This window comes from Elaeis guineensis, chromosome 8 (genome assembly GCF_000442705.2).
Source record: "Elaeis guineensis isolate ETL-2024a chromosome 8, EG11, whole genome shotgun sequence".
NCBI classification, from domain to species: domain Eukaryota; kingdom Viridiplantae; phylum Streptophyta; class Magnoliopsida; order Arecales; family Arecaceae; genus Elaeis; species Elaeis guineensis.
The window spans coordinates 12,709,738-12,781,826 of NC_026000.2; the positions used below are offsets into that span (position 1 = coordinate 12,709,738).

General features: G+C 37.5%; 2 protein-coding genes across 4 annotated transcripts; both read left to right on the forward strand.

Annotated features, from left to right (window-relative positions):
* The first annotated feature begins 20,634 nt into the window (after positions 1-20,634).
* LOC105050140 (probable E3 ubiquitin-protein ligase HIP1) lies at positions 20,635-30,849 on the forward strand. 3 transcript variants are annotated; one of them, XM_029266121.2, is made up of 7 exons: positions 20,638-20,968; positions 25,089-25,964; positions 26,052-26,986; positions 28,536-28,586; positions 29,889-29,987; positions 30,068-30,211; positions 30,508-30,849. In XM_029266121.2, exons 2-7 carry the CDS (start codon positions 25,202-25,204, stop codon positions 30,637-30,639), a joined length of 2,124 nt encoding a protein of 707 aa, XP_029121954.1. In that variant the 5' UTR covers positions 20,638-20,968; positions 25,089-25,201; the 3' UTR covers positions 30,640-30,849. The 3 variants fall into 3 exon arrangements, with proteins under 3 accessions (XP_073117757.1, XP_029121954.1, XP_010928342.1); XM_010930040.4 differs by having other exon boundaries at positions 25,089-26,986; XM_073261656.1 differs by lacking the exon at positions 28,536-28,586 and having other exon boundaries at positions 20,635-20,968; positions 25,089-26,986.
* Positions 30,850-67,030: 36,181 nt separating this feature from the next.
* On the forward strand, positions 67,031-67,767 carry LOC105050141 (small ribosomal subunit protein uS9). Its single transcript, XM_010930042.4, has one exon. The coding sequence runs from the start codon at positions 67,138-67,140 to the stop codon at positions 67,564-67,566; it is 429 nt and encodes a 142-aa protein (XP_010928344.1). The 5' UTR covers positions 67,031-67,137; the 3' UTR covers positions 67,567-67,767.
* The last annotated feature ends 4,322 nt before the right edge of the window (positions 67,768-72,089 follow it).

Genomic DNA, 72,089 nt, shown 5'->3' on the forward strand with positions numbered 1-72,089 from the left:
TACTTGCTACTTGGATCATGTATATCTAAATATACAAATTTTAAAATTTAAATTTTGAATTTCAAATTTCAAATTTCAAATTTCAAATTTCAAATTTTAAATTTCAAATTTGAGATTTCAACCAAATTTCAAATTTCGAATTTTCAATCTTTGAATTTTAAATTTTGAATTTTGAATTTCAAATTTCAAATTTCGAATTTCAAATTTCAAATTTCAAATTTGAGATTTCAACTAAATTTCAAATTTTAAATTTTGAATTTTGAATTTCAAATTTCAAATTTCGAATTTCGAATTTCAAATTTCAAATTTGAGATTTCAACCAAATTTCAAATTTTAAATTTTGAATTTCAAATTTGAAACTTCTAACAAATTTTAAATTTCAAATTTCAAATCTTTTTGAATTTTAAATTTTGAATTTTAAATTTAAACTTATAGATTACACCTTAATCTACGCATGCATATGTATATCATATTCTAGAACCTACTCTGATACCAATTGAAGCAAAAATTTAGTGCAGGGGCAAAATGATAATTTTAAAACTTTTTCAAAATTACTATTTTACAGTAGAATTATTAATTAATCTCATTAATTAATACTAATTAACCCTACACTAGGATCTAAATATGATACAACAGCATGCATTTAAATTTAAATTCAAATTTGAATCAGTAAATGTTTTACAGTACTGTGTTCAGAACACATCACCTTTTGCGGGTAGTCGATCACCGCAATCTGATCACCGTCGGAGGGCTTTGATCATCACGTCGCAGCCACCCAACTGTCTGGCCTCTGCGGATCATCCACACGAAGCTCCCGTCTGATCAGCTCCTCACGAATGCTAGTTCGTGATTTCACCCTTTTGATGGCAGATGTTGATCGAACTCCTTCGATCGATGTGTGCCGACTTCTCGGATGCTCTGGATCATCTGCACAGTTACTTGAGAGGCTGATGGATCTCTCTCTGAAATTTGGTGGACTCACGATACTCGTGGCACACCAATCTCACTTTCCGAACCCTAGGTAGAAACCCTAGGGTACACACCAAAAACCTTGCGTCCAATTTTCTCTCTTTTCTTTCTTTTTCTCTCGAAAGGTTTTGGACCTTCACCTTGCGCAGAAGCCTTCCTCACGCCCCAAAGTTTCTCTCCTAATTTTTTCTACGCACGTCCCACCTTTCTCCTCTTTTTAAAACAACGTCGAACGTGTCTTATCCGCGTGAGAGGATAAAGACAAGAGGTTACACATTTGAATTCAAATCAAATTTGAATTCAAACGAAAACTAACTTATCCCTATCCTTTTGGGCGTGAGAAGAGAAGAGGCGTGGCTTTTTGTGCGTGAAAAAAGTTTCACGAGAAACCTTTTCTCGTGTAAGTAATGTGGCGCACAAAATGGATAAGGATGAAAGGGCAAGTGATAAGTTATCCATTCAAATTCAAACATGCTTTGAATTTGAATGGCTAACTAATTAATTTATCCATCCATATAGCGCACAAATGAGGACGTGGGGAAGGGTTTTACGTGAGAAAAATTTCACGAGAAGTTTCTTCTCGTGAATTCAAATGGGTGCAAGGAAGTTGGGTGACGCAGAGAATTTAACACAAGGTGGTTTGATTCAAATTGAGCCAACCTAGTTTAAAATAGGTTGAGCACAATTAGACCAAATTAAACCCAATATAATTAGGCTTAATTAGGCTTAATAAAATCCTAATCAAATCAGGAATTAACTAAACCTAACCCCTGATCAAATCAGGGACTAAACCACCTTAGCGATTAGGTCAATATTTAACCTAATCGGATCAATCCAAACTGAATCCAATTCAATTGGACTTGATCCAAAAATAATTACTCAATCAAATTGAGTTAATTAGTGATTAAATCACTAATTAAACCTCTCATAAATGTTGAGTCCAAATCCGATGGGCAATCAGGCATCAGAGACCATCGATATGAAACCCTGATCAAAGAGTTCAAATTTCAAATTCAAAATTTGAAATTCAAAATTTTGACCCCGGTACCCAAAATGTGTGGAACTCATGATTAGAGAATCCTAATTCTCAATCATAGAGTTCCAGATAGATAAGACTCATAATCAGCCATCAGATCAGAAAAGAACCTTTAATGTGTGTGACCCCGCAGGTTCGAACCTAAGCCGGTAGCACAGGAATCAATTTCTGTACTAATCGAAGTGACCATCTAGCAATGGTACCCGACGACCGGATAGGTCGAATAATCGCAATCGCAACATTCAGAACCTACGTGAATATGGTTACCGTATAATTCATCCCTTTTGACCCCTGTGTTTAGGATGACTCAGGGTTAAATATCAACCCTGATGATATCATCCGAATCGTGCTCAACTCAATTAGTCCTGTAACTCCTCACTAGGACTACCCTGGCCAAGGTTTTGCTAAATTGAAACACGACTGTACACAGCTCCTAAACTGGAGTGGTCAATCCCATCTTGACACACGCACCGATAAGTCAAGTACTTGACTACACCCAGCAACCTTCCGTCACTGAATTAGAAATTCAGGTAGTCCAGTGCCTAAGTGCAGTGAGTTGCTTGCAAGTCACCGTGGCGGTCTCAGGTCGGAGGGACATTTATACCCATATCCCATCGGAGCAAATCTTGACAGCAGAAATAGCTCCGGAGTTGGTCACGTTCAGTGCAGATGTACCATTACATCTCACCTGTATGCCATACCAGTGTCTCCACACTCTTTGGTTATGAGGACAACCAACCCATATGGCACACAACGACCTATGCTCGATAAATATTGTCGTCCTTGGTAACAACGTATCATTTGGTCGCGAACATGTTTAAGGACTAAACGACAAATCCTCCTTTGTCGAGTCTAAATAGTCCTAAGGACTTCACCACAACACAGGAGTTCATTAGAAGATGAAACATTTGTGATGAAAAAATATAAAAATAACTTTTATTTATTTATAATTCATGTACTAATACAAAAGGAGCACAACCGTCAACAGGCTGACGATTGGCTTTGGGACACTATTCTCAACAGTCGAAAGTCCTCTAGTGACTACGATTTTTACACCACCCAGTCTCTCTCTCAGCACATCTTGGATAAGCCGATCCCATCTCGGTTCAAGATACCGCAAGTGGAGCCATACGATGGCTCCACCGATCCAATCGACCACCTGGAGAGCTATAAAGCTCTTATGATGATCCAGGGGATAACCGACGTTCTTTTATGCATCAGCTTCCCGGCAACTCTTCGAAAAGCTGCTCGGACCCGATATTTCGGGCTCCAGTCGGGAAGCATTGACTCTTTTGGGCAGCTCGAACATTATTTTGTGGCCCACTTCAGCACTAGCCGAAGGCTGCCACGAATATCCGACAGTCTCTTCTCGATCAAACAAGGAGAGATCGAGATATTAAGAGACTTTATGGTCTGTTTCAATACGGCCACACTTGAGGTCAGGGATCTCAATGAAGACATGGCCATATCGACCATGAAGAGGGGTCTGAGGGGATCTAGATTCTTTTATTTTTTGGACAAAACTCTCTCTTAGACCTATGCTGAACTTCTCGAATGCACGTATAAGTACATCCACGCGAATGATGCTGCTTCTAACCGATGCCAGACAAAAGACAAGAGTCAGAAGAAGAAACAGAAGAAAGGTGGAGCTCCGACCGAATCAAATCAGTCACCTTCCAATAAGCGAGCTTTGCCCCGACGATGGAATTCGAAGCCGAACTACGATATGTATGACTCCTATACTCCTCTCTCTGCTCCCAATATGCAGATTCTCATGGAGATCAAAGGAGCATAGTACATACGATACCCCCCACTGATGAAGGCGCTCTCGAGGAACAGTGATCGGAGGAAGTACTGTTCGTTTCATCGTGATCACGGTCATGATACCAAACAATGCATCCAGCTCAGGGACGAGATAGAGACCCTGATCCGATGAGGCTATCTCGAAAAATATCGAAGAGATCAGCCGACTCAACCTCCTGTCAACCGACGACCTCAGCCGCAAACTGAGGAGGCTATCAATAATCAACCGACTGCAAGAGTGATCAACATGATCTCCAGACGATCGAATTGGAGGGCAACTTTCGAAGAAGAGTCAGCGAAGAGGCGATGACTCAATGATGTAATAACTTTTTTAAAAGAAGATGTTTGGAGAATTCAAACTCTCCATGATGATGCTATTGTTGTTTCAACAATAATAGTAAATTATGATGTAAAAAGAATCTTTATAAATAATGAAAGTTCGACTGATGTTCTTTTTTACTCTATTTTTTTTCGAATATGACTATCGATCGATCAACTCAGAAGAGTCTCGACACTATTGATTGATTTCACTGAGAATGCTGTTACTGTAGAAGAAAAAATTTTTCTCCTCTTAATCACGAGAACTGAACTACTGTAGAGTACTGTTCTTGTGACATTCACGGTTGTTCGGGTTCCTTCGGCCTATAGTGCCATACTCAGATGACCTAGCCTTAATGCATTGAGAGCGGTGGTCTCGACATATCATCTACTAGTTCGATTCCCAATAAGGAATGGAGTCGGAGAAATGCGTAGAGTCAATAGTTAGCTCGACGATGCTTTTTGGTCTCCACACAAAATAATAAACCTGAAGACTCTCTGTCCGTTGATAAATTAGACCAAAAAGAGAATCAAGAGAGGGGTGAACCAGCTGAACAATTGATTTTCATCCCATTAAAAGAAAAAAATCTGAAGAGGACGGTCCAAATTGGATCACAGCTGTCTGATCCGGAGTGACAGCAACTAATAAATCTACTAAGAGCAAATATCGATATTTTTGCTTGATCGACCACCGACATGCCGGACATTCCTCCAGAAGTAATAACTCACCGACTAAATATCAATCCGAATGTTAAACCGGTGAGACAGAAAAAATAATCTTTTGCCTCCGAAAGACAGAAGATCATTGACGAAGAGATCGACAAGCTCCTCGCGGTAGGATTCATCAAAGAAGTTACTTATCCTGATTGGCTCGCCAACGCAGTAATGGTGAGGAAAGCGAATGAAAAATAGAGAATCTGCATCGACTATACAGATTTAAATGAAGCTTATCTAAAAGATAATTTTCTAGTACTGAAGATTGATCAATTGATTGATGCGAGTTCAGATCATCAATTTTTAAGCTTCATGGATGCTTTTGCCAGATATAATCAAATTCAGATGGTGCCTGAAGATGAAGAGCATACAACCTTCGTAACCGATAAAGGCATATACTGTTATAAAGTAATGCCTTTCGGTTTGAAAAATATCGGAGCCACTTACCAACGGCTTATCAATAAGATTTTTAAGACACAGATTGGACGAAATATGAAAGTATATTTGAACGACATGCTGGTGAAGAGCCCTCAAACTTCAGAGCATGTTCGGGACCTGGAAGAAGCCTTGAGTATACTTCGACGACATCAGATGAAGTTGAATCCGATTATGTGTGTATTAGGGTGACTTTCAAAAAATTTTTCAAATTTCTTATGTCACAACGAGGGTTCGAGACTAATTCTGAGAAGATAAAGGCCATCATCGACATGAAGCATCCGAGCTCGAAGAAAGAGATACAGCATCTCAATGAAAAAATTATCGCACTCAGCCGATTCATTTCTAGGTCGGCTAAAAGATGCTTGCCATTCTTCAAGACCTTGCGACAAACGAAGGACTTCTCATGATCGGATGAATGCCGGCAGTCCTTCGAGGACTTGAAAAAATATCTAACCTCTCCATTTTTGCTTACAAAATCAAAGATCAGAGAAATATTGTATCTCTATTTGACGACTTCAATAGAGGCGGTTAGTTCGGTACTCATCCAAGAAGATGAAAATCGAATCCAATAACTGATATACTACACTAGCAAGGTGCTACACAATACTGAGGTGAGGTATTCAAGAGCGGAGAAGATGATCTATGCTCTGATTATATCATCGCAGCGGCTTCGCTCGTACTTTCAGATACACCTAATTGTGGTCTTGACAGATCAACTGTTGAAGGCGATCTTGCATCGACCTGATACATCAAGTCGAATGACAAATGGCAGTAAAGCTTGGTGAATTTGACATACAATACCACCCATGACTGTCTATGAAGGCACAAGTTCTGGCTGACTTCGTTGTCAAATGTACAATACCCGACAATAAACCAGAGGATGAAATTAATGATGCAATAAAGTAGACCACGACTCTCGAACCCGACTTAAGGTTGACTTAGGTACTGCATATCGACGAAGCATCTAATGCACAAGGTAGTGGAGCTGGTCTCATTCTTAGAAATTTTGAAGGGGTAGTTACTGAATACGCCCTTTAGTTCAACTTCAAAGCATCAGATAATCAAATCGAATATGAAGTGCTCTTAGCCGGCTTGAAGATTGTCAAGAAACTTAACATCGATAGTCTGAAGGTCTTCACCGACTCGCAATTGATTGCTGAGCAGGTCAAAGATGAATTTGAAGCCCGAGATCCTATCATGATGAAGTATTTTCAGAAGGTGAAGAATCTCATATCAACCCTAAAGTATTTTGAGATCTTTCATATTTTGAAAATCGAAAATGCTCAGCCGACACACTTTTCCAACTTGCTACTACTTTCAACTCGCTGGATCGGACATTCGTTGAATGCCTCGAACAGTCGAGTATTGACAAAATCGAGGAAGTGTTACAACTCACTGTTGAGTGTTGAACCAAGCTGGATGGATCCGATCATTCAGTACCTGACCAATGGGACTCTCCCTATGGATCCCTCAGAAGCAAACGACTCCGATGGACGGCCTCTCAATATATTCTGATGAATGGTCATCTCTATAAAAGATCGTTCTCTCTTCTCTTACTAAAGTGTTTGAGATCAACAGATGCTGACTATGCACTCCGAGAAGTTCACGAAAGAATTTATGAAAATCACTTGGAGGATAAATCTTTAGCCTATAAAGTCCTACGACAAGGATACTATTGACCTACTATGAAGAAAGATGCGGCTAAGCTTGTCTGAAGGTGTGAACCATGTCAGAGATATGTAAATATACAACACCAACTGGCCAACCAGCTAACATCGATTATTGCACCATGGCCCTTCGCACAGTGAGAAATTGACATACTTAGTCCTTTTCCTCTGGTATCTGGTCAGAGAAAGTTCATAGTGGCCACTATCGATTACTTCATCAAATGAGTAGAAGTTGAACCTCTGGTATAAATTACTGAGAGTAAGATGGAAGACTTCATTTAGAAATTAATCATATGCAGATTCGATTTGCCACACACTATCATTATTGATAATGGTCGGTAATTCGACAATCAGAATTTCAAAGAATTCTATGTGAAATTTTATATTACGCACAAACTCACATCAGTCGGTCATCCATAATCAAACGAAGAGATAGAGGTAACCAACCGAATGATTCTATATAGACTCAAAATTCAACTGAATGAAGCTAAAGATCTCTGGATGGAAGAACTATATCCGATCTTATGGGCATATCGAACAACCCCTCGCATACCAATGGAAGAATCATCATTCAATTTGGCTTATGGGACAGAAGCAATGATCCCACTTGAGATCGGATTGTCATCAATAAGAGTCGAGCAATACAGTGAGCCGAACAATTTTGAATATCGGAGAGTCGATTTATATCTACTTCCAGAAGTCGGACAACAAGCTCAAGTTTGGATGGCTGCATATCGGCAAAGGATAGCCCGATACTATAATGCAAGAGTCAAACCGAAGGTCTTCCGATCAGGAGACTTGGTCATAAGAAAAGTAGAAATTTCAAAATTTTTGGATCAAGAAAAGCTATCTCCAAATTGGGAAGGACCTTACAAAATAGCCGAAATACTCAAATCGGACGCATATCGGCTAGAAAGACTTGAAGGGTCGGTTATTCCCTGAATATGAAATACCGATAATTTAAAAATATATCATCAATAAAATTATCTATGTATACATTGTTCAAAATGAAATACAGAATTTTAGAATGACAAGTCTCGATTGACTACGAAACAATTTTGAATCGATAAGTGAACGATCGATTTCTATCAAGCATCGATCATGCATCGACTTCACTGTAAAAGACGAACTATTGACTATACTTCAACATAGAATTTACTTTGATTTTTCACTGTAAAAACCGACATTAATCATACCAGCTTTCACTATAAAAGCCACAGTACCGACTATGTCTCGGTATTAAATATACTTCGACTTTCCACTGTAAAAGTCGATCATAGTCCAAAGACTATTATGCTAATTTTATCCTAACTAAGTGAAATATTATGCCAATACGACCAAGGTCAGATTGAAATTATACCGATTCGGCTACGGTCAGTTGAAGGATATTCGGCTTGCCACCGATTATCAAATGACTTGACGTACAAATCTGACTAAATGTCAGACCCAGGATATTCGACTTATTATCATTTATCCTAATTCTTAAAGTATGTCAAAAGAACTATGCGATTAACGGATGATTCTACAAGTCCTATCGAATGCTTGGTTCACCGATTGATGTTTGGTAACTAAATAACTATGCATTGCAGACAAACAAAATCAGACAAGCAAAACAAAGTCCTAACTTAGAAAATTCTTTTCATTCATTACAAAGAAGAGATTACAAAATTGGATCGAAGTTTGATTACAAGTGTTTGATTATAAAAGAAAGAAAAATAAAAATATGTCGATCATCGGTCGCCGCCTTCATCTCTTTGCTCTGAAGTAGCTTCGGAGATTTGGACAACCTCTGGTGCTGTCGATGTTCTTTCTTCGGTCAGCACTGTATCTTCTTCAGTAGCTTCGTCTTCCGACCCTGGAGGGACGATGCTGCTCAAGTCAAGATTCGGATATAATTTTCTGACCGCATCTCGACCGTCTTCATACCCGACACAGTAGGAGGTGAACCCGCCTTCGAGGATCTCTTTCTTGAATTCTTCTGAATTTTTGAAGTCCTCAATTGTCCAACTCAATGCCTCCCTCGTCGACTCTGCTTCCACGTTCGCCAACTCAGCATCGGCTCGTGCGGAAGATGACTCCTCTTCGGCCAGTGCCAATCTTTTCAGGTTGGCTCGATGTCGTCCACGTTCAGCTTCGATTTCAGTAATACATCCATCTCATTCCTGTCGAAGCCTGTGGATGGAGTATTTCTTGCTCTTGACTCACAACTCAAGAACAAAAATATTTTGGCGAGTTGACTCAAGTTCAGCTCCAGAAGATTCTAAGTCGTCAATCAATCAAGAAACTTCCTGCTGAAGCTTGACCTTCCGCTCAACTACCGACTTAAGATGCTCGAGAGTAGCCATCTTCTCAGCATCGACGATCGCCACCTTATTCATCCATGTTCGACGAAAGTTGTCAAACTTCACATAGCTGGCTTCTAGGTCAGACATGTCGTGGACCAACTGCAAACAGAAGATGAGTCAGATCAGATTAAAAAAAAAAGAGTGAAAGCAGCTTACTTCGAGTATCATCGGGTAGAAGGACGAGAACATCTCAACCACCGTCTGATTTTTTCGACTCTCTCGATCGGTCGGGAGAAGAGCGGCTTGGATGAGCCGCTTAGCCAATGTCAGATTGGCTAGAGCCGACTCATCTTCGGGCATTCTAAGGTCGAAGTGGACCGTGTGCCCCTCCGACACTGCAACAACGGAGCCTTTCCTCGATCTTCTGTTGACGACCCCATATTTGAAAGTGAGGAAAAGCTTGAACTTGACTGTGCCAGAAAAACTCCTACAGAAGGAGCAACCGATACAGCTGCAGATTGCTCAGGTTTGGCTGCAGCCTCCACCTCAGTCCGAACCTCCTCAGTTGGTGGAGCTACCGACGTTGCTGCGGTAACTCCTTCTCTCGTCGCTCCTTCTTCAGACGACGCAGTGGGAAGCACTGTCGGGGCTGACAGCATCAAGAATGACTTAGGAATCGATGCAGATGGCACATCGGGTTCCTCAACCGGCATTGAAGCAGCAGCTTGACTCTTCTTGGATGGTCGGGAAGGACCAGCCTCAGACACTGTCCTCTTCCTCGCAGCGTGTTGACGAATATCGACACTCGACACTCGTGCCCTCGGCTGCATGGCTGCAATCAGAATAAAAATCAATACAATCCAGAAACAAATAAAAAAAAATAGAAGTAACCGACTATACTATACCTAAGTTGGTGACCGAACTGAGGCCAGCGTCATAGAGAGCCTGTTTGGTTATAAGCTCCCTTTACAGCAGGACCACCATATCCTTCAGCCGATGGAAGTCCTTCCGATCGCTGACCTCCATCCGACTGTTATCGTTGGGGTCGGTTCTTGAATCATCCCAACGAGAAGAAAAATCTCAAGAAAGAGGGAAAGAAGCAAAAAGAACTAGTTCTTCCATCCATAAATGGACGATGAAAGATCGGTAATGAAAGAAAGATCTTTTAGAGGGTTGAAAAATCACCAACCCTTGATCTTTGGATGAGGTCGGAGGATAAAGAAAGTACGAAAAAGGGAAGGATGAGGTTCGATCGGCAGTAACCGACACCACAGAGCAAAACTAATTATTAGCCAGACCGAATTTGGTGCCAGCTGGGTAGGACAAAGACCATAATAGTCCAAAATATTTTGGATAAACTTTGAAATTGAAAATCAAAGATCTGTCCGAAGATCTTCGATATAGAAGGCCATCTGGCCTGAAGGAGGAGCATTCACCCGACCGTTGGTACCAGGGGTGAAGAGCTAATATTGCTTTGGGATACCATATTGCTCTCGGAACCGCTCAACGTTCAGCTCTGAAAGTGAAAAGGCCTCCACTTTCAGGCCCAATGAGGAGTCGTCAGTCAGATTCTCTGACCGACCATCTCGAGAGAAGGAACCCCTAGCCATCGAAGAGAACAAGACTAAAGGAGACGAAACACGATTTAAAGAAGACAAAAGACCTAACCTGAAACTCAAAGAGGAAGACGAGGAGAAAAGAAAAGTCTTCAAATGCTGGGACGATCCTCTGGTAGAGCTTTCGCAGCAAAGAAGACAAATGAAAAATAAAAAATTGGCTAAAAGCGATCCTATATATGTAGGATCCCTCAACGATCAGGATCGAAGCATCTAAATTAAGATCTCACCAGATATTGACATGTAGTGACATCTGAGCCAATCATTGATCGGACGGTTTGATGCACCTACTCCAGATCGAGCCACGTCACTATTATCTGCGTGAACAGCTCCAGCCCAATGATATTCGAACACGTGGCAAAGATCTATTTGTTAGAATCATATCATCCGATATCGAATCGTCTTCCCAAAATGACATCTGACACTGACATCCGATACCGAATCGTTCTATCAATATGACAGTCTAACGATGGTTCTATACTCATCAAAATGACAAAACAACCAACGCTCACATCCTGAAAAAATTAGTGGCCAAATCGAGATTCGATATGACACGAAATGACTCTATTCGTCCAACGTGACAAAACCACATAGTGGCATATATCAGATCATCTGGGACTTGAGCGTGAGGAGCAACTGTTGGGGTAAATCAATCGACCCCCGACTCAAGTCAACCAACCTCCGACTTCGATGTAACAAAGGCCGACCGACCAAACATACAATTTCGACTATGCATCGACTGACTGGACAAGTCACACCGACTCATGGTCGACAAATCGACTGATATTCGACTGCTACCGATCAACAACAGACAACTTGAATAATCTTCGATCCAAGACCGTCGGCACATCAGAACTACTAACCGATAGTTCGCTTGGACCTTCTACTGACATATCAATATTACCGACATATAGTCGGTCAATCTGTTCAACATACTATAATCGTTATGAGCGGTTATCGACTACGTATCATGACAATTAGTGAGAATTAATGGCCCACTAACTTCATAATTATGGTTCGATAATTTAGTGCCATAAAAAATGAGACCACATGCTCGACAGTTATATTAGAATTATTTATAAAAGGAGGGTAAGTGAACAGCATCGGTAAAATACTTTTGAGCTAGAGCTCTGCTACTCTTGACATTCAAATCTACTGTTCATCAATTTTCTTTCTAACTTAAGCATCGGAGGATCTCCGCTGGACACAACATCGGTCTGTGAGGATGCTGTTTTGTAGGTGCTTATCACCGATGACAGACGACAGAGAGTTGGCTGCAATAAGTAGCATTACACCAAATGCTAGATATCTTTAATTAGTGGGTTAGAAAGAAGAAGAGAGTTAGTCCATGAGATAGCAGTAGCAGAATCTCCTTCCATCCATTATAACAATGGATGGGTATATACAGACACTGTTGGACTGCAAGAAGCTCAGCATAGACCACTAAAATAGAGGGTATAGAATTACCTTCAGAAATCAAGTGACTAGAGCAATCTTTGAGAACATGTGGCTGCCATGTAACGGTGCACCAAAGCATCCAAGTTTATCTTTAAAATGCCAGGGATGAGGAGTATATCTAGGAAACAATAATAGATGATGAAGTTGATTGGTTAGAGATCATACCCTAGTGCCACAGACTTATAGTCTGGCCTGTAAACAGATAGACCTATAATTGCCTTGCCAACTGAGAATGTGAAAAGACACATTATAAGATAGTAACTATAATAGAAGTAATGATCATTCCTCAACATATTCATTGCTATTCTGATTAAAATTATATTTGAATCTTGTAAAAAATAATCCAAGAATATGATTCCATAAAATATAGATATATTGATGATTATAATGGTAAGTAAATATTTCAAATGATTCCACGTCCTGTGAAAATCTTGCTTCATAGTGCTTTGGATCTTTCATAAGTACCATGCTCAATCTAAAAGACTTGAGAAGTTTCTATGTATATATATTGCAATATGGGTGCCTACAAATGAGCACATTTTTGCAATGAACTTGAAACCTTTCTTGCGCTTTTGCGATAGTTCGAGCTTGTATATTTAATTCTTACAAAAAAAAAACAACTATGTATATGTAATAATCAATATTTTAAGGGTTTGTTAGGCTTTATCCAGATATGGCTACTGTTGTGGGGTTGTCGCATCTCAGCTATGAATCTCGGGACTCAACCTCGAAAATCCTAGGCTGATGAGAATAGGCATTGTCAGATCTACCAAAGAAAGCTAAGGCAAAATGACCACACATGCTTAGACGCTCACCGACCTCTGGTTCCACCGCTAGCCAACCCCTGGATTAGGATTCTATTGACCTCTGGGTCAACATCTCATCATCAATAGGAAGGAAGTCGGTGATTGATATCGACCTCCGAATCAAGATTCTTCTGATCACTAAAGATAAAATCCTGCTGTCCATACTGATATGGATCTTATCAGGACAGCACCATGGCTATGGACCAGTGCCGATCCTCCAACTCATCAGGATACGTGGACAATCTATTGGAATCTCCTAACAAACTCTCGAAATATGACCACGTAGGCATAACAAATACCCATGACTAACTACCTAGAGGCTCAGGTCTGATGGTCTACAGCCTAAGCATAACAAACTTCGGCACCTCTCTATATAAGAAGGTAATAAAGGGATCCTCAGGTAAGCTTTGGTATGTCAATCGATATCATTCTCAACTTTCATACTCTCTCTATCTATGCTCAAGCTTTGGCTGACTTAACCATCGAAGGGTCTCTTGCCAGAGACCCCAGCTCTGGTGCGAGTAGGCTTTTTTTGTAGCTCTTAAAGGAAATCTGGTAGCATGCAAGATTAAAAAATAAAAACACAATAGAAAAATGAAAGATTAAAACTATTTTAATCAGTCAAGCATGCAAGAGATCGCATCTCTAAAATACCACAGGATCCCTCATAGTGAAGATTAAGATTAAAATAAAATAGAGAGGAAGATCTGATCTTCACCTCGCATGGGTAGATCTTCACCATGATTCGATGATCCGTAGATATTTTGAAAATTTTTTGAAGCCGTACAAGCATCCAACCTCTATAAGTATCTACACAAGGCTGATCTGATTTTTTATCAGAAGATCCTAATATCACTGAGGTGCTAGCTCCCTTGCAGAGATCGCTTTTTGAATGTTGAATATTTTTCTCCTATTTCTCTTCTCAAGAGAACAATAGAGAACTAGAGGAGGATGAAGAAGAGAAGAGGGGCGTAGAGGCTTGGGTGTTCAACAACTTGGACATCACACAAGAAAGGAGGCTACGTCCAACTCTTGGACATAACACAGAGGAAAGAAAAGAGGCATGAGAGATCAGATCTACTTAGCACCCCTTTGTTTCTTTTCTCTTCCTTTCTTGCGCAAGTTTATTTCTTATCTGATAAGAGGAGGCCCTCTCTTAAACCCCACATCTAATCCTAATCCTATTACGATTTAGTTGGGAGTCTTGGGGCATTAGGACTCTTTAAGATAGAGTCCTGCCCCCTTTCTTATTAGCACTACCCATCTCCATGCAAAAACAAAAAGAGCCACGGTAATCCATATTAGCATGGTCTCTTATGGGGTGTGATGTCTCTTGGACTAAGTCAAACACTTGATCCAAGATTTGGTCAAAACTCAATCTTCTTTGGTTTCATAATAAGTTAAAAATTTGATGAGTCCAAACCTTTTTAGACCAATGAAATCCAATTTGACTCAAACTCAAACCAAGTTCAATCAAATTAAATCCTTATTTAATTTGACTAGGACTCAACCCATTTGATCATGTCAAATAATATATCAATAATTATAAATAAATTCTTCTATAATCCACTAACTCTTAGCAAGTCCTCTCATGTAACTTTTACAAATCAATTCAATCATCAATCATATTGATAATCGAATCCTTCTGTAATTTGAAATCACAATTCAACTATTCGATTAATTAGAATCTCTTATGTGTGTGATCTCATAGGTTTTATTTTATCTAGTAATGAGATATATTGTGATCTCTATCACGAATATTATTGAAACTTCTTTCAATGGATTAAAATATTTTCAACTCATCCAATGAGAATTATCGACCGTCAAAATAATTTTCATTAGTCTCACAATCCACCAATGATACCTAGTAACATATAGTGATAACTCAACACAATAGAAAGAATGAACCTCTTAGGTATATTTATTATGTGATACAGCTCTTCTATCATAAATTTCAATAAGATGGAGGTTATGAAAAACTTATCAAATCCCATCATCCATTATATGTAAGATTCATTCAACTTGAGTTCATATTGTAAAATCTTATGAAAATTCTTTTCTTATTATTCATACTGCCATGACCATCAATGGCAGATCCAAAAATTTTATTTTATGGGATTAATATAATAAAAGAAGCGAAGAAGCTATAAAGAAAGAAAAAAATTAATAATAAAATATATAAAAAAGATAATATATCATACTTTAAATATCTTTTATAATAAAATATTATAAAGAAGTATAATAGCAAAATTTTATATATTATTAAATATTAAAATTATAATGACTAACTAAAATTATTCTAATAATATATATTTAATATGAGTGAAAATAAGAAGAAGACAAAAAAAATTAAAAGAATGTTACAAAAAAAAAAGAAAGCTAAAAGAGACGTACATAATTCAGGTTGAGAATAGAAATAAGAAGAACATATAGTTTTCTATTATATTTAGATTGATTAGGATATACAAAATAAATTAATATGAGATTTAAATATAAGAGATAGACAGATGGGGAACATGAATTTAGAGTGAGGTATTAAAAATAAATAAATAAAATAATAAATAAAAAAAATGAGAGAGGAGGGGAGAGAGGTCAAAGTGGCATAAGAGAGAGAGAAAGATGGAATATGTTAGTCATTAAAGAGATAGAGAACGTAGGTCATAATTACTCTTTGCATCTTTCGATATGGTCCTTTAAAAAATAAAAAATAAATTAATATAGAGTTTAAATGTAAAAGGTGGATGAATGAGATTAGGATAGGATATTAAAAGATAAATAAAAAAGTAATTAATAAAAAAAGAGAGAGAGAGAGAAGTCAAAGTGGTGTGAGAGAAGGAGAGAGAAAAAAAGAGGTAGGATATGTGAGTCATTAAAGAAAGAGAATATAGGTTATAATAATTATTCTTTTTATGTAATCTTTTTTATCCTTTATTTTTTCAAAATTTTACACGAGATATAGAGTCAATTCATAAAATTAGTGGGATTAATTTTAACTTTTTCTACTAAAATAATATATATATATATATATGCATATGTTGTGAGGTCAATTTTGACTTTTCTCACTAATCAATATGACTTTTCTTATCGGTGGTCTAGTATATATATAAAGAGAGAGAGAGCTAGTTTTTTTTATGGATCAATTGGCCTCACATTTTTCTACTTATATCTGCCAATGATGGCCATGTTCTACATAACTCAATCTCATAAATTACATAGGACTGCTCCTTATCTACCAAGATTGATAGACCCTATTTATATGCATATCTTACTCCTACAACGAATTTACTGCAGTCAATATGCACCGCAAGGATCCAAATAGCTAGAGATCAAATATATATACAGTCAAACTACAACAATACTGTTGTGAATAGTCCAAGTATCGTAGGTTAAAGAATCAGTTACACCACCACAGCATCGAGAAAGTCATTAACGAGTGAGTAGACGTTCCAGTGACTTCTCATGTTGGTCACACTCGCTATCCTTGTTCTCTACTAACTACTTGCATTCTCGCTTCTATGTCCTCATATTATAGATTTAAAACTCATCTATCCAAAAAAAAATGATCTGTGCACCAATCTTATCAGATCAATCACCGTTTTTGTGATGATCTATCGATCGATAGTAATTTAGAAATTAATCATCAATGACATATGCCTCAAATTCTCAACTTTTGACAGTATGTGTCATCATCTTATTAATTTTTTGGACTATTCATGGATATATACATAATATGAATGAAAATAAATTATTTAATTTTATTAATAAATGATAAGGTGAAGTACAAAACGATATCCTAGAAAGAATAAATATGTCAGTCAGATTGACTTCTAGGACATATATCTAACAGATCCATCCGATATCTTGATGTCCAGATCACCCTCCACCTTCCACCATATTAGCACCTCCAAAACCTTGACGCACCGGCTACTGATGGCATTATGAGCGAAGGGGAGGAAGTCTCATCGTTCTTGGTAATCTTTAATTATTTAATACTAGAAATATTAGGATGTTGGAAACTATCTCTGTGGGGGAATCTGCTATAGTTATCTTTCAGAAGTTCTAGGATCTAACATCTATTTGATCTCATCACTTTTGTTCCTCTTCCCAACAGCTTTTCTCTTTCCATTCAGTTAACGATGAAGATTGTTCATCAAGGACATGTTCATGCATGCAAACAAGCCTGATAGTTAGACATCACTATGCAACAAAAAAAATCCAAATGTGAAGATGCATATGTAATCGTTGATGGATTTGGTCGATCTGATGCGAAGGAAAGCAGGTGGCATGGCACAATCATGTCATGGAGAGTAGAAAGTCGACATGAATGGTGCAAAGAGACGAGAGGAGATGGGGAGAGGCAGCTTGGATTGATCCTGTCTTCCCACCTTTCTTATCACCCTAGTTAAATTTTAAGCTGTTGACTGGTCTAATAGCTCAAAATCACCTTAGAAATCCAATTAAACAAATAAAAGTATAGTACATTGACAATAATATTATTTTATATATATATATATATATTCTTCCTAACTTGAATCTGACCCAATTTGTTGTTAGGTCATGGTTAGCTGATCATTTTTGAGCCGCAAAATCAATGGGTTAAGTTAGATGGGTCAGGTTCAGGTTAGATCACATCAAAAATTGCATGACTAGATGAGCAGGAAGAGAAAAAAATGAAGCATGGGAGACAAAAATTATAGTGGGTTCATCTGTAATAAGATGTAAAGGAGAGTGTCTTCCATGGAGACGGTAGGAGACTGGGTTTGTAGGGGACGCATATGAGTGTGTGTGTGTGAGAGAGAGAGAGAGCATGCGTTTATGGGAAAGAGAGAAGGATGGGCAAGACGGGCTAGAGAAGCATTAGAAATTGGGTTGATGTTGATAAAAATTTCTATTAATGTGTGATAGCGAAGAAGTTTCCCTTTTTTTTTTTTTTTTGTTCACATGCTTCAGGAATTAATTGGTCATACCTAACGTTACATTATAAAGTGGAAGACTTGCTTACTTTTCTTCCTACGAATAGTCAAACTAAAAAGTTCTTTCAATTCAACAATGCAGTTTACCAAGAAGAAAACATAGTGGCCAATTTATCGATATGATAGGCTGTAATTTCCTGTGGTCCGTTGTTGCACAGTCCAAACTCCAAACTAGGAGGGGATTTAGGTCGGGATTGGACTAATCTAGTTGATAAATAGTTGACGAAAAGATTAATTAAAAGATGCTTGGTTCGAGAGAATGGAGGTCTGAAATGAAAATCGGAACGAGCAACTCTCATTCTAGCCGTCTGGTAGAGAGGAGTCCCATTCCAATTTCGATTTCGGAGTGAAATGGAAATGCTCAATCTATTTAAAACTCAAGCCGGATTCAAATTTCTATTATGATTTCAGTCATAAACCAAATACTTCAGAGCATTTGGTTATTTCGATTCCCATTCCAATCCATTTCGATTTTAATTCTAGTCACCAACCAAGCATCCCTTTCGACTGAATGATTATATTGCAAAATAAAACTCGATGGAACTAAGGAGATGCTTGGTTCGCGACTAGAATCGGAATGGATTGGAATTGAAATCAGGATGATCAAATTTTCCGAAGTATTTGGTTCGTGATCATAATCGAAATCAGAATGAAAATTTAAATCCGTAAGAGAGAGTCAGAATTAATCTCTACGTAGATTGAGCCATTCACATTCCATCTGGAATCTGAATAAGACTTCTCTCAATCAAACGGTTGAAATGAAAATCATCCATTTCTATTTCGATTTCAGACCCCACTCCCTCCAATCAAGTACCGCTTAAATATATTTGCAACAAACATATAGCACAAGTGATAAGCTCTAAATAATATAATCTGACATATCTTATTAAAATCTTAATCATAATTGTACCATATTATTAATAAATGATAATATGGTGCAAGTATATCATATCGATGACAAACAATTAGGGTGTGACCTAACACCTTTGATTTGAATTTTCCAAAATTATTTAGTATTTCAAACATCTGGTTGATTAAAAGCATTTAAGGCGCAATTTCAATGCACAAGAAGAGTGACCGCACAAATATGGATGCCATGAAGATTGGGCATAAAAAGAGACAAAGATATGGACAAAGGTGACGCATTTAGATAGATCAAGATTATACCAAAAAGATGGGTTTACCGAGTTGGCCAATTGGGGGTTGAGCGGATGGCTTGTTTAGACCCTTCTCCCGCTTGTTTGATTGACGTAGACCAAGGGCGTGGTGGCTTGCGGCATTCTTTTATCATTCCAATAGGACTTGTCTCTGAAGAATTTTTGCCCCCAATATCCCAAAAAAAAAAAAAAACTTTATTAATAGTTTATACATAACCATGTTCTGAATTAGTGATGAAGACATGGGTCTAGAAAACCCAAATTTTTCAAGTCCTAAATAGATTAGGCCCAGGAACTGGCACATTGAAGTCCCTGGGGGCTGGAGAAGGTAAAGAACAAAAAATATCATGAAATTTATTTTTTTTTATTACAAAAACAAATAGAAGTATAACCTACCAAAATCCAATAGCTTGATTCTTGGAGCCTCATTCCTAAAATAGGAAAGCATAAAAAGTACAGTAATCATAAATTTTCAAGGAATTAAAAAAAAAAATATTGAAAAAATATTTAGACGGCAGATTCATCTTCTGCTCCCTTTCCTTCTCTCACTTCTGGCCCTCTCTCTGCCTGTCCTCGCAAATCCAACCACCTACATGAGCATCTTCAAGTAAATCTAAATATATTTGGTAGATAATCTAAAACTTGTGGTTTATAAATTTAGATAGTTGATAGCTAAATTTTCACATATTTGATCACAATAAACCCACCACGCTTATTCCTATTCAAATTCCCCTGGTATGCCAAAAGTCATACAAAGTTTGGTTTCTAGGAAAGAAAAATAAGGTGATTGTTAAGTATTAGGAATATTTTGGGGTTTAGATTTATTTTTTATTTCACAGCTACTCGAATGTGAAGAAACTCCAATCTTCACAAAGTACATTTTTTTTTAATTTTTTTTTACCATTTTCGGATGAAAATAACTATTTTAAAAATCATACTCCTAGCCAAATTTTAATTTTTCATAAATATAATCATAATACCAAAAGAAATGACTTCTATAAAAACCTTCTACCCACTTCAAATTTCAAGTACCAAATCCGGTCTTTACCCAAAAAAAAAAAAAAAAGCTACCAAAGTTGCTGATTTACATTGAAACTTATTTAACATATTTCTTGAAGTTTAAAATAGAATCGAACAATATTGCAATTTTGTCATCTAGCTAGCTGGTTAAGGCACTCTAATTAAATTTAAATATGAAAATATACTATTCACTAAATAAGAAGCAAAAAATAAAGTCACTTAAATTGGATACCGGAAAACTTTAAAAATATACAATATTAAATTTAGGAGTACAAAGCAAAAGATGATGTGTGAGAGGCGAGGCTGCATTTATGGCAAGTCACTCCGCTGATGCACATTGTTATCATTACTTCTCTTCTCTATATATTTTTAACTCTGGAATTAGCTGCGGCACCAAAGCGTTCCAAGGGGCACAAAAAAAAAAAATCCCCAAATTCCCCATCACTTCTCTTCTCTATCTTTCTCCCCTCCTCCTCCCCTCTTTCTATTCCAAACCCCCTCCTCCCTTCCCCTGTTTCCCCACCCACCCTTCTCCTCTTTCCTTTCTCCGAACCATCAAAGAAGGCCCGGGGTTTTCCTTGTTCTATTCTATAAGGGAAGCCAAGGGGAGACCGGGGAGTTATTTCTAGATCATCTGCAGGGAGAGGGACAAACGGATCTTCTTGCTCTTCGATCTTTCGGATTTCTCAATCGTTATGCGGTTCTGTGGTAAGTTTTGATGAATCCGATCATCTGGAATCTAATTTGTTGCGTTTTTGTGGATTTTTTTTTGTTTATCGATTTTTTTGGAGGAAAGATCTGACCTTTATATGTTTTAGAAGCTCGTTGCATCATGGTTGTTCTTCGATTGCTAAAATTTTTCCTTTTTCGCATCAAATTTCGAGAATCTGGGTCTTGTTTGTGGTCAATGTTGGTTGGTGTCGGGAGATCAGATCATGGTTTCTCTTTTTTCTTTCTTTTCTTTTATTTTTATTTATTTATTTATTTGTTTTAGTTGATGTTGTCTCGGGCCGTGCTTGCTTTGGCATCTTGGTTACTGTGGGCTTGAGAACATGAAACGGTAGCCACTAGAGGAGGCGTTCACATGATTTGCAACAGAAGTTTCCATCTATTGTCTCTTTTCGTTGGTTTTTCTTGTTTGTATCTTGTGGCTAGGTTTCAAAGAACTTTCCTTTTTCTCGTCCAGGGACAACAGGCACTCCTTTATACTATTTCCGGTTGCTCTTCTGTTTTTGATTTTGAGTCGATGGCTATGGCACTATTTTGATTGTTGAATTGCCTGTTTAGAAACGAGAGATAGTCTTACCTTTACCACATGCTTAGCAATTGAAGTGGCCCAAAGGTGAATGCTAGGATTGATGAATAGAGTAACCAAGTCAATGTAGAACTGCTATATTGCTAACCCAAACAGTTTGAAGGATTGATATATGACCACAAGTTAGTCTTTGATCAGATTTCTGTAGATTCCAGACTGTTGTATACCAAAGGGAAAAGAAGATCTGGATAGCACTTGTGAAGAAATTGATTGAAATGACATAGAAAGGAACATGTCGTGTATCCCCAAGGAAATAAAAATGAGCTTGTGCATATCATGACATGTTGCAGTAGACATTTGGATATCTTATGATATGCTCGAGTATTGTTAAAACATGTTAATGGAAACAATTATAATTATTACTTTTCACAATAGGATGACAATTATCACTAGTTTTTGAACAACATTGGTTCACTTAAATATTTTTTTTTAAAATAATGCAGTGGACAAGGCTATTGTTACTAGCAAAGGTATCCTCTAGTTTCACATAGGCCAAGTACAAGTAGAACATTCGATGTTAGATGGTTAGATATCCATCAAATAACAATAGAATTAGATGAAGATTAAAAAAATATGTTTTTCTAAGTGAATAATTTTATCATTGTAACCATATTTTGAAAGGATTGCATCTTAGCAAGTGGATGTCTTGTTGAATTTTGCATAACAAGATTTAAATACGTTGCTATTAATGTCCTGGAAATATATAGTGCACTTCTTCATTTATTCTTATTGAAAACTTTTGTAAAATGTCATAAATCTGCTTGTGAAATGCTTATGCTGTCCATATGAGCATATTTATCAACTTAATATCTCAATGAAGTCACATCTTGCCCAACAGTGGTAGGCACATGCAAATCAATTGCGTGCATTATGGCATGTTGCCTATATACCCATATATGTATTTATGTATGTATGTATGTCTCTGTGCGTGCGTGTGCGCGCGCATGCGCGTGGGGGCAGACGTGCACATGTGCATCCGAGTGGGGGTGTGTGTGTGTGTGGACGCATGGGCATGGGCGTGGGGACGTGTTTGTGTGTGTCTGTGCACGCATGTGCGTGTTTGTGTTTGTGTGTGGTTTGTATGTATATGTGGTGTCAATCGCGTATGTGTGTGTGTGTGTGGATATATGTATGTGTGTGTGTGTGTGTGTGTGTGTGTGTGTGAAGTAAGCTTACTAGTAAGTTGCAAGTCTTTTATTGAGGAACTAGTAATTTAATAGGAAGTGTTAAATAATTACTCTATGTTTGGCTTGTCATTAGGTTTCCATCGTTTTGTATGCATATGTGGTGTCAATCGTATATATGAGTACTGTGTACGAACCATATCATGAAATTTGAATGAAACATGGGCGGTGTAATGTAGGAGTGGAATTTATGACCCAATCCGTAAACTCGACCCACAAACGACCCACTTTAAGCAGGTTTAGGTTTGATATAAATGAGTTTGAGTCTTAAATGGGTCAACCTATCTAGATCTATTTATTAAATGGGTCAAGTGCTAGTTTAGACCTTTAATCTGCATGCATATGTGGTGTTAATCGTATATATGAGTACTGTGTATGAACCACATAATGAAATTTGAATGAAACATGGGCTGTGTAATGTAGGAGTGGAATTTATGACCCGGTCCGTAAATCCAACCCATAAACGACCCACTTTAAGCAGGTTTAGATTTGATATAAATGAGTTTGTCTTAAATGGGTCAACCTGTCTAGATCTATTTATTAAATGGGTCAAGTTCAAGTTTAGACCTTTGATCCGTTTAATCCATTTTGACTTGTTTAATAATTGGATTGGGTTAATAATCCAATCCATTTGACCAATTTAAAACCTGCTTAATCTGTTTCTATCCTATTTAACCCGACCTTTTTAACCTGTTTAACCTATTTAAATCCATTTAATCTGTTAAAAACACACTCAACCTGTTGAGCCTATTTAACCTAACTTGACCTCTTTAATAAAGGGGTTATACGGGTCGGTTTGGGATACCTATTTAATAACAAGTCGGGTTTAGATCTGACTTTTTGAGTTATTTAATAAATAGGCCGGTTTCAGGTTGATGAATTTTTGACCCAACCTGACCCGATGACCACCCCTAGTATAACATGCATGCTTTAAAATTTGGTTATAGTGAGAAAGGTGTTCTGGACATAATAAAACCTGTGGATGCTATTTGATTCATCTTATTAGTACATAGTAGGATTGATTTCTCAGTCTGTTTTAGCATCTATTCAATGATGTGGATAATGGAGGAATCTACCTCCTTCTGACCTAATTAGTTAGCCACATCTCGAACTACAAGGAGGAAGAAAAGTTTTATATAGACCCATATTACCATTGACCTTTTGTTGTCTTAATAAAACTTGTAGATGGAGTCCATGTATCTCATGAAGCATGCTTGTGTAATATTAGCCGCACTATAGCCTGCACTTCTAGTATACAAAAAAAAAAAATAGCCTCTAATTGTCCTAGAGGAAATTCTATTGTGATTCTGTATATTCAGGTGAATCATACAAACAGCGCAACTTCATTGTAAATCAAAACATAGACATAAACTTAAAAATGGCAGAACCGCCTTTCACGATGAGAGACATAACATTTATGTGTCAAATTTGCAATCTCATCATAAATCATTGAGTCAAATATATTAATATGCCAGCCTGTTTATATTGACACAAATGACAAAGGTGTTTGGAATTTCCAAATGAGCAGTCTTCATTATTCATTGATATTGATCGATGGCTGTTAAGCTGATTGTTTTTACATTGATATTTGCTGGCTTCATTTTATGAGCTGATAGAACTTACTATGTTAAGAGCACAGTCTTAAGCTAGAATATCTAACCATTAACCCTTAGATCATGCTTTAGAGGTCAATAAAGGTATCTTAGAATTTCGAAGTTGCAGGTAGATGATGCTACTTCTTTCATAAATAACCAAATTATTTGTATGGCTGCTGAGTCTTATGAAGCACCTACACTAGATAGCTTCCTCAAAGGAGAATTAGAAAGAAAATCAGGCATATACTCGGAGTTTTTCCTATTAAAAATAGAGCAAAGTTTGCTGGTTATTTTCACTTTACATTAGGTCTAGTGGATCTCTAATGTGCATTTTGGAGAGTGATGGTGGGAAAAACAGATCTTGAAGTTTAAGTTTCCTTTTGCTGTGAAAACAATTAACATTTTTGGAACCATTTCATGCAAAATAGTTCTAAATCTCCAAGGAAATACCCTTCCTTTGTGCTTATTTATTTTTGGGTTCTTTTTTGGTAGGAGTGAATATAAAATGGAAAACAGTTCATCCATTTAAATTAAGGATTTTGTAAATTGCTAGCTTTTAAACTTATATGTTGTGTTTCTTTCTACAAAGTGTGTATTTTGCAAGTTTCTATTTATACTTTCAGTTTTTATGATAGGGCCTATGATCATTTAGTACTATATTATGTCTCTGTAATTTCTTGAAATAAACACTGGCATAAAATCTACTTCTTTTACAAATTTTATACCTTATGCAGGTTGCTCTTGTTCAACCCATCGAGCTGAATTACTGCATATGACTAACTGTTTGTATTGAAGTACACTTTGATACTTATTTTAAAGTCCTCAAGAGGTGAACAAACTGACCCTGATGCAAGGGCAAAGGAGTACTGTAGGGTCCTTCTCTGAGACATTTGAATTTGACCAAGGGTCCAATTCAAGCAGCTTAGGCAGAGATCAACAAATATACTGGAATGATTTGCTTCTTAATCCAGTAGAGTCCCAGAACTTACCAGGAAATCTACTATCATCTGGTGATGTAAATTCATCATATGGAAATATGTCCAGTCAAGCAAGTGCTGGCTTAGGTACTTGGAGTAGAGGCGAACCTAGCTCTAACGAGCACATACTAAACCAGGGCAGCCATGATGAAACAAAAATCGAACAGGGATGGGCATCTTCTCGGACAGTTAATCGGGGAGGTGGACCAAGGATAGAAGGAAGTTGGTCTGAAGGAACCAATTTGCTTTCTTTGGAGAATGTGAATATGAATCTTAACAGCCATCAGGTGGAAAATGGTCAGTCGTTTTCACAAATTTCCAGTGCTAATGGATTTTCTCAGAATGCAGACTACAATGCAGCATATGTTGGTATAAGCAGCCAGAACCTAGAACCTGGGCTATATCCTCATCCTTACAGTTCAGGCTTCTTGCAGCACCAACATGTCTTTCCATCTGGTGGTTCTTCAGATAATTTTGGAAGTTCTTCCAGGGGGGTTGAATTTTTGTCAGATGATAGTGGAGGTAGACAAGGAGGTACATTGGATGGTCGACACTTGTCATGCAAGAGAAAGAACATAGAAGGAGTTTCTGGGCAGTCTTCAACAAGTGGAAGTTCAAGTTGCTTTAACCAAAGTGAGAATAGTTTGTTGGGCTCTGTTTCTGCTCATCATAGTGACATTACTAGTTTAAATATATCTATCTCATCCGGTCATCTAACAGGCACAATTCCTCCTGAAGAACAACTGAACCCAAGGACGGACATCGCTGCAAGAGCAGTGGCTTATGATCACCATCCTTTTAATAGCTCAGAAGGAAACACAGGAAGCTTTCAGAGAAATACTCGAATGAGAATAAACTCTGCGCATCAGATTGATTTGTCTCCACCTGATCTATGGCCCCAAGGGAATACTACGAGGCATTCTAATCCTTGGTCCGTCCATCAACCTTCTTCTTCGCCTAACCCTTTAAATCAGCGGGTGGAATCTAGGCTAGTAGTTGCAGGTGCAAGTTCACATGGCCAGCCTCACACACCAATCTTTCCTGATTTGTCTTCAAATGGGCACTCTTTTCCATGGAATGGGACTGCCATTCCAAGAATTGGTAGTTCTTCAAGTTCTCAAGTCATTGCAGGTGAACGATCAGCTGTTGAAGAGTCCAGCACAAGGAGTGTGCCAAGGAACAATGTTTCAGAGCACTCAGTGATTGTTCCCCCATCTAATGCCAGACATTTGGTGCAAGATCCATCAAGTTGGATTTTGACAAATGGAAGCACAACCATACCAGGAAATGCAGTGCCCACATCACGAACTGGCTCTGCTGCAGGGAGTCATCAATCATCAGGACCAAATTGGATGTCTCATCAAAATTCGCGAAGCAATCGTCACCGGATTTTATCAGAAATTGTCCGTAGATCCCTATTTCCTTCAGGCAGCACTGAATCTAGAGATCAGAGAAGCAATCTGCATCCACGCCATGGCCACTCTTCTTCCTCACAAGAGATTGGAGGCCGCCAATCTGGAGCTGGTTTCCGTGGCCATCAACAACCATACACGAGGTCAGCAGTTATAATGGACCGCCGGAGTGACGGTATTCCAGGCATTCCCCTGCGGACTCTGGCAGCTGCAAGAGAGAGAAGAAGCAGGATGATATCAGAGGTATGCTTGTGATACATTCATCTTCATGTCAGTCTTTACCGAGGTTTTTGTTTAATATAGCTATACTCTTGCAAGGAGTAATGCTTTTCTTGGTATAATATGAACGTCTATGGACATTTAATGGTGAGCCTGGGAAAGCTGATCTGCTGATAATTATATTTACTTACAGAGTGATAAGGACAGGTTTTACAATAAAAGCATGTGGTTAATATATTTTTTACTTGTAGTGAGGCTTTGTGTTCATGAATCTATCTGTAAGTACATCACAATAGATACATATGCAATTGCATTTTGATGGTGAGTACCAAGCAGGTTGAGTTCAATAAAGGTTCAAACAAACTTCTTTCTAAAAGTATTAAGTTTTGGCAGAAATAGCCTGGCTGGTTTGGACAAAAACAGGTCTGGTTACTTTGGTATATGCATAATGGATTTATAATGTAATTATTGGATCAACAAACATGGATTTGCAAACACTTCTGGTGCAACTTCGGACCATGTTGGAAGCTTCCAATGTCTAGAGGGTCTTTTAGGTAAAACAGACGGATACAAAGGATGTTTGCATGGAAAAGCAGTCTTATATATGAACATTTTGGCAGGCTACCTTTTGTAGCATTATAGAGTTTATCACTTATTTGTTGCAGTACTGGACTTAAAAAAGAAGCATGTCATCAGAATTATCACATGATTGTTAATCATTTATTTACTGAAATACATGGTTACTGTTATTTATTTATTGGAAAGGGGCGTGCCCTAGCTCGATGGATGATAAAAACATTTCACTCACAGGGTAACCTGAAGCAGGCATAATAAAACCAAATGACCATTAAAGGATGAATGGTGGTTCTTGAACAGTCATTAGAATACCCTTGTAAGTTTAAGGTGTGCATCAAATTGAAGAAATGATATAAGAAGGTGAACTATATCAAAGTTGTGCCTTCGAGAGTGGCTTAAAATGGTGCAATATCCAAATTAACAATTGGCATTTAATTAGGTGTTCTATACTTGCATTTCCTTTTCCATCTTGCTTTCAGAAAAAGAAAAAAAATGTTAGGATCCTCATTCTAGAAGCTGCTCAACACATAAAGAGCTGTATCCCTAAGTTATCCAGCCAAGGTTGCCTCATGAAGGAGAAACACCCCAGGACCATTTGCTAGAGTTTTGTGGTTAGTATTGAGGTTGCCAGTTTAATTCTTTTTTAATCATTCTCATAGATATTTCCTGCTGTTACAGAATCTTCATGTTGGTTTCCGGTTAGTGTTAAGCTTTCAAGTTTAATTCTTTTTATTAGTCATGCTTATAGATTTTTTTGATTATCCCCAACCTGTTACAAAATCTTCATGATTGTCAGTATGGGCTTCCGAAGCAGCCATTGAAATTTTTAGCATTCTGTCCTTTATCTAGCTCAAGTTGTTTAATGGTTTTCTTTTTCTAGGATTCTGTTATTTTCATATGCATTTCTTCATCAGAAATATGGAAGCATACTATTGCTGTCAATCATAGGAAGGTCACTTCACCATCTTAGTTCATTAGATTTTTCTCTCTGTGGCAGATTCGTAATGCACTAGATCTCATCCGACATGGAGAAAATTTACGATTTGAGGTCAGTGGTTATTATGTTGTTGTTATCTGCATTACTGTGTGTGCAACTAATATATGCAGTGGTTTAGTGACTATATAGCTTTGTGTATGTTGTATGTGCCACCAAGGGATGAGGACATGTGGAGCATAGCCGTAACTTGTGAGCATTACTTTTTGTTCCCGCAGCTTGGCTTTTGTGCAAATGGCCAGCTGGATTGATGATCTGGCGAAATTTTGCTAGTCTGACCACTAGTTTGGGTTTGTGGCTAGTGGCATGGCCCTGGCTGTTTATCAATTTAAATCATAATTTGAAGTCTTTATCCTTCACATTTACGTCAACTCCAAGTACAACTTTATGTAATATAAAGTGGTTGTACATAGCTCTGTTGTTCCAGTCAGCCACTTGATTATACCTCTTTCCCATTGAAGCCCCTTCAGAACTAATGTGAGATCGGAACCAGCTGACCCCCAACCCTCCTCATGTGTTCGTCTCAGCTGTCAAATGTCTTCCCTGCTGCCTCCCTCAATGCTGTTCACTCTCTGATGCCAATTTTGCACAAACACAGACACACAGTGGGGTTTGAAATGAACATTTGATTTTTTTGGTTGGCAGAGGGTGCTGTTCTTTCTACCCTCTCTGTTTTGCTTTTTCCAGCTAGACTTTGTTCTGCTTGATACCATGTGATATATGTTGATAACTGAGGAACATGTATGTGCATTTTCTTATTTCATATCAGTAGCTTGTTTTTGAGGTTCTTCATGACACACTCTATGTACTGCTGTACAATGTCTATTTATTGGCCCATCTTATGCTGAACGTCCATGATAATCTGACCTTGACCTCAACTTTAACCAATGAGCTTTTTCGTCGAATGATCAAGTTATGATCCATCAAAGTTTAACATAGTTTTATTGCTGGTTTGCAACCTGATGTCAACCCTTTAAGTTGATACCAAAAGTCCTGTCATGGTATCTTTTTGAGAAAAAAAAAGAGTGGCCTGCCTTGAAACCTTAATGGGTAGTTTGGTGGTAGACAGACCTATGAACTTACCTTTTTGGCTACCTATTTTAAGCTCATAAACGCGGTCCCCAAATGAAGAGAGAACAAAAGGCTATGCCAGACCAGCAATAATATATGAAATTTGATCATCGAAGTGCCTTTCTGACTGTTCCTAAAACATTCTTTTTAATTTTGATCATCGGACCGCTTCTGACTTGTTCCAAAAGCTTTTTTCTTTTTTTTCCTAAAAAAAAGAAAAGAAAAAAAAAAGAGATAATCTTCTATGCCATGTGATTTTGACCTGCAGTGGTGGTATTTGTGCAGGATCTTTTTGTCTTTGACCACTCTGCATTCTTTGGTGGTGGTGATTTGCATGACAGGCATAGGGACATGCGGCTTGATGTAGATAATATGTCTTATGAGGTAGTAGACAATCCCTTTTTGGTTATCCATCTTCATTTCAATTGAAGGAACTCCAAATGTAAGCGTCATTTTATCTCCAGGAATTGTTGGCATTGGAAGAACGGATAGGAAATGTAAGCACGGGACTTAGTGAGGAAATGATTTTAAAGTGCTTGAAGCAGCAAAAATGTACATTCGTAACATCAGATTCATCTGTGGAAGCCGAACCATGCTGCATTTGCCAGGTAATCTATTTCTTAATGCATTAGTCTTCTCTTTTACTAGATATTGGACACGTGCAATGCGTGCGACGGTTTGTTACCACTCAAGCATGACTGCAATAGCGCTTGCAGTTTGTTCTTATCCTTCCCCCATGATTTAGAATTGCATGCTACTCATCTCCATTTTCCTTGTATTCACACGAGATTCATGTGGCAGTGTTGAATGTCCAACGGACATCTCGGGTAGTGTTCTCATTTGCATGTTATCATAGATAATCAGCATCTTTGCTAAATTGTTCTGTTTTCTTTTTTTCTTGCAGGAAGAATACATCGAAGGAGAGGATCTGGGGACTTTGGATTGTGGGCATGACTTCCACACTGCCTGCATCAAACAATGGCTGCTGATGAAGAACTTGTGTCCCATTTGTAAAACAACTGCTCTAGCAACCTGAAACAGAAGGGTGGCATGCAACCCCCCCATTTCAAATCAGAGAATATGGTGAGCTTCGAGCAAAATGAGTGATTTTATTTAATCTGTTTCACTAAAATCGATACGACGATGGATATTATGTTCTCCATGTTTTTTGCCAAGTTTTGCCCTTGGCAATTTTTACCATAACTTGAAATTGGTAATTCCTTAAAGTTAAACATTTCATATGCCCCATCTGGAGATTGTTAGGTTTCATGAATATGCTTGGTTCTCTTGACTATATAGACTGGAAGTCAGGTTTGTAGGTGATATGATGGAATCTGCGGTTCCTCTCGGAACCATGTATTAATCCTTCAGCTGTGTGACTACTTCCTTAGGTAGCACTATCCTGAGCCTTGTCAAAGATAGCGGCAGTAATTAAGAGTGGGGTTGATAAGCTTCTAGGCAGTGGGGCTGGTGCATGCCAATTTGGCCTTTTGGAATTCTTACTGAAACATAATTTAGATTGCATGGTGACTTGTACACTTATGTTTTATGAGTGTGAATTCTGCCTTCAGTTGTTGGATTCAGGACTGTTTGAGAAGTTAAGACAAGTCAAAGGCTAAAACCTCAAAACCAGGTGGTAGAACTTACGTGCCAAATTTTGAATGAAGTTAGAGATACCATATTTCAAATGCTGCATGCCAAGTTTCTTGGTCTGGTAATGACTTATGATGAATGAACATTGCATCCATGGTGTCGAAATTTATTTGATCTTTTGAAGTGATCTACGCAATCTTGTACTGTATCAAAACTCTTTCTTATACATAAACCCTCATTAAAATACAAATATTCGTTCAATCAGATTTCAGAGCCTGTTTTGTTTGGCATATAAATGAGCTGTATGTTTCCCACTTTAGAAATTACAAGTTTTTCTTTTTTTTTATTTTTTTTTGTCTCCGGGAAAGTTTAAAGAAAAAAGAAACATGAGTCCCATTTAATTAAATGGTCCAGAAGCAATTGGTCTTATTCTTACCCATTAAAAAACAAAAAGCTTTTTTTCTCTTGTTCGAAGAAACGGTTGGTCCTATTCTTATCCACACAAAATAACAGGCTGTCCCATTTAATTGAAAATCATGACCTCTCACTAAACTCTAGGATGGCAATGCTTAGCCCACTTAATCCTTTCAACCTCATCCAACCCAGTGCAGATAAGATTAGATTATCTATTTAATAAAATGATTAGATTCATATTTAGATTTTTGATCTATTTAATAAAAATAGAGTTCGGTTTGATAGATTTTTGATCTATTTTGTATTTGATCCAGGTTGCTATTCCTATTTAAAATGCAAGTATTTATGTATTTTGCTGCTAGACACCTAAATAAAGCTATGAGTTTTTTTATAAACTAGCTTATAACCTCATTCGATGCATAGAATGTAATTTTTTTAAAATAATATTTGATTTTATTGTATCTCTTCTATATATATTTTAAAATAGTTAAAAAAATTAAAATATATATATTTTGTGCATAGTGTGCATTATATGCTATTGAACAAATCTTGTAAAGATCCGATTTTAAGTCCACAAAGCTCATTCTTAAACCCATCATTTTTTTATTATTTTTATTTTTAATCATTTTTAAACTCTTTCATCTCTCTTTTTCCTTCTTCTTCGATCCTCTCCTTTAAAAAAAGATATATTTTAAATGTTTGTTTTTAGCATTTTTTTTTTAATTGAGGATGAAAGTGAATTGGATGAATATCCGATTTATTATCATATTTAGATCTATCTAAATATGGATAGAAATTTGAGAAGAGCATTTGTTAATATCTATATCCAGTATCTGTATTTATATTTATCACAATTATCCATTCGAATATATGAGTTTATTTATAATCTTATTTAATTTTATATAATATTCATATTTTTTTTAAATATATATAATCATATTACTATTTTATTAATTTGATTTATCATTTATTGGGTAATATTTTTTATTATATAATTATAACATTTAATTATCTGATTCATACCTTTTTCATATTTATACTTTTAGTATTTAATTTATATTTTATTTATTTAAAATAAATATAGATATATATTTTTATAATCCATTGATATGTATGTGTCTCTGTGTGTGTGTATATTAACATCTCATTTATATTTGATCCGATTTCATTTTTACATCAATCAATTAAAATATTTAAGTATAATTTAAAAAATATCTCTACTTATAAAGAGGTAGCTATTGTTATTTCTATTCTCAAGATAAAAGAGTACAAAATAATATTATTTCAAATATGATTGGATGTAGCCAGTGGGATACAAATTATCGAACTGCAAGGAGCGAAGTAACAGCTTTTGATGGCCTCGTAGGAAAGTTCTCTGTCGCACCATCTACAGTTAAGTGAGATTTTAGTATAATAAACCAATAATTTTGATTTTTTATGTATGGATGCCTCAATTTTTTTTTATTTCAGTATAGATTAAAGGCATTTATGATATATGGTAAATAACCTGAGAATGGTCCGATCGAAAACCTCAAGGTCAACTTATAATACCTTTCCAACATATGACCTTTGTATTATTGAAAACTTAGAATTTTCTTAACCATATAGCTAACACTGTCATATGCTCGTCTAATAAATATTTGATCTAGATTCTAACTAAATCTTCTACACATTATCCACTCTATCTTCTCTTGAATACTTAAGACCCCAGACTTGGGTTGATTTAACAAATGAAAGCATCAGCTTTTCATGCCTTCCAATTTATCTTACCCATGATATCATGCACCCAAACTTAATTTTTCACATATTCAATTCCTATCACCCTTCACCACTTGAGTGCGCTTCCATGCTTCTTTGAGTTCCTCTCCATTCTTTCCTAAACTCCATGAGCAAACCTTCAATCCGATCCTCTCCTCCCATTTCTTGATCATGAAATCGCCTTTCTCGATCCTTGGTGTCGTTCGCATAACCTAATTCTTCTTGGTTAGGTCTCGGGTTGCATCATTTTTTTTGGGAGAATTGGAGGGACTTCGATGTTGATCGCACGCAATGAGAAAGTGGGAGAGGGAGAATCTATGCCTCGAGCTCCCTCCTCATCGGCTACGGTAGCAAGATCACCATCTTCAACCCTACCTTTCATCGCCACACTGTCGCCAACATGGCAGATGAAGGCCTCTGCATTGTTGTCACGTGGTGGATGGAGGCTCTGCCAACACAGAGGCCTCCATTTTAATATGCATACATACATGCATGCATGCATGCATGCATACATATATATATAAAAGATTAGATTAGAGACTTTAAGCTTTCAAAATTATTTTAAATATTAATTTTTTTTAAGCTGTACTTTATACCAAATAATTTATGCATGTGATTATATGCTATTAAATTAGCGCACCTATTTAAATATGCATAATAATATATTTGACAGATTCCTTTCTCCGTAAACCATCTTTGTTGCTATTTTTGCACTCTTTTTCAAAGGGTTGCAGAATCTATGTTGAAGGATAGATTATTCTTAATATCTATGTCTCGACTCGATTGAGCCTGAACTCCACTCATTACCACCTCTAATATTTTGTGTATATAAAGTAATTCTTTATGCACCACGTTTGGTGCAATAGGAGCACACCGTCCAATAATATTAGGGCACATAGTACACTTAGATGTGATATATTAGAATTTCTATGTCATGCGTGTATGTTTCAAAAATTTATTTTCTAAACATCGCAGCAGAATAGAAGATTAAAATTTTTTTTAATTTATATCATGCATGTATAAAAATATAAACTACAAGGATCTACTTCATATGCTGAAATTGAACATATGCTGAAATTTAATATATGATCGAATCACATACTTGTTTCGCAATTCTTTTCTTCAAATCTGGATCTGAAAGAGAAGAGACCTTTTCTTAGCTGCGTAAATATCCGGCCTCTACGGATATCCACTCAGGATCAGCTTGGAACAGTCTTCTTAAAATTGATTTTTCTTTTCCAAAAAAAATTAGCCTGCAAATTTGAACGAAGCTTGGATCGCGATTAACTCTTTGATCATTTCCTTGATCTTCTTCTTCTCTTCTTCTCTTGTTTTTCTTCCTTAGATTATGTTGCTACTATGGAGTGGAAACCAGCACACAAGGGACACCCAATAGCCCTTGGGCATGGAAGAGAGAGGACACCCAAAAAGGGTGGGACGTTTGGACGTCCAAGGGAGAAGAGAGGAAGAGAGGACGTGGGGCTCTCCTTGGTAGGCGTGGGGCTACTGGTTTGAGTGCCTAGGGATCTTAGGGGAGGTCCCTTTAAATAGACATAAGGTTTGAATCCTATTCAAAATTAAATAAGTACTTAATATAAGTCCTACTTGCATTAGGTTTCCTAATAACTTCAGTTATTCAACTTCCTTTAGGAAATCTATTAGGCGCCAACAATTAGAGCTCTTGCACCCACAAAATCACACCTCCTTTGACACCCAAGGGACGCCCCATCAAAGATCCACAAGCCCTTTAAAGGTGGGACATGCCTAACTTGATCAAATCAAGTGGCGCCCCATCAAAACTATCAAGGAAATAATTAAAAACTTGCACCCTTAGTTCATTTGATCCAAAATCTTAGGCACCCAATAATTGAAGTCTAATGAATCTAATTTATTTAGATTATTAACAAGTAATTTAGTTTGAATTAATCTTATCAAATAAAAAATTCAAACATAAAAAAGAAATTGGATCTAACCATGTGCTAGCAAGATTACCTTGAACCCAATAGGATTTCTCTAAACTCAATTGATACTTCATAAGCTCGATTGCTTATTACAGATCTAATCTTTTTGTTGTATCACCCCATAGATTTAATTCTATCTGGTAGTGAGATATACAATGATTTCTATCAAAGTATCATTGAAACTCTTGTCAATGGATCGGAATAATTCTATTCTAACTCATCAAGGATTGTCGATCCAGAACAATCCCAGTGAGCTCTCACAATCCATCAGTGACATCTAACAGTATGTAATGATAATCTAATAGAACCGAAAAGAACCTCAAGGTGTAGTTAACGTCTGATTCAGTCCCTCTATCGTGAGTCCCGAGTAAATAACAGGTTATGGATAAATCATCAAACCTCAAAATCAATCATACGATAGATTCGATCAGCTCAAGTCCAATTATGATTCTTATGAAAATTCTTTTTCAATAATCACACTGCTATGACCACAGACTCTTGGACTTAGCTTCTCAAATCTCATAGGACTACTTCTCTCTATCAAGATCGATAGATCCTATCTTGATATGCACCCTACTCCTACAGTGGACTAACTGTCGCCAACATCCACTACATAGGCTTATTGAGACTATGTTTATGTGTCAGTCAAACTTGAGCAGCCTCACTGCGAGCAGTCATACCATCTCAGATCAAAGAACCATTCACACAACTATAATATCGAGACAATCACTGACGATCGAGTAGAAATCTAAGTGATCTCTCATATGGTCACACTCAGTACTAGTTGTTCTCTAATAACTACCTGCACTCATTGCTCAGTATCTCTATAATGTAGATCAGAGACTCATCTATCCCGAAGAAAGTGATCTGTACGTCGGTCTATCCGGATCGATCATCATTCTCATGATGATACTATGATCGAGAGTATTTAGGAATTAAATTATGTCTCTAATTCTCAATACTTTGAGAATATGTATTGAAATATTAATTTTATAGACGATTCAAGGATACATCACACTTGAATGATAAATAAACTTGTCTTTTTATTGATCAAATCAATATATTAAGTACAAAATTAAATCCTAACTTTATTAGAATGTGTCAGCCATATTGACTTCTAGGATATATATCTAACAATCTTCCACTTGGACTAAAGTCAATTGGCCACTAATCTAAGTTCCATCCTCTCAAGGTGGACTTCTATTTTGGGTTGGCTCAATTGCTTTGTCAACAAATCTGTCACGTTGTCCGCGGAGTCTACTCTTCGCACCTTGACATATTTTTTTTTAAGGTAGTTGCATATGATATGATACCACCGCTCGATGTGCTTTGATTTCTAATGAGACTTTGGCTTCTTAGTAAGTACTATGGCTCCATTGCTGTCGCAGTAAAGTGATATGGCATTCGATGTCATAACTCCAAATTTTGTGAGAAATTTTTTAAACCAGAAGCCTTCTTTTGTAGCATCCAAAGCAGCGACATACTCAATCTCTGTGGTCGAATCTGCTATGATGGGTTGCTTGAAACTCTTCCAGCTAACTGCACCATAATTACAAAACGAACACATATCTTGATGTAGATTTTCTATCATCAGGATCAGATATGAAGTCTGAATCAGTATACCCCTCGACTCACAACTTAAAACCTCCTCCAAAGATCACGCACAAATTCTTAGTCCTTAAGTACTTAAGGATGTTTTTCATAGCTATCCAGTGCTCCTCACTTGGATTCGACTGATACCTGCTCGTGATACTCACAGCAAGAGCAATATTAAGTCGAGTACATATTATGACATATATGAGGCTCCTTATGGCTGAGGCATAAGGAATCCTACTCATGCACTGAACTTTCTCAGATGTGGTCGGACACATCATCTTGGAAAGATTAATACCATGCCTAAGAGGTAAAAATCTTCTTTTAGAGTTTTCCATGCTGAACCTCTTCAGCATTTTTTCTATGTACAGCTTTTGTGACAGGCCTAGCATCCTTTTTGATCTATTCCTATAGATCTTTATTTCAAGAATATAGGATGCTTCTCCTAGGTCTTTCATAAAGAATTTTTTGGACAACTATCTTTTGATCGTAGTTAACATGAGAATATCATTCCCAACGAGGAGAATATCATCTACGTACAATACGAGAAATATTATTGCGTTCCCACTGACCTTTTTGTACACACATGGTTTTTCTTCATTTTTGATGAAATCAAATGATTTGATCACATCATCAAAATGATGATTCCAACTCCGAAAAGCTTGCTTTAATCCATATATAGATCTTTGCAGCTTGCAGACTCTGTGATCACTATCACCAAATGTGAAACCCAAAAATTGCTCCATATAGATATCTTCCTCAAGATATCCATTCAAAAAAGTAGTTTTCAGTCCATCTATCAAATTTCATAATCATAATAAGCTGCAACAGCAAGTAAAGTATGGATGAATTTCAGTATCGCTACGGATGAGAAGATTTCTTGATAGTCAATACCCTCGCACTGGCTATAACCTTTTACCACAAGCCTAACTTTATAGGTTTCTACCTTGCCATCGGTACTTTTTTTTTTGTAGATCCATTTATACCCAATGGATACAATACCCTCAGGTAGATCCACTAAGGTCCATACTTAGTTCAAGTACATCGAGTCAATTTCTGACTTCATTGCATCTAACCATTTCTTGGAATCGATATCAGACATCGCTTCGTCAAAGGTATTAAGATCATCATCATGGCCTCTATCTCCCATAAGAAATATTTTCTTTACTTCCTCTGTAAGCATACCTATGTACCTTTCAGGAGGTCGGAAGATGCTGCTAGATCTACGAGGTAGTAGAGGAACGTCAACTACTGGCTCATGAATAATGGATTCCTGAGGATCTATAGCCCTTTGCTCAGTAGAGACCTTTTTTTCGAGCTCAACTAACCTCTCACTGCCACCATCTTGGATAAACTGTTTTTCTAGAAATATGATGTTCTGACTCACAATCACATTGTGATCTTGTGGAAAATAGAAGTAGTATCCCATGCATTCTTTTGCATACCCTATAAAATGAGCTATTATAGATCTATCCTCTAGTTAATCAGTCATCTGTCTCTTGACATAGACTGGATATCTTCAAGTCTTAAGATAACCTAGACTCGACTTCTTACCGTACCATATCTCATACGGTGTGGTAGAAATGGACTTTGATGGAATCGTATTCAACAGATGAATGACGGTTAATAAGGCATATCTCCAAACATATAAGGGTAGATCAGTGAAGCTCGTCATAGACTTGACCATATCTAATAAGGTCCTATTCTTCCTTTCAGATATCCCATTGAGCTGAGGTGTTTTGAGAAGAGTCCATTGAGAGACTATGCCGTTGTCCTTAAGATATCTCAAAAATTTTTGACTAAGGTATTCATCTCCTCGATCAGATTGAAGAACCTTAATGGGCTTGCCTGTTTATTTTTCTACTTCATTTCTGAAATTTTTGAACCTTTCAAAGGCTTCAGACTTGTGTTTCATTAAATACACATATCCATACCTAGACAGATCATCGATAAAGATAATGAAATAACTATAACCATCTCTGATCTGCATATCAAATGGTCTACACACATCGGTATGCATCAGGGCAAGTAACTCAGTGGCTCTTTCTCCATGTCCTACGAAGAGTAACTTGATCATTTTTTTTCGAAGACAAGATTCGCAAGCTGGATACGACTATGGATTAAGAGAGCCAAAGATCCCATCTCTTTTCAATTTGTTTGTCCTATCCTTTTCAATATGGCCTAGTCTATGATGCCACAAGTACTTCTGGTTAATTTCATTTCTGGATCTCTTTTGACCTACGGCACTCATTATTTGCTCGTTTAAATTCATATTCGCATCAACATGCAAGTGATATAGACTGTCAATTAAAAGACCACATGCAACCAATTTATTTTGTAAATAAATAGAACAAAATTTTTTATTAAAATTAATTTTAAAACTTTTCTATGCTAGCACAGATACAAAAATCAAATTTCGACTAGCTACAGGAACAAATAACAGTCCTTTAAATCTAATCTAAAATTAGATGGTAATCGAAGAGAATAAGTGCCAATGGCTTCTGCAGCAACTTTTGCTCTATTGCCTATCCGAAAGATTATATCACCTTTCCTCAACCTCTTACTTTCTATTAGACCCTGCATTGAGGTAGATATTGAAGCGAAAATTTAGTGCAGGGGCAAAATGGTAATTTTAAAACTTTTTCAAAATTACTATTTTACAGTGGAATTATTAATTAATCTCATTAATTAATACTAATTAATCCTACACTAGGATCTAAATATGATACAACAGCATGCATTTAAATTTGAAATTCAAATTTGAATCAGTAAACGTTTTACAGTACTGTGTTCAGAACACATCACCTTTTGCGGGTAGTCGATCACCGCAATTTGATCACCGTCGGAGGGCTTTGATTGTCACGTCACAGCCACCCAACTGTCTGGCCTCTGCGGATCGTCCACACGAAGCTCCCGTCTGATCAGCTCCTCACGAATGCTAGTTCGTGATTTCACCCTTTTGATGGCAGATGTTGATCGAACTCCTTCGATCGATGTGTGTCGACTTCTCGGATGCTCTAGATCATCTGCACAGTTACTTGAGAGGCTGATGGATCTCTCTCTAAAATTTGGTGGACTCACGACACTCGTGGCACACCAATCTCACTTCCCGAACCCTAGGTAGAAACCCTAGGGTACACACCAAAAACCCTGCGCCCAATTTTCTCTCTTTTCTTTCTTTTTCTCTCGGAAGGTTTTGGACCTTCACCTTGCGCAGAAGCCTTCCTCATGCCCCAAAGTTTCTCTCTTAATTTTTCTACGTACGTCCCACCTTTCTCCTCTTTTTAAAACAACGTCGAACATGTCTTATCCGTGTGAGAGGATAAAGACAAGAGGTTACACATTTGAATTCAAATCAAATTTGAATTCAAACGAAAACCAACTTATCCCTATCCTTTTGGGCGTGAGAAGAGAAGGGGCGTGGCTCTTTGTGCGTGGAAAAAGTTTCACGAGAAACCTTTTCTCGTGTAAGTAATGTGGCGCACAAAATGGATAAGGATGAAAGGGCAAGTGATAAGTTATCCATTCAAATTCAAACATGCTTTGAATTTGAATGGCTAACTAATTAATTTATCCATCCATATGGTGCACAAATGAGGACGTGGGGAAGGGTTTTACGTGAGAAAAATTTCACGAGAAGTTTCTTCTCGTGAATTCAAATGGGTGCAAGGAAGTTGGGTGACGCAGGGAATTTAAAACAAGGTGGTTTGATTCAAATTGAGCCAACCTAGTTTAAAATAGGTTGAGCACAATTAGACCAAATTAAACCCAACATAATTAGGCTTAATTAGGCTTAATAAAATTTTAATCAAATTAGGAATTAACTAAACCTAACCCCTGATCAAATCAGGGACTAAACCACCTTAGCGATTAGGTCAACATTTAACCTAATCGGGTCAATCCAAACTGAATCCAATTCAATTGGACTTGATCCAAAAATAATTACTCAATCAAATTGAGTTAATTAGTGATTAAATCACTAATTAAACCTCTCATAAATGTTGAGTCCAAATCCGATGGGCAATCAGGCATCAGAGACCATCGATATGAAACCCTGATCAAAGAGTTCAAATTTCAAATTCAAAATTCGAAATTCAAAATTTTGACCCCGGTACCCAAAATGTGTGGAACTCATGATTAGAGAATCCTAATTCTCAATCATAGAGTTCCAGATAGATAAGACTCATAATCAGCCATCAGATCAGAAAGGAACCTCTAATGTGTGTGACCCCGCAGGTTCGAACCTAAGCCGGTAGCACAGGAACCAATTTCTGTACTAATCGAAGTGACCATCTAGCAATGGTACCCGACGACCGGATAGGTCGAATAATCGCAATCGCAATATTCAGAACCTACGTGAATATGGTTACCGTATAATTCATCCCTTTTGACCCCTGTGTTTAGGATGACTCAGGGTTAAACTGTCAACCCTGATGATATCATCCGAATCGTGCTCAACTCAATTAGTCCTGTGACTCCTCATTAGGACTACCCTGGCCAAGGTTTTACTAAATTGAAACACGACTGTACACAGCTCCTAAACTGGAGTGGTCAATCCCATCTTGACACACGCACCGACAAGTCAAGTACTTGACTACACCCAGCAACCTTCCGTCACTGAATTAGAAATTCAGGTAGTCCAGTGCCTAAGTGCAGTGAGTTGCTTGCAAGTCACCGTGGCGGTCTCAGGTCGGAGGGACATTTATACCCATATCCCATCGGAGCAAATCTTGACAGCAGAAATAGCTCCGGAGTTGGTCACGTTCAGTGCAGATGTACCATTACATCTCACCTGTATGCCATACCAGTGTCTCCACACTCTTTGGTTATGAGGACAACCAACCCATATGGCACACAACGACCTATGCTCGATAAATATTGTCGTCCTTGGTAACAACGTATCATTTGATCGCGAACATGTTTAAGGACTAAACGACAAATCCTCCTTTGTCGAGTCTAAATAGTCCTAAGGACTTCACCACAACACAGGAGTTCATTAGAAGATGAAACATTTGTGATGAAAAAATACCAAAATAACTTTTATTTATTTATAATTCATGTACTAATACAAAAGGAGCACAACCGTCAACAGGCTGACGATTGGCTTTGGGACACTATTCCCAACAATCTCCCACTTGGCCTAAAGCCTATCGGTGTAGTATCTAATACCCATCTTCGACTTGTAGTCGTTGAACTCCTTCACCGCAATGGCTTTAGTGAATGGGTCGGCCAGGTTCTCCTTTCCGTCGATCTTCTGAAGGTCGACGTCACCTCGATCCACGATCTCCCGGATGAGATGGTAGCGGCGCAGAATATGCTTCGTCCGCTGGTGTGCCTTTGGTTCCTTCGCCTGAGCAATGGCTCCAGAGCTGTCGCAGTAGAGCAGAACTGGACCAACAAGGAAGGGTGCTACTCCGAGCTCGGTGATGAATTTCCTCAGCCACACCGCTTCTTTGGCAGCATCTGATGCAGCAATATACTCCGCCTCGCATACTGAATCAGCCACAGTGTGCTGCTTGGAACTCTTCCAGCAGACAGCCCCACCATTAAGGGTAAAAATAAATCCTGACACACTCTTGCTATCATCTCGATCAGACTGGAAACTAGAGTCTGTAAACCCTATAAGTCTCAAGTCCGATTCACCATATATAAGCCACTGGTCCTTAGTATTTCTCAAATACTTCAGGATGGTTTTAACAACCTTCCAGTGATTCTCTCCTGGATCAGATTGGTATCTACTCACTACCCCTAGTGAGTATGCCACATCTGGTCATGTACATGTCATGGCGTACATGATAGATCCCACTGCCGAAGCATATGGAATCCTATCCATACGCTCTCTCTCTTGAGGTGTTGTCGGACAATCCCTCTTCGAGAGAGAAATTCCATGGCCTATCGGTAGATAGCCTTTCTTGGAATTTTTCATGCTGAACATTTTCAGCATAGTATCAATGTACGTGGACTGGGATAAGCCAAGTAACTTTTTGGATCTATCCCTATAGATCCTCATCCCTAGGATGTAGGAAGCTTCTCCCAAATCCTTCATGGAGAACTGTGACGATAGCCAAATCTTTATTCCCTGTAATGCAGGGACATCATTCCCGATTAAGAGAATGTCATCCACATACAATACAAGAAATACTACTGCTGGACCATTAGCCCACTTATAAATGCAGGGTTCTTCTCCGTTCTTAACGAAGCCATACGTTTTGATCGTCCTATCAAAACGTATGTTCCAACTTCGAGATGCCTGCTTAAGTCCATAAATGGACCTCTGTAGCTTGCACACCTTAGACTCATCTGTGGATGTGAACCCTTCAGGTTGTATTATATACACCTCTTCGTCCAGCTCTCCGTTTAGGAAAGCTGTCTTCACATCCATCTGCCAGATTTCATAGTCCAGATGGGCAGCTATCGCAAGCATAATCCGAATGGATTTGAGCATTGCCACAGGAGAAAATGTCTCGTCATAGTCTATACCATAACGTTGACGATATCCCTTGGCAACCAAACGGGCTTTATAGGTCTCCACCTTTCCGTCTGCGCCCCTCTTCCTTTTGAAGACCCACTTACACCCTATGGGTTTTACTCCTTCGGGTGGGTCAACCAATGTCCACACATCGTTGACCTTCATGGACTCCATTTCAGATTTCATGGCCTCTAGCCATTTCTCAGAGTCAGGTCTCTGCATTGCATCCATGTAGGTGATCGGATCCTCATCGTTTTCATCAAGTTCGATAGGATCACCATCCCGGACCAAGAAACCATAATATCTGTCCGGTTGATGTGGTACTCTACCAGACCGCCTTAAGGGTGCATAATCAACGGGCTCCGGATCTGATCTAATCAAATCCGGTTTAGGTTCAGTAACATGTGTCGGTTTTTCCACCTGTCGAACTTCGTCAAGTTCGACTTTAGAGGCAACAGTTCCTTCACTAAGGAACTCCTTTTCTAAAAAGATTGCCTTAAGGCTGACAAACACCCTTTGCTCATCAGCAAGGTAGAAATAATACCCTTTGGTCTCTTTTGGGTACCCTATAAAATTACACTTGTCAGACCTAGGTCCAAGCTTGTCTGTAATTAAACGTTTAACATAAGCCGGACACCCTCAAACCCTAAGGTGCGAGAGTACCGGCTTACGTCCTATCCATATCTCATATGGCGTTTTGGCTACAGACTTACTCGGAACTCTATTCAGAAGGTAACAAGCCGATTCGAGCGCATATCCCCAGAGGGAGATCGGCAGACCAGCAAACCCCATCATGGATCGAACCATGTCTAACAGGGTCCGATTCCTCCTTTCAGACACACTATTATGCTGTGGTGTTCCAGGAGGAGTCCACTGAGAGAGAATCCCATTCTCCCCTAGATACGTCAGAAACTCATTGGAAAGGTATTCACCTCCTCGATCAGATCGAAGAGTTTTAATACACTTCCCAGTTTGTTTTTCTACCTCATTTCGGAATAGTTTGAACATTTCAAATGATTCCGACTTATGCTTCATTAAATAGACATACCCATACCTAGATAGGTCGTCTGTGAAGGTTATGAAGTAGAAAAATCCACCTCTTGCACTTGAGCTCATGGGTCCACATACATCAGAATGTACCAGACCTAAGAGTTCACTGGCTCGCTCACCTTTTCCAGTAAAAGGTGACTTGGTCATCTTTCCAAGAAGACAGGACTCACAGGTTGGAAGTGATTCACAATCACTAACTTCAAGAATTCCTTCTTGAGCCAACCTGTTTATCCTGTTCTTATTGATATGACCTAGCCTACAGTGCCAAAGGTAAACTTCTGACACATTATCTATTCTAGAGCGTTTACCGAATTTTTGAACCACATTAACAGGCTGTGATAGTAAGTAAATTTCATTATTTAATTATCCAACAAATATCGTAACACCATTCAAAATGATATTGCAAATATTTTTTTTTATTAAAAAATCATAACCGTACATGGCCAAAAGGCCTACAGAAATAATATTTAATAAAAAACTTGGACAATAGTGACATTTACTCAGAATTACATTACGAGAATTGATTACAAGACTCATGATTCCTAAAGCTAGAACTGGAACTTTGCTTCCATCTCCAACATTCAGGAACCTCTCGCCTTCATCAAATCTCCTACTGACCTGCAGACCCTGCATCGAATTACAAATATGATAAGGGCTTCCGGTATCCAATACCCAGGCAGTAGTATCACAAATCGAAAAGTTGCAAGGAGTTATCATATAATTACCTTGCTTCTTCTTTGGCCTGTTCGGGTCCAGGGAGGCAATGTATTGAGGACAGTTCCTCTTCCAATGTCCGTGCTTCTTGCAAAAGAAGCACTCCGCCTGGCTCTGGTCATGCTTGCGCTTCTTGGTTTGACCCCGTGCTACTGTCCCAGCATGAGATTGCACCTTCTTATTTTTCTTCTTCTTGTTCTTCTTCCCCTTCCCAAAGGGTTGACGACGAGAAGAAGACCCTCCCACTACATTCACCGACTCCTTATGGAGTTGGTGATCCTTCTCAAAGTTCTGCAGCAACTCCAATAATCCGTAGTAGTTTACTGCAGGCTTTGTCATTCAAAAATGAGTAAGGAATGGGAGGAAGGACTTGGGCAAGGAATTAAGGATCGCATCCTTACCGAGCTGCTCGTGCAGAGGAAAGCCCAATTTGTTTAGGCGCTCAATCATCTCGATCATATACAGTACATGATCAGTGACTGAGGCCCCATCCCTCATCCGAGCATTGAAAATAGCACAACTAGTTTTGTGCCTTTCAACGTCGTCAGGCGTGCCAAAGGAGTCGTTCAACATTTGAAGCATCTCCTGTGGCTGGACGTTCTCAAACCTTCGGCTGAACTCGTCATTCATTGCTGCCAGCATAATACATCGAACGGTGGTGCGGTCATTGAGCCACTTCAAGTAAGTGTCTCGGATCGCTTTACTAGCGTTCGGAGCTGGCTCCTCAGGTGCTGGATCCGTTACTACATAAAGGATCCGTTCATGCTCAAGGACGATTTTCAATTTTCAATACCAGCTATCGAAATTGGATCCCATGAGCTTGTCATTATCTAATAATGACCGGAGCGACAGGGTAGTGGCCATGGCTGCTTAAAGAAAAATGAGACTTCTATTAGTACATAAATTAATACTAAAGACTTGGACTTTAGTCTAAAATTTTTTCCAATATTTTTACGAACTGGTAGCCTCATCCTCCAATTCGAGAAATTACTTTAATTCCTTAATGGGTACTAGAATCCACACAGACTACACACGAGCCCAACTTTGGTTGGTCAACCCATGTGCATCTTGGGTAGGTTCTTAACCAGTTGTTTCTCTAAACAACTTCTAGTAATTTATTTTGCCCCAGAACCTAATCAGTAGGCTTTGGCCTCCACTGAAAAGATCTGGTTAGGTCCAACCATTAACATGACTTAATTTAGTGAATCGGACCAATAAATGATCAGGCCCGACTTTGGCCGGCCAACCTAACCACCATCAGAAAGACTCAATCAAATTATCATATTATGAATAATAATTCCATTAGCCAATGAGCACCAGGCCTTTGGGCCTCCAATGATCATTGAACTAATGGACTCATTATCATTCACTTAATGGGAGGCTATGACTTAGTTATCATTATAACTTAATCATTTTAGGGACCTAATAATTTTGAGAATTTTATTAAAGAATAGTAGAGAAGAAATCATCCAGCCAATTTCAATCCTCCTACTGACTTCACCAAGTCAGATTAAAAAGGATTTAATTAAAGCTGGCATTAGGAGCACCTAAATCAGTCATACTGATTTACCTAATGACATGGGTGAGCTCTAATCACCAAGTGATCTAATCAAAATCTAACTTACCAGATTGGCCAGGTAAGTGAGATCAGTGGTGGGGATTTTCCATTAACTCGTCAATGATCGAATCAATGCGAGTAGCTCCCGCTTAAGAACCACTGGTCAAAACTGCCGAACTTATCTTAGACACCAACCGGTTCATTAGTTTTAATTTTGATCAACTTAGTAAATAGAGCTCCACCGCGTAGCCATGAATTAAGTCCATCTTGGTCTAGTTAAAGACATGGACCCATTCAACTACAACTATTGAAGTTGAGTCTAGAGTATCCTTGACCTAATCTAATTCAACTTTTGATTAGATTTGACCAATTACTCCAATTCATCTATTTTTTAAGCTAACCTTAGGTCTAACCCAATTATGGACCTAATTCATCTAACCCATTGACCCAAAAGTTTATGCAATTGTCTTAGGTCTTAATTCATAATTCTAGACCTACTAGACAACACTTAATTCTTTTAATTAAGTACTTGGGCTGATGGGTCAGGGTTTGGCATTTCAAAAATAATTTTCAAATTTGAAAGATTTTATTTTCTGTTCACCAAATGTGTTAACTCATTTCACAAACGGGTCAGCACATTTCATAAACAGCAATTCTATTGCTCATTTCATAACAGAAAATAACTCAAAATAAATCATAAATTTTCTTTTAGATCTAATCTAACACATTCATGATAAATTTCTTAATTAAGTCCTTTCGCTGCTTCATCGGCATGGGATATAATTGCATCGGCACCCCTACCGCTATAGGAGACCCCATCGAATGGGAAGAGAGGGCCTTTAAACCGTACTTTTCTCCTATGACCGGACGGCCATGGCAACCAACCCAATTAGATTACTTGCTACTTGGATCATGTATATCTAAATATACAAATTTCAAAATTTAAATTTTGAATTTCAAATTTCAAATTTTAAATTTCAAATTTGATATTTCAACCAAATTTCAAATTTCGAATTTTCAATCTTTGAATTTTAAATTTTGAATTTTGAATTTCAAATTTTAAATTTCAAATTTCAAATTTCAAATTTGAGATTTCAACCAAATTTTAAATTTTGAATTTTGAATTTTGAATTTCAAATTTCAAATTTCGAATTTGAGATTTCAACCAAATTTCAAATTTTGAATTTTGAATTTCAAATTTGAAACTTCTAACAAATTTCAAATTTCAAATTTCAAATCTTTTTGAATTTCGAATTTTGAATTTTGAATTTCAAATTTAAACTTATAGATTACACCTTAATCTACGCATGCATATGTATATCATATTCTAGAACCTGCTCTGATACCAATTGAAGCGAAAATTTAGTGCAGGGGCAAAATGGTAATTTTAAAACTTTTTCAAAATTACTATTTTACAGTGGAATTATTAATTAATCTCATTAATTAATACTAATTAACCCTACACTAGGATCTAAATATGATACAACAGCATGCATTTAAATTTGAAATTCAAATTTGAATCAGTAAACGTTTTACAGTACTGTGTTCAGAACACATCACCTTTTGCGGGTAGTCGATCACCGCAATCTGATCACCGTCGGAGGGCTTTGATTGTCACGTCGCAGCCACCCAACTGTCTGGCCTCTGCGGATCGTCCACACGAAGCTCCCGTCTGATCAGCTCCTCACGAATGCTAGTTCGTGATTTCACCCTTTTGATGGCAGATGTTGATCGAACTCCTTCGATCGATGTGTGCCGACTTCTCGGATGCTCCAGATCGTCTGCACAGTTACTTGAGAGGCTGATGGATCTCTCTCTAAAATTTGGTGGACTCACGACACTCGTGGCACACCAATCTCACTTCCCGAACCCTAGGTAGAAACCCTAGGGTACACACCAAAAACCCTGCGCCCAATTTTCTCTCTTTTCTTTCTTTTTCTCTCGGAAGGTTTTGGACCTTCACCTTGCGCAGAAGCCTTCCTCACGCCCCAAAGTTTCTCTCTTAATTTTTCTACGCACGTCCTACCTTTCTCCTCTTTTTAAAACAACGTCCAGTGCCTAAGTGCAGTGAGTTGCTTGCAAGTCACCGTGGCGGTCTCAGATCGGAGGGACATTTATACCCATATCCCATCGGAGCAAATCTTGACAGCAGAAATAGCTCCGAAGTTGGTCACGTTCAGTGCAGATGTACCATTACATCTCACCTGTATGCCATACCAGTGTCTCCACACTCTTTGGTTATGAGGACAACCAATCCATATGGCACACAACGACCTATGCTCGATAAATATTGTCGTCCTTGGTAACAACGTATCATTTGATCGCGAACATGTTTAAGGACTAAACGACAAATCCACCTTTGTCGAGTCTAAATAGTCCTAAGGACTTCACCACAACACAGGAGTTCATTAGAAGATGAAACATTTGTGATGAAAAAATACCAAAATAACTTTTATTTATTTATAATTCATGTACTAATACAAAAGGAGCACAACCATCAACAGGCTGACGATTGGCTTTGGGACACTATTCCCAATAGATATATGAGCACTCGAACCAGAGTCCAATACCCAACTAGAAGCAGAAAAAATTTTAAGGTTACATTCAATTACGAGCATACTTTTCGAAGATTTATCATCCTTTTTGATCTTTAGGCTCTCCAAGTAGAGTGGACAATTCCTTCTTCAATGACCTTCAACATCATAGTGGAAATACTTTCCCTTTGCTTCGGCCTTCTTAAAAATGTTCTTCTTTGGCTTGCTCTCTTTCTTCTGCTTCTTAGCGGATTTAGTCTTCTTCTTCTTAGTAGATTTTTTTTTGAAAGAAGTCCGCTCCACAGTGAGAACAGTGCCCCTTAAACTCTTTAAGGTTTCTTTCATAGTGATCAATATGTTGAACAGTTCGGGTATAGTGTAATCGAGTTTGTTCATATGAAAATTTACAATAAATTGACTATATGAACTCATAAGGGATTGAAGGATCAAATTCATCTATAATTCTTTTTGCATATCAAGCCCGAGCTTTTCAAACTCCTTAATACTTTGATCACTGTCCTACAGTGCTCATGGACTGACTGCCCTTCCCGCATCTTCAAATTGAAGAGTCTCTTGGATACTTCAAAGCATGCAGTATGGCTTTGCTCACCATACAACTCTTGCAGGTGGATTATCATAACCCTGACAGTGGATATATGCTCATGCTGGCTTTGCAACTTGTTTGACATAGATGCCAGCACATAGCATTTGACTCGACTGTCTTTATCCGTCTACTTTTCAAAAATAGCTCTTTGCTCAGTAGTAGGACAGTTTGGTAACACTATAAGTTTCTGGTCGAGTACATGACCTAATTTTTCTAAGGTCAGGACAATCCTGAGATTTTTGAGCCAGTCTTTGTAATTAGTTCCGATCAAACGATTAGTTTCAAGGATGCGGGTTAGAGGGTTTGAGGCAAACATTGTTTAACTGCGAGAGTAGAGATTCAAATTAGACTTTTATACTTTAATGTTATATTTGCTTCTAGGGACTTTAAGATGTAAACAATGACTCTCACTAATTTTTTGGATCCCTCCACTCTCCGAATAGAAAATAAAAATCCTAACACGATAAAAGGATTCCTAGTGGATGCTGCTGTCCCACCGATACCATGCACCTCATCTAACAGTTATTGATAATATGCACACCGATGCATAGACAACTCTTTGTCCAGAAGCTTCTCCAAGCATGTTGCAGTGATTTGGTCTCTAAGTCATATAGGCTCATCTAACAGTTATTGATCACACTCCTTAGTTAAGTCTGACCCACCATTCACAAGCAAGTGCAAGGCCGTCATTGGATCCCTCATCTAACAGTTATTGGGCCCAACCCCATCCTTACTCTGGAGCAACTCTTTGCTAATAGAGTGGTTGCGTATTTCTGGTGCAACTGAACCACTGTAATCAGTCGAGAATAATCAACACCAGTAGCACGCCCACACTCTAAAATGATGGAAGACCTCTGGACTTAATATTTATGGAGAAGTTTAGGTTTAGGTCTCATCTAATCAGTCATCATATGATCAATCTAATTGGCATGGGCTAAATCAAAAATACTAAGCAATCCAATTGAAGACTCAATCTTTCAAATTAGTCAGGTAAGTGGAGATCGGTGGGGTCCCATTGCTTTTCTTAGACACCAATAAATTGGCCAAGTCAACTAACAGAATCAATTAAATAACCATATCTCAATTACTTACCTTAGACATCAATAAATCAATTGGTCCAAATAAGTTAACTTAAGTAAATCAAGCTCAAACCATCAAGTCAAATTAAGTCCTTAGGTTAATCGATTCTATATATGGGATTCAATTGAATTGATCAATAACAATTGCATGATCATTTAACTTAATCGATCTAATCCTAATCAACACTTGATTCGGTTTGATTAATTACTTAATCGAATTAGACCCATAATGTTCAAATCATAAATCTTAAATGCAATTCAATTACATGACCTAACTTTTGATTTTTTCATAACCAAAACTCTCATGCATAAACATAAATTTTAGATTTCAAAACTAAATTTTAGATCTAAATTTTTTACATGAAAAGTAAGTTTTAAATCATAAAATAATTTTCAGATTTAACATACAAATAGATATCTCATATATGTATGTAAATTCAGATCTAAGCAAAATTTAGATCAACACATGATATCATATATCTCATATGCAAATCATAAATCAGATTGAAAAAAATTTTGTGACCTAAGTATGTAATCATATATCTCATACATGAATCATGAATTAAATTAAATAAAATTTTAGGTTTATGCATGCATCTACATATGAACATGAACTAGAAACCATTCTAGATCAAAATTTAGATCTATATATGCTTTAACATATTAATTATATATTCTAAAATTAAATTTAAAATAAAATTTTAAATTCAAAATATTCATCTATATATCTCATGTATCAAGAAAAAAAATCAGATTTTGAAACTCTTTTCAAAATATGTATATCAATTTCATATATATGAAATCCGTGGCTCTGATATCACTGTTAGAATTTTTATATCGGGGTATGCATGTATATTTTAAAATTTTATTTTTTAAATATCACGGTGAAATAGAAAATTAAAATTCTTTTTAATCTACATCATGCATGCATAAAACATAAACTACAAGGATCTACTTCATATGCTGAAATTGAACATATGCTGAAATTTAATATGTGATCGAATCAAATATCTGTTTTGTAATTTTTTTCTTCAAATCTACATCTGAAAAAAAAGAGGCTTTCTCTTAGCCGCGTAAGTATCCGATCTCTATGGGTATCCACTCAAGATCAGCCTGGAAGAGCCCTCTTAAAATTGATTTTTCTTCTCCAAGAAAAATCAGCCTGTGAATTTGAATGAAGCCTGGATCGTGATCAACTCTTTGATCATTTCCTTGATGTTCTTCTTTTCTTCTTCTCTTGCTTTTCTTCCTTAGATTATGCTGCTACCATGGAGTGGAAACCAGCACACAAGGGACGCCCAATAGCCCTTGTGCGTAGAAGAGAGAGGGCGCCCAAAAAGGGTGGGACGTTTGGACGTCCAAGGGAGAAGAGAGGGAGGGAAGAAGAGAGGGCATGGGGCTCTCCTTGGTGGGCGTGGGGCTACTGGTTTGAATGCCTAGAGACCTTAGGGGAGGTCTCTTTAAATAAACATAAGATTTGAATCTTATTCAAAACTAAATAAGTACTTAATACAAGTCCTACTTGCATTAGGTTTCCTAATAACTTAAGTTATTCAACTTCTTTTACGAAACCTATTAGGTGCCAACAATTAGAGCCCTTGTACCTACAAAATCATACCCCCTTTTGCACCCAAGAGATGCTCCATCAAGGATCCATAAGCGCTCTAAAGGTGGGACATGCCCAACTTGATCAAATCAAGTGGCGTCCCATCAAAACTATCAAGAAAATAAATTAAGGACTTGCACCCTTAATTTATTTCATCCAAAATCTTAGACACCCAACAATTGGAGCCCAATGAATCTAATTCATTTAGGTTATTAGCAGATAATTTAGTTTGAATTAATCTTATCAAATAAGAAATTCAAACATAAATAGAAAATTGGGTCCAACCATGTGCTAGTTGTTGGAAAATATGTCCCAAAAGTCAATCGTCATCCTGTTGATGGTTGAGCAATCTTGTATTATAATTGATTTGTTGATAAATAAAATATATTTTTGATATTTTTATCATAAGTTTTCATCTTCTAATGAACTCCGTTATTGTGATGAAGTCCTTAGGACTATTTAGGTTCTATAAAAAGAGGATTTATCGATTAGTCCTTAAAACTGTTCACGACCAAATGATAGACTATTAATAAGGATGACAGTTTCTATCGAGCATAGATCGCTGTAGGCTATATGGGTTGGTTGTCCTTTTAACTAAGGAGTGTAGAGACACTGGTATGGCATACAAGTGAGATGTAAGGATACATTATCATTGAACGTAACCAACTTCAGAGCATTCTGCTGTCGAGAATGTCTCTGATGGGATATAGGTATAAGTGTCCCTTAGACTTGAGATCGCCTCAGTGACTTGCAAGCAATTCACTGTGCTTTGGTACTGGACTAACTGAATTTTTAATTCAGTGATAGAAAGCTTCTGGGCACAGTCAAGTACTTACGAAGTCAGAGTATGATCAAGATAGGATTGATCACTCCAAGAGTTGGAGAAGAATAAGTCACTGTATTTTAATTTAGCAAAATCTTGATCAGGATAATCCATCAGATGGATTTCATATTTTGAAATACAATATGGACAATCTGATCAGAGTTGACAGTTGAACTCTAAGGTGTCCTATGAGTATTTTGGTCAAGGAGATGAATTATATGAAAACTATATCCGCATGGATTCTAAGGATGTTGTTCTACACATTTGACCTATCTGGCCGTCAGGTACCATTGCTAGATAGTCACTTCGATTGGTACAAAAATTTATTTCTGTGCTACCAACTTAGGTTCGGACCTATGAGATCACACACATTAGAGTTCACGATCTGATCGAATGGTTGATCAACGATTAAGAATCGTTCTAGGGTTAAACGATCAATACGATTAACATTTAACCTAGTGCAAGTATTGCAGGAGGATCGATTAGCAATTTGATTGCTAATTGACTTAATTTGATTACTAATTGACTTAATTTGATTAAGCCAATGGGCTGAGATTAAGTCTAATTGAATATGATTTAATTAGATTTAGTTTGGGCTTGATTGGATCAAGTCCAATTAGTTTATTGGATAAGCCAAGTGCAAGAAAAAATTAGTCCTAGTTCAATTAGGACTTGGATCAACCTAATTTCTAATTCGATTAAAAAATTAGATCAGATTTAAATCTAATTTAATCTAAATAAATTAGATTCTTAATTGAATTAAGACCTATTTTAATTGGATTGATTTAGTTTTGGTTTGAGAAACCAAATTTGAACAAGTCATAGATTGAATCCTAGTAAGACTAGGATTCCACCTTGCGCCACCTTAGCCCCCCATGCCCATTCTCTCTTATTTTGTACGACAAAACCTTCTCTCCCAAGCCTTCATGCATGCCCAAAGCTTTACACTCTTTCTCTTTTACATGAAATGTGGTTGTGGACCAAGTCAAAGTAGGAATTTGTTTGGATTTCAAATTCTATGAGATAGAATTTTAGGAAACAAAACTCTTTCCTTATGGCACTGATTTTACCTAAATTTTTTTTTGAGATTTTTATAACTTTTATGGCACATATTGTGCATCCTTTGCTGGTTTGTCCATGGCAGAAAAAAGAGGGGGCGCCCAAGAGTTGGGCACCCCTTGTCTTGCCCTGTTTGGATTTTCCTTGACTAGGTATTTGACCTAGACAAAGATTCTTCATATCTCATTATTTAAGATGAATTTTTTCTTAAAATTTTTGTTAATTATAGAGCATTGAGAGACCTTTAGGACATGTGAAAATCAGGGAGAAAGAGCATTGGGGCATGGAGATATAATAGACACAAAACTGTGTCTGGGTTAGAGCAAAGAGAAGAAGAAAAGGGTCTTCTTCTAGAGTTACTGAGTTCACCTCTTTCCTTCCTCTATCTATGAGTTTTCTGAGAGTGTCTCACATCTAAAACTCCTTCTCCTACTTCTCATCTTTGGAAGAGTCCAAATCAAGAAGGAGGCATCTGATAAACCATCGAAGAAGGATCAGCACAGTACTAGCATACTATGCTGATTTCTTAGACCAGGACTTCTGATCGTGATCCGTGGGCTCGTGTGGACGACTCCTAGGCCGCTCACAACATCATCCTCAAGCCCGGATCAGCAAAGTTAGAATGTCTAACTGGCAAGGTAATAGATCTGATCTATTATATTTTACATACATTAGATGTAACATAGAAACATGTTGACATGATCAATATGTAGTTCTTGCTCTTTCTATTTTAATTTTTGATTTAATATCATATAATAATTATGTAATAAAATCTTAAATCTAGGGATTCTCTAATTTTATAAGATAAATTTTGATTTATTTTAGATTTCCACTGTCTGATCTTGAAAAAATTTCAAGATCTAACCTTGAAACCCTAGATCTGGTTCCTTCAATTGGTATCAGAGCCTAGATTGTTTATTACATGATTATTTATACATGCTTAGATTATTTTTTAGATTAGATCTAATTTATAATCTGATTGTTAAATCTGAAATTAAAATTTTTAGATCAATCATGAACCAAAGGTTGTCCTGCTGTAAGGTTTACTCCTTACAGTGCAAAGATTGTCCTAGTTCGTGTAGATCTATTTTTAATCATAAATTTATTAGATGTATTCTAGATTAAATTTATAATTTATTAGATTTAAAATATATTTAAATCTAAAATAAAATTTCTTTGTTAATAATTTTTGTGCAAAGAACCATCATATATTTATCTGAAAAATTTACGCAATTTAAAGTTGAAATTATTTCAATCACATGAACCTGTTTAGATTAAATCTAAAGTAGTTTCATGCTTATTTCACTTGTATTTTGATTATGAATCAAACATGCAACTTGGTTAGTAAGAACTATGTTATAAAAATATTTTACAAATATAAAAATTATTTTTGAAAAGTCGAACCTCAATCCTCAACCCAAAATTTAATTGAGAATTAAGAAGTTATTTGATTAGGTTCTAGGATTGTGAATTGAAGAACCTAAGACACAAACCATAACACATTGGGTTAATGGGTTAGTGGGAATTAGGTCCATTAATTGGGTTAGACCTAAGGTTAGATTAAAGATGGACATAATTAGAGAATTGACTAAATCTAATCAATTGTTGTCTTAGATTAAGTCAAGGATTCTCTAGATCAATTATAATAGTTGTAGTTGGTCAAGTCCATATCTTTAACGAGAACCAAATTGACTTGATTCTTGGCTAAGCGGTCTAGCACGAACTGTTAGGTTGATCTAATCGAAACTAATTAAATCAGTTGGTATCTAAGGTAAACCAGATCGATGATTTTTAATTGACAGTCTGCTTACCTGGCTATTTCTGATGGTATCTAAGGCAAGCTTTGGCAGACCCTCCCACCGATCGAACTTACCTGGCCTCTTGGTGAAATATATTTTGATCGGATCACTTGACTATTTGAGCTGACCCATGTCAGCTAGATAAATCAGTGTGACTGATTTAGGTGCTCCTAGACCAGCCCTTTTAAATGGTCTCCCTTAAGCTGACTTGATGAAGCCAGTGGGAGGATCATGATAAGCTGGTTCATCTGACCTCCTCCTCTAAATCAATTAAATCTTTTAAAATTATTAGGTTCTTAAAATGAAATAGTTATGCTGATAACTAGATCATAGCCTCCCATTAAGTGGATGATAATGGGTCCATCAGTTGGATAATCATTGGAGGCCCAAAGGCCTGGTGCTTATCGGCTAATAGAATTGTCATTCATAATATGATTTCTTGACTGCATCTTTCTAAATGATAGTTAGGTTAGCCAACCAAAGTTGGGCCTAATCATTCATTGGCTAGATGGGCCAAGTATGGTCGTGTTAATGGTTGGACCTAACCAGACCTTTTCAGTGGAGGCCAAAGCCTACTGATTAGGGACTGAAGCAAAATTAAAATTATTAAAAAATTATTTAGAAAAATAATTGATTATGAACCTATCCTTAGATGTACATGGGTTGGCCAACCAAAGTTAGGCTTGTGCGCAGTCTAAGTGGATTCTAGTACCCACTAAGAAATTAGGATAATTCCTCAAATTGGAGGTAGAGGCTACCAATTCGAATAAAATAGTGGAAGAAATATTTTGATTAAAGTCCAAATCTTTAGGTTTAATGAATCAATTACTAATTAGGTTATGATTTTTCTTTGTGCAAATATGGCCACTTCCCTATCGCTCCGATCATTGTTGGACAATGATAAGTTGGTGGGATCCAACTTCGATAGCTGGTACCGAAAGTTGAAGATAGTCCTGGAGCATGAACGGATCCTATATATGATAACGGATCCTACACCTGAGGAGTCAGCTACCAATGCACGTGGAACAGTCAGAGACACTTATCAGAAGTGGCTCAGTGATCGGACCACGGTGCGCTGCATCATGCTGGCTGTCATGAGCAACGAGTTCAATCGTAGATTTGAGACGGCTTAGCCAAAGGACATGCTTCAAGTATTGAAGGATGCCTTTGGCACACCCGATGATGTGGAGAGGCACAAGACTAGTTGTACCATCTTCAACGCCAAAATGCGGGATGGTGTCTCTGTCACTGATCATGTATTGTACAAGCTGATGGAGCGTTTGAGCAAGCTCGGCTTTCCCTAGCATGAGTAGCTTGAAAAAAATGCAATACTGAACTCACTGTCTAAGTCTTATCTTCCATTCCTCACTCATTATAGAATGACAAAGCCTGAAGTAAACTACGACGGGTTACTGGGGTTGCTTCAGAACTTTGAGAAGGATCACCAACTCCACAAGGAGTTGGTGAACTTAGTGGGCGATTCGTCTTCTGGTTCTCGACCTTTTGAGAAAGGGAAGAAGAACAAGAAGAAGAAAGTGAAGAAGATGCAAGTTCAGGCTGGGACATCAGTGCAGGGCCAGACCAGAAAGATCAAGCCTGATAAGAGTCAAATTGAATGCTTCTTTTGCAAGAAGCGGGGGTACTGGAAGAGGAACTATTCTCAGTACATTGCCTCTCTGGACCTGAATAAGCAGAGAAAGAAGCAAGCTGTTGCTGGACAAGGTATTTATATGATAACTCCTTGCAATTTCTCTATTTGTGATATTACTGACTGGATATTGGATACTGGTAGCCCTTACCATATTTACAATTCATTGTAGGGGTTGCAGGTCAGTAGGAGATTCGAGCAAGGTGAGAGATTCCTAAACATTGGAGATGGAAGATCAGTTTCAGTTCTAGCATTAAAAATCTTGAAACTTGTATTTGAATCCTATACCGTTGTTCTTAATGATTATCATTTCTGTCCCAGTTTTTTTTTAAATGTTATTTCTGTAGGCATTCTAGCCAAAACTGATTATGAAATTTCAATAAAGAAATAAGTTTGTAATATCATTATGAATGGTGTTACTATTTTTTGTGGACTTTTGAACAATGGTGTGTATATGTTATCACAACCTGTTAACATAGTCTATTCTACTAGCAAGCACCCTAGATTAGATAGTGTATCAGATATCTACTTATGGTACTGTAAGCTAGGTCATATAAACAAGAACAGGATAAACAGAATGACTCAAGAGAAAATCCTCGAAGTCAGTGATTGTGAATCACTTTCAATCTGTGAGTCCTATCTTCTTGGTAAAATGACTAAGTCACTTTTTACTGAAAAAGGTGAGAGAGCTACTGAGCTCTTGGGCCAGTACATACTGATGTATGCAGGTCTATGAGCACAAGTGCTAAAGGTGGATATTTCTACTTCATCATTTTCACGGATGATCTATCCAGATATGGATATGTATATCTGATGAAACATAAGTCAAATTCATTTGAAATGTTCAAACAATTTCGAAGTGAAGTAGAAAAATAAACTGAAAAGAGTATTAAAACTCTTTGGTCTGACCAAGGAGGAGAATACCTTTCTGGTGAGTTTTTCACATATCTAGGAGAGAATGAGATTCTCTCCCAATGGACTCCTCCAGAAACACCACAGCATAATGGTGTGTCTGAAAGGAGAAATCGAACTCTATTAGACATGGTCCGATCTATTATGGATTTTGCCAGCTTGCCGATATCTTTTTGAGGATATACACTCAAATCGACTTGTTATCTGTTAAATAGGGTTCCAAGTAAGTCTGTAATTAAGACTCCATATGAGATATGGACAGGGTGTAAGCCAGCACTTTCACACCTTAGGATCTGGAGGTGCCCGGCCTATGTCAAACGGTTAGTTACAGATAAACTTGGACCTAGGTCTGACAAATGCACATTCACAGGGAACCCCAAAGAGATCAAAAGATATTTTTTCTACCATGCTGATGAATAAAAGGTGTTCGTCAGCCTTAAGACAATTTTTTTAGAAAAGGAGTTCCTTGATGAAGGAACCATTGCCTCTAAGGTTGAACTTGATGAAGTTCAACAAGTAGAAGGACCAACACCAATAGCTGAACCTGAGTCAGATTTGATTAGATCAAATCCGAAGCTCAATGTACCTGCACCATTAAGGCGATCCGATAGAGTACCACGTCAGCCAGATAGATACTATGATTTCTTGATTCGAGACGGTGATCCCATCAAACTCGATGAGAACGATGAAGATCCGATCACCTGTATGGATACAATGCAGAGATCTGATTTCGAAAAATGACTTGAAGCCATGAAATCCGAAATGGAGTCCATGAAGGTCAACGATGTATGGACATTGGTTGACCCACCTGAAGGGGTTAAACCCATTAGGTGTAAATGGGTCTTCAAAAGGAAGAGGGGCGCAGACGGAAAGGTGGAGACCTATAAAGTCCATCTGATTGTCAAAGGGTATCGTCAACATTATGGTACTGACTATAACGAGACGTTCTCCCCTGTGCCAATGCTCAAATCTATTCGGATAATGCTTGCAATAACTGCCCATCTAGATTATGAGATCTGACAGATGGATGTAAAGACAGCTTTCCTGAATGGAGAGCTGATCGAAGAGGTGTATATGATACAACCTGAGGGATTTACATCCACAGATGAGTCCAAGGTGTGCAAGCTTCAGAGATCCATTTATGGATTGAAGCAAGCTTCTCGGAGTTGAAACATGCATTTTGATAAGGTGATCAAAACGTATGGCTTCATTAAGAACGGAGAAGAGCCCTGCATCTATAAATGGACAAATGATCCAGTTGTGATATTTCTTGTCTTGTATGTAGATGACATTCTCTTAATCGAAAATGACATCCCCGCACTACAGAGAATAAAAGTTTGATTGTCATCGCAGTTCTCCATAAAGAATGCTTGGGTTATCCCAGTCCACATACATAGACACTGTGCTGAAGAGGTTCAGCATGAAGAATTTCAAGAAGGGCTATCTACCGATAGGCCATGAAATTTCTCTCTCTAAGAAGGATTATCCGACAACTCCTAAAGAGAGAGAGCATATGAGTAAAGTCCCATATGCTTCGATCATGGGATCTATCATGTACGCCATGACATGTACAGGACCAGATGTGGCATACTCACTAGGAGTAGTGAGTAGATACCAATCTGATCTTGGAGAAAACTACTGAAAAGTGGTTAAAGCCATCCTTAAGTATTTGAGAAATACTAAGGACCAATGGTTGGTCTATGACGAGTCAGATTTGAAACTTATGGGGTTCACAGACTCCAGCTTTCAATCTGACCATGATGATAGCAGAAGCATATCGGGTTATATCTTTATTCTGAATGGTGGAGCCATTTGCTGGAAGAGTTTCAAGCAGCATACTGTGACAAACTCTGTTTGTAAGGCGGAGTACATCGCAGCATCGGATGCCGCGAAGAAAGCTGTGTGGCTGAGAAAATTCATCATCGAGCTCGAAGTAGCACCCTCCCTCGATGGTCCGGTCCTGTTCTACTACGACAGCACTGGTGCCATAGCTCAGACGAAGGAACCCAAAGCACACTAGCGGACGAAGCACATTTTGCATCGCTTTCACCTGATCCGAGAGATCGTAGATCGATGTGACATTGATCTTCAGAAGATCGACAAAAAGAAGAACCTGATCGATCCCTTCACTAAAGCCCTGACGATAAAGGAGTTCGACAACCACAAGTCAAAAATGGGTATTAGATACTGTACCGAGTGGCTTTAGGACAAATGAGAGTTGTTGAAAAATATGTCCCAAAAATCAATCATCATCCTGTTGACGGTTGAGCAACCTTGTATTATAATTGATTTGTTAATAAATAAAATATATTTTTGATATTTTTATCATAAATTTTCATCTTCTAATGAATTTCATTATTGTGATGAAGTCCTTAGGACTATTTAGGTTTGATAAAGAGAGGATTTATCGATTAGTCCTTAAAACTGTTCACGATCAAATAATAGGCTGTTAATAAGGACGATAGCTTCTATCGAGCATAGGTTGCTGTAGGCCATATGGATTGATTTTTCTCTTAACTAAAGAGTGTGGAGATACTGGTATGACATACAAGTGAGATGTAAGGGTACATCATCATTGAACGTGACCAACTCCAGAGCATTCTGCTATCGAGAATATCTCTGATGGGATATAGGTATAAGTGTCCCTTAGATCTGAGATCGCCTCAGTGACTTGCAAGCAACTCACTGTGCTTTGATACTGGACTAACTGAATGTTTAATTCAGTGATGGAAGGTTTCTGGACACAGTCAAGTACTTGCGAAGTCAGAGTATGATCAAGATGGGATTGACCACTCCAAGAGTTGGAGAAGAGTGAGTTGCTGTATTTTAACTTAACAAAATCTTGATCAGGATAATCCATCAGATGGATTTGATATTTTGAAATATAATGTAGACAACCTGATCAGAGTTGACAGTTGAACTCTGAGGTGTCCTATGAGCATTTTGGTCAAGGATATAAATTATATGGAAACTATATCCACATGGGTTCTAAAAATGTTGTTCTACACATTCGACCTATCTGGCCATCGCGTACCATTACTAGATGGTCACTTCGATTGATACAAAAATTTATTTCTGTACTATCGGCTTAGGTTCAGACTTATGAGGTCACACACATTAGAGTTCACGATCCGATCAGATGGTTGATCAATGATTAAGAATCGTTCTAGGATTAAACGATCAATACGATTGACATTTAACCTAGTGCAAGTGTTGCAGGAGGATCGATTAGCAATTTGATTGCTAATTGACTTAATTTGATGAAGCTAATGGGTTGAGATTAAGTCTAATTGAATATAATTTAATTAGATTTAGTTTGGACTTGATTGGATCAAGTCCAATTGATTTATTGGATAAGCCAAGTGCAAAGAAAAACTAGTCCTAATCCAATTAGGACTTGGGTCAACCTAATTTTTAATTCGATTAAAAAATTAAATTAAATTTAAATCTAATTTAATTTGATTAAATTAGATTCTTAATTGGGTTAAGATCTATTTTAATTGGATTGATTTGATTTTGGTTTGATTTGGTTTGAGAAACCAAATTTAAACAAGTCATAGATTGAATCCTAGTAAGACTAGGATTCCATCTTGCACCACCTTAGCCCCCCACGTCCACTCTCTCTTATTTTGTGTGATAAAACTTTCTCTCCCTGGCCTTCACACACGCCCAAAGCTTTCCACTCTTTCTCTCTTACATGGAATGTGGTTGTGGACCAAGTCAAAGTAGAAATTTGTTTGGATTTCAAATTCTATGAGATAGAATTTTAGAAAACCAAAACTCTTTCCTTATGGCACTGATTTTATCCAGATTTTTTTTTAGATTTTCGTGACTTTTATGACACATATTGTGCACCCTTTGCTGGTAGTCCATGGCAGAAAAAAGAGGGGTGTCCAAGAGTTCGGCACCCCTTATCTTGCCCTGTTTGGATTTTCCTTGACTAGGTATTTGACCTAGACAAGGATTATTCATATCTCATTATTTAAGATGAATTTTTTCTTAAAATTTTTGTGAATTATAGAGCATTAAGAGACCTTTATGGCATGTGAAAATCATGAAAAAAGAGCATTGGGGCATGGAGATATAATAGACACAAAACTATGTGTCTGGGTTAGAGAAAAGAGAAGAAGAAGAGGGTCTTCTTCTAGGGTTGCTGAGTTCACCTCTTCTCTTCCTCCATCTGTGAGTTTTCTAAGAGTGTCTCATATCTAAAACTTCTCCTACTTCTCATCTTTAGAAGAGTTTGAATCAAGAAGAAAAAGACATCTGATCGACCATCGAAGAAGGATCAGCACAGTACTAGCGTACTGTGCTGATTTTCTGAATCAGAATTTCTGATCGTGATCCGTGGACTCGTGTGGACGACTCCTAGAGGCCGGATGCATGTGCGGCTCGTAACATCATCCTCAAGCTCGGATCAGCAAAGTTAGAACATCTAACTTGCAAGGTAATAGATCTGATCTATTATATTTTACATAAATTAGATGTAGCATAGAAACATGTTGATATGATCAACATGTAGTTCTTGCTCTTTATATTTTAATTTTTGATTTAATGTCATGTAATAATCATGTAATAGGATCTTGATCTAGAAATTTTTTAATTTTATAAGATAAATTTTTATTTATTTTAGTCTTCCGCTACCTGATCTTGAAAAAGTTTCAAGATCTAACCCTAAAATTCTAGATCTGGTTTCTTCACTAGTAAGGTTACTTTGAACCCAAAAGGATTTCTCTAAACCCAATTGACACTTCATAAGCTCAATTGCTTATTTCAGATCTAATTTCTTTGTTGTGTGATCCCATAGATTCAATTATATCTGGTAGTGAAATATACTATGATCTCTATCAAAGTATCATTGAAATTCTTTTTAATGGGTCAAAATAATTTCACTCTAATTCATCAAAGATTGTCGATCTAGAATAATCCTAGTGAGCTCTCACAATCCATCAGTGACATGTAGCAGTCTGTAGTGTCAATCCAGTAGAATCGAAAAAAATCTCAAGATATAATTAACGTGTGATTCAGTCTCTCTATCGTGAGTCTCGAATAGATGACAGGTTATGGATAAATCGTCAAACCTCAATATCAGTCATATAATAGATTCGATCAGCTCAAATCTAATTGTGATTCTTATGAAAACTCTTTTTCAACAATCACACTGCTGTGACCACAGACTCTCGGACCTAGTCTCTCAAATTTTATAGGACTACTCTCTATCAAGGTTGATAGATTCCATCTTGATGTGCATCCTAATCCTACAGTAGACCAACTATAGCCAACATCTACTACAAGGGCTCATTGAGATCATGTTTATGTGTTAGTCAAACTCCAGCAGCCTCACTGCAAGCAGTCATACAATCTCAGATCAAAAGATCATTCACACAACTATAGCATTGAGACAATCACTGACGATCGAGTAAAAATCTAAGTGATCTCTCATATGATCATACTCAATACTAGTTATTTTCTAACAACTATCTACACTCATCATTTAGTGTCTCTGCACAATAGACCAGAGACTCATCTACTCCGAAGGAAGTGATCTTTATGCATCGGTCTATCCGGATCGATCACCGTCCTCAGGATGATACTATGATTGAGAGTATTTAGGAATTAAATACATGTCTATGATTCTCAATACTTTGAGAATATGTATCGAAATGTTAATTCCATGAACGATTGAAGGACATATCACACTTGAATGATAAATAAACTTATTCTTTTATTGATCAAATCAATATATGAAGTATAAAATTATGTCCTAGCTTTATTACAATGTATCAACCATATTGGCTTCTAGGACATACATCTAACAGGATATATATTTAATGTCGCTTAGCTTTTTTCTTTCTCCAATCTTCAATAATAAAAATATTTTTTTCTCTACAGAATAAAGAAAGAACAGTATTATTACTTTCTGATGCTTTGTATGACTTTTTATGAATATATATGATATTTTAAATAATATATATAACTTCTTATATCTTTATGACATCCTAAATAATATATATGATTTTTTGTGAATATATATGACATCTTGAATAATATATATAGCTTACTAACACTTTATATAACTTTCTGCGAATATATATGATATCATGAACAATATATATGATTTTCAATAAATATACATGCAATCTTGAATAATATATATGATTTTTTAATACCTTATATGACTTTCTGTAGATATATATAATATTCTAAATAATATATATGACTTTCTGATGCCTTATATGACTTCCTGTTGGTCTTATATGACTTTCTGTTGGTTATTACAGCCAACAGAAAGTTATATATATTATTTAGGATGTCATATATATTCACAAAAAGTCATATATATTGACAGAAAGTTATATAAGATATTAGAAAGCCATATATGCTATTCAGAGTGTCATATATATTCACAGAAAGTTATATATATTGTTTAGAATATCATATATATTAATAAGAAGTTATATAAGATATTAAGAAGCCATATATATTATTTAGGAAATCATGTATATTCACAAAAAATTATATATATTATTTAGAATGTCATATATATTTACAGAAAGTCATATAAAATATCAAAAAGCTATATATATTATTCAGAATATCATAAATATATAAAAAATTATATTTATGGTTCGAGACGATATATATATATATTCATAAAAAATTATACAAGATATCTAGAAGTAATAATATTTTTTTTTTATTCTATGAAGAAAAAAATATTTTCATCGTTGAAAATTGAAGAAAAAAAAAGTTGAGCAGCATTAAATCTGTCCCATCATTAAATATACTACGTACTCTGATGTAATTAGGTGATGTACTCCACATTAATTTTATTGCACTGCATGCAGTGCACAAAGACTTTCTCTATGTATAAAAACTATTTGCTGAGTGAATGCCTCAATTCAAAATCAAAATTATATTTTCCCATCAGAACTTTATAGCACAATTATTTATGCTCCAATGAGGTTATATGTAAAAAGCCTTAAGTAATTCAAAATCAAAATTATATTTTCACATGAGGGCTTTATAGCATGATATTTATGCTCCGATGAGGTCATATGTAAAAAACTTTGGTTTAATACTTGACACATTTCAATGCCTCAAACGTGTAAACTTTCCGGACTAGACCTGTTCGTAGGGGAGGCAAGTCACTCAAGTCTGACGCGTTTTGGGGCTTCGGCCGAAGATTTGACCCGGACGGAAGGGTTGAGCCTAGAAAAGGCGTGTTTAACAAAAGGACCGGGCTTGAGCTTAGGGATCACAGCCTAAGCCAGCTAGAATTTTCATATTGGTCTTGTTGTATTATTTATTTATATGCTTGATGTAAGATTAAATAACAACTGTTGCTGATATTTGAAGTTAATAGGATAATAAACATTGCTCGCAGTTGTTAGTTGTTCATATTTAGTACTTTTTAAAACATTTGAAATATTTTTAATATTTTAATTTTAAAAATTAAAATATTTAGTATTTGATCATGAAAGATAGGCCCGAAGGCTGGCCAGGTCGGCCCAGACGTAATTGAGTCGTGGTGACCGCTCTTGACAAATTCTTTGTGCATCACAAGCAGTATAGAAAATTTAACGTAAAGCACACTACTTTATCCGATTGATCCATATAATCATCGTTTTCTAACATGTATTTAATATCTATTAATCAATTTTTTCGTTTAAAAATTTTGTATAACAAAAATATCTTTATTCTTCGATAAAATTATGACTTCTTATATTCATATTATGACATCTTGCATCAAAAAAGTCATAATTTTTATCCACAAGATATCATAATATAATGTAGAATATCATAATATGTACAGGATATCATAATTTTTTTCAAAAAAATAAAAGTATTTTCGTCATTCAAAATTTTCAAACGAAAAAATCGATCTGTAAATATTAAATATTTATTGAAAAATAGTTAAATAAAAATATCTCTTCTGTATTATGATATTTTAAATTATATTATGATATCTTATATTAAATATATTACAAGATATCATAATTTTTTTTAAAAAAATAAAAATATTTTTATCGTATAAAATTTTTAAATAAAAAAGATAAAAATTTCTCCCATACTTTTAGGGAAAGCCGGCCAGGCCCATATAAGGATGTTTATTAAGAAATTTTATACGCAAACCCTTGCAATTTTCCAAATTTATTGTGCTAAAGTCGTAAATAAACCATAGAGCCTGGGCGCTCCTCAGTCGCCCTCCTAAAACCCTAGAGTTCATATCTATATATATATATATATAGCGCCTTCTGGGCTTCTTCCTCTGCGTACTGCGGCTCCTAGGGTTAGGGTTTCTTCTTGCTCCCTCATCTCGCTCTCCCCCTCTTCTGGGTTCCGGGGATCCTCCAGCCATGGCGACGGAGTCGGTGCAGTGCTTCGGCCGCAAGAAAACGGCGGTGGCGGTGACTTACTGCAAACGGGGGCGCGGCCTGATCAAGGTGAACGGGAGCCCCATCGAGTTGGTGAAGCCGGAGATCCTTCGCTACAAGGCCTTCGAGCCCATCCTTCTCCTTGGCCGCCACCGCTTCGCCGGCGTGGACATGCGCATCCGCGTCCGCGGCGGTGGGAAGACCTCCCAGATCTACGCCATCCGCCAGAGCATCGCCAAGGCCCTCGTCGCCTTCTACCAGAAGTACGTCGATGAGCAGTCCAAGAAGGAGATCAAGGACATCCTCATCAGGTACGACCGCACCCTCCTCGTCGCCGATCCCCGCCGCTGCGAGCCCAAGAAGTTCGGTGGCCGTGGTGCTCGCGCTCGCTTCCAGAAGTCCTACCGTTAGGTCGGCACCCACCGGTCCTCTTGGGGTCCTCCGTCTTTTGGAACAATTATGGGTTTGGACTTCGATTGGAAAGTTTAGATCTTGTTTTTTCTTGAGATGGATCATTAACGTTTACTTTGGTGTTATTGTATGGATTTTTAGGGTTTTTAATTTAACTACATAGACCTGATTACATAATGCCATGCGATGCAAATTTTGATTCTCTATGTTTCTTTTTAAGTGTTATTTCTATGCAATTCCATTTGGAAGATTGCATACGATGAATTTGAATTGTTTGGATTATGATGGCATACAGGAAGGAATTGCTTTTTCAGGGAGTCAAATCATTTGGTGATGTGTTATTGCATATGATGGCTATAGATTGCTGCATAAGTGGCTATAGTGCTTTGTTATTATTTATTTGTTTGTTTATTTACGGGTTCAGTAATAAACGAGTGAGTAATTTTTTATTTGAACCGGCAAGTTAATCATTTTTATTGTGTTATAGCAATTGGAAGTTTTTATGCTTTTGATTATAATAGCTGCTGAAGAGAATTATGATTTATGGATGTATGTGAATTGGGGTAGGAGATGCTCTGCTTTCTGGAGGCATTATTACCAAAATTGCCTTGGCTGTTATGGATCAGGTTGGATGTATAATCTTTTTCCTCATTGTCTGTAAACTAACAGGAATTACTTTAACCAACTATTTGTTTATCAGCATATCTCCACTTTTCATATTGGAAAAAAATTGTGCAGGTGATTGCTTTATGACATTTAAAATTATGCAATGCGGCTAGATTGCGATTTGAAGTTTAAACATTTGATTCCCCATGGGAAGGAAATTAAAAGTCAAGCTTTTGGCTTTCTGTAATTATTTTTGTAGTGGTTCTACATGAGAACATTGTATGATGCTTAAATCATAGTTGAGGAGATGTAGACTCCAAGCTTCATAAAGTTTTTTATTTTATATTATGAGTGTTGTTTTTATATGTACTGGCTTAAAGAATTGCTGAAAGAATAAATTCACTTACAGATTTATGCTAAAATGGAGAATGTCAAGAGTAGAGGTGGTAACTTGGGGAAGTCAAGGAAAAACGAGTCTTTGAAGGGTAAGAGTGCATGGAAGAAAAATGTGTTATGCATGGAAGAGTGATTCCAGGTGTTGCAAGTAACAGTTACAATGAGATGAGTTCACTTTTTTTGTAGGCTAGAGCTCATGATTTAGGAAATAGCTATGGATGTTTGTGATGGGCACTAGGATTGCCTATGAATAATGCTGTGTTATTTGATGAGATGGGAGTAAAATTGAATTCTGTATTGAAATTATTATTGAAAGCTTCTTGGGTGGCATCTTATTCTAATATTCCACAAAAGTAAACTGTTCCAGATACTACAATATAGTTTTGGAAGTTTTTTCACTTGGTCATATTATACCACGAAATACATACGTAAGTTTATTTTAGTTAATTAGTGAAGTTCAAACTCTCGGTTGCCCAGCCAAGGGGGATCCATGTTATCTTGCCCTGTTATTGGGAATTGGAGGGAGGATTTCATGGGATGAAAGTAATGGTGCCAATACATTTTTGTGTATTGATGAGGGCTTAATTAGATGGGATATGAATATTACAATGATGAGAATGTTCAGTGTGGACCTATGGTACCTATTTGATGTACATAGCTCGTAATTCATATATCAGATGAGGTGTATACGTTGCATCACTTGATGATATTGTGGTGAGAAAAACCAACTGAAATTATCTGTGCTTGTGCAACTATGATCTAACAAGGCCCTTGTAGGATTAGCGGGGAGCTTGCTTATGTATGCCTAGGGCTGCTTGAAAGTGAGTTTTGAATAAAAATTTGACCTCCTTAACAAAGCAGGTACCCTGATTAGGACAATGGATGGAAAAGAAAAGAAAAGAATTATATTGATTCTAGATAGTATCAGCAAGGTTTATATATTATGTTCATTAATATAGTTCTATTTTTTTAGGAAAATTAGCCAGCCCATCTCATGTGGTTAATTTTGATACTCGAAATTGTAATATCTTTCTTGGAACCATCAATATGTTGTTCTTGCACGAGAATATATCTCTTCAAATGTTATTACATATTTTGATGACAATTTTATAGAATTTAATTATTTTTTGCAAAGCTCAGGTGTTACTATATTTTGTGGCAGTGCTTTTGTCTCTTAAGTAGGCTTTTACTCTTTCATTTTCCTTTCCTTTTTGCTTCTGTTGGTCTACTTTGTTTCATTAATAATGTTCATATGTAGGAAGCTATCTAATGGTTTATTTTGTGGGCCTACCATGTCATATTAACTTGTGTTTTGGGAACTGCACTGATTGCTAACATGGTCTACGACATGAATGATGTGGAGACAACTACATAAAGCTTTGTTTGAAACTTCCACAAAACTATGGACACAACCTTACTGGCAGTGCAAATAATGCTAGCAACCATAAGTCTGAAAGGCTTTTGGAGGAGTTTTGAGAAGTCATAAGCTGCAAGTCTTCAAATTCAGTGTTTGAATGTTGATGACTTAGACTTGACAATAATGGAAGGATGTCCATTGAGATTGAGATTTTGGGTAAATAATATAAAGTTGAAGGTCTTTCATGGATGGTTGATGATTTATTATTTAGCCTAAATGACATTATACTGTTTATTTACAAGGAATACAAATCCTGTGATGGGGAAATTATGTAAATTATCATATGTTTTCAGAAAAATGAGATGACTTGTTCTCAGCTTCCAATGCCATGCCAAAGGAGGCAGTTGGATTGAAACTGGTTAGCTCACCACATTTTTATGTGTTCCAGCACAAAATGATAATGATTGGGTGATTTCTCCAGGCCAGCATGCTATCATTGGGATATAGGTCCGTTTCTAATGGTTTGTTTGTGGCTTTAGTACTTTGAGGCTGGATATAATGAAGAAACTTTCTTTTTCCTAGTTTGTTTGTAAGTTACATTCTTGAAAAAGCAAATGTTGATATTGAGTTGGACTATCTTATATTTGTCGACTAAAAGATGGGAAATGATGGTAAGTGGATGGTTGGATATTTGATTGTATTTCTTATGTTTCACATTGATGATGTGCTTCCAAATTGTCAGCTATAGTGGATTCTGCTTGAGGGTCTTGGATTATATATTGATTTATGTTGGGGAAAGGGTTTTGTTTCTATGGCTTACTTTTAATGTGCCTACTCTATTGTTTTGATGTAGGGCTAGAAGTGGGCTCGGGCCGGCCTGAGCTTTGGGTCGGGCTTCGAGCTTGGTCCGAAATCATTCAGGCTGGGCTTGGGCCAAAAAATAGAGCTTATGTTATTTTCGGGTCGGGCTCGGGCAGACCTTTGGTTCGGCCCAAATTCGGTCCGAATATCAGCCTAAAGTTCAACCCGAGATTTTAGGACAAATCCCATGGTGCATAACAAAGCCTAAAAGACAGGGACGTCATTTTCTTCCAGGAAGTTCTCCTAGAGTTCTTGGACGCAAGCGAGGTTCTTGAGGACGCCGGCGGCAGCGGTTTGGGTGGAGGGTGTGCCGACGCGGTAGACCTTAAGAAGGGCGGCGATGCCCCCACGGGAGCCGGCCGCCATGGCATTGTCTTTGGCAAGGGTCAGGGTTTGGAGAGCGGTGCAGGCCTGCTCTCGGGGGGCGCCCCCGCCGCCGTCGAACTCAAGGGCACAGGCGAGGTGGTGAAGGAGAGGGGCGCCATCGGTGACCAGCACGTGGTGGCAGCTCTCGACGGCGGCAATCCTTTCGATCATGGCCTTGGCTCGGGCCTCACCGCTAGAGGCGGAGGAGTCGAGGAGGCGAAGCAAGGCTGGCACCACCCCTTGAGTGGCGGCGATCAGGATGTTCTTGTTGTCCTCTTGGAGGAGCGCGATGAGAGAATCCAATGTGGCGATTCTTGACACCGGGCTCTCGATCTAAAGGCAGGTCATGAGGCTTCTGGCCTCAGAGCAGACAGATTCCCGATGGGAGGTCTCGGAGGCCGTCGCAGCTGCCTTCTGCGACGTGGGTGGGGTTTCAAGGAGGGGCGTCGGTGCAGAGGAGGTTGGCCTCAACGGCAAGCTGGTCGAGGGCAGTGGAGGCGGCGGTAATATGGCTCTCGGTGCGGAGTTTGCCGAGGGGTTAGGAGAGCGGCAGTGGAGGGCAAGGGTTAGGGTGAGAGAGAGGGTTTTGGGAGAGGGAGGCAGGGAGCGGAGGAGGTCTTCAGCGGTGTGGATTGTGGATTGGCCCAATCAAGTTCGGGCCGGATTCGTTTTCGAGCTCGGGTCAGGCTTGGGCCTAAGTCTTTTAGAAAATTTCGGGCCTAAGCCCAGCCCGAAGCCCGAAAAAAAATTTGGGCCGAGCTCTGGTGGGGGTATAACCCGGCCCGGCCCGGTCCACTTCCAGCTCTATTTTGATGGGTATAATCCATGCAACTTGGCGATTGAACTCACCTTTGGGCTGTTGTGAATGTGTTGTTTCTGTTCTAACGTCTGGGCAAGTTTGTGATAGCAGGATTCAGTATGTTTCCCCAATTCCTGA

What these genes read in the sequence shown, in the direction of transcription:
- LOC105050140 (XM_010930040.4), top strand. Translation starts at nt 25,202, where the DNA reads ATGCAAGGGCAAAGGAGTACTGTAGGGTCCTTCTCTGAGACATTTGAA. An exon ending in GAAGCAGGATGATATCAGAG is followed by an intron (nt 26,987 to 28,535) that starts GTATGCTTGTGA and finishes TCTCTGTGGCAG; the next exon opens with ATTCGTAATGCACTAGATCT. An exon ending in TAGATAATATGTCTTATGAG is followed by an intron (nt 29,988 to 30,067) that starts GTAGTAGACAAT and finishes TTTTATCTCCAG; the next exon opens with GAATTGTTGGCATTGGAAGA.
- LOC105050141 (XM_010930042.4), top strand. Translation starts at nt 67,138, where the DNA reads ATGGCGACGGAGTCGGTGCAGTGCTTCGGCCGCAAGAAAACGGCGGTG.